This window comes from Pinus tabuliformis, chromosome J (assembly GCF_031772625.1).
Source record: "Pinus tabuliformis cultivar Carrire ecotype Pingquan chromosome J, CPIR1, whole genome shotgun sequence".
Taxonomy (NCBI): Eukaryota; Viridiplantae; Streptophyta; class Pinopsida; order Pinales; family Pinaceae; genus Pinus; species Pinus tabuliformis.
Window position 1 is genome coordinate 1,468,433,389 of NC_142295.1, and position 72,089 is coordinate 1,468,505,477.

The 72,089-nt window shown below is 37.4% G+C and overlaps 1 protein-coding gene and 1 pseudogene across 3 annotated transcripts; both read left to right on the forward strand.

Annotated features, from left to right (window-relative positions):
- The first annotated feature begins 8,025 nt into the window (after positions 1 to 8,025).
- On the forward strand, positions 8,026 to 11,854 carry LOC149232904 (cyclin-dependent kinase B1-1-like). Of its 3 annotated transcripts, none has more exons than XM_089376600.1 (8): positions 8,026 to 8,231; positions 10,455 to 10,581; positions 10,678 to 10,739; positions 10,904 to 11,015; positions 11,128 to 11,221; positions 11,352 to 11,421; positions 11,517 to 11,655; positions 11,762 to 11,854. In XM_089376600.1, the coding sequence occupies exons 1-8, from the start codon at positions 8,026 to 8,028 to the stop codon at positions 11,852 to 11,854; spliced, it is 903 nt and encodes a 300-aa protein (XP_089232726.1). The 3 variants fall into 3 exon arrangements, with proteins under 3 accessions (XP_089232726.1, XP_089232727.1, XP_089232728.1); XM_089376601.1 differs by having other exon boundaries at positions 8,035 to 8,215; positions 10,469 to 10,581; XM_089376602.1 differs by lacking the exon at positions 10,455 to 10,581 and having other exon boundaries at positions 8,035 to 8,226.
- An 18,479-nt stretch (positions 11,855 to 30,333) lies between these two features.
- Positions 30,334 to 43,761, forward strand: LOC149232905 (cyclin-dependent kinase B1-1-like; annotated as a pseudogene).
- The last annotated feature ends 28,328 nt before the right edge of the window (positions 43,762 to 72,089 follow it).

Genomic DNA, 72,089 nt, shown 5'->3' on the forward strand with positions numbered 1-72,089 from the left:
TTCCTTGATGGCTTCTCTAGCTACAATCAGGTCTTATTAGTTGTACCAAATCGGATTAAAACAATCTTCAGGATGAAGTGGGGAACATTCGCATTCCATCTCATGCCTTTCAGACTTATCAATGTTGGGGAAACATTCCAAAGAGAAATCGACATCGCTTTCAGGGGTTTAATGGGCCAAAGTGTGGTCGTTTACCTTGATGATTTCACTATCTTTTCGAAAAGAAGGTTTAGCCACCTCCACCATCTGAAGTAGATTTTCGAACGGTGCCAAAAATATCAGATTTCTCTTAACCCTAAGAAAATCATAGTCATAGTTCCCAAGGGAAATCTCATTTGGCATATCATCACCAAAGACAGAATCACTGTCAATGTTGGCCACATGAAAGATATAGCATACATTCCTCCTTCGAGCAACAAAATGGGTATGCAATCTTTCCTTGGTAAAATCAATTTCCTTCAAAAAATTATTTCATATTTTTCCCAAATTGTTAAGCCAGTGCAGAACATGATCAAGAAAGATTCAATGTTCAAATGGAACCAAGAATAAAGGGAGTCTTTTGATCACATCAATAAATCTATCGTTGAGGTCCCTTCCCTTTTCAACTAGACTTCACCAGGGCTTTCATCTTATACACTTTTGCCTTAAATTATCCTTTCGCTAGAGTCCTCACGCAAAAGGATAGCAACAATGATGAATGCGTGATATATTTCATGAGTGTGGGAATACAAGGTGCAGAATTCAATTACCCTGACATAGATAAGAAAACATATGTGGTCTACAAAGCAGTGAAATTTTTTTTACCATACATTCTCAAGAACCACATCACAGTAATGGTTTTTCACCCTGCTGTCAAGTGACTCTTCATCCAACAAGAGTTGGGTGAGACGAGAGACAACTGGATAAATTCCCTCTAGGAATATGATTCAGAGTTCAAACCCTTGCACACGGTGAAAGGGCACAGGCTATGAAAACTAACCATTGTGGTTGCAGATCAATAAGGTGAGAAGGCAGAAGGTTGAGAGCATGAGATCGAGATGTACTAGAATGAACTACTTAGGTCCCATGACCCCTCATCATGGTACATTCACCTAAAGCAATACCTAGGGCAAGGGACTATACCACCTGCTTTTTCTGTAAAGCACGAGAGAGAAATAAGGCTCAAAGTTTCTTCATATCAAATGGTTCAAGATAACCTATTTAGAAAACACCACCTTGGTGTGCTACTGCAATGCTTGGAATATGTCGAGGCCAAACATATATTTAAAGAGTTGCACGATGGACTAGTAGGGGGCAAATATGCGGGCAAAACCACCACCCAGAAGATGATGTGAGTAGGGTTCTACTAGCCCACACTCTTCAAGAACGTGCATGCTTATGCTCAGAAGTGCCCCATCTGTCAGAGGCACGCAAGAAGGAAATCTCTGTCATCTTGCCCTCTCCAACTCATAGCAGTAGAAGATCCTTTCCAACAATGGGGGTTGGATGTCATTAGAGAGATCATGCTAAACTTTTCAAAGCAGCACAAGTATATACTCACATCCACTGAATATTTCACCAGGTGCGTTGAAGAAATTCTGCTATGGAAAATAAAAAACGATGAGGTAATATCTTTCGTGAATCAATATATCATGGCCAGTTTCATTGTCCCAACCTCACTTGTGTTTTATAATGTTACATATTTTTCATATTTAATGTTGTATGATGTTTCTTTGGAGAAAAACATTGTTTTAAAAAATACATCCAACTATTACCCTCATGGGAATGGCCTATCAGAATCTACCAATAAAAAACTCATCTGCATCCACAAGAAAACCTTGTTGTCCCACTAAAGAAATTGGCACAATGCCCTCAGTAATGCTTTGTGGGCTGATCGGGTTACGTCCAAACCATCCCTCGGGACATCCCCCTACTTTCTGGTTTATGGGAAAGAAGCCATCCTGCCACCAAACCTCTACTTCTTTTCCCTCCAATTATCACAATAACCATAAGGCTCCCCTTGCCCTACCATTCAAAACTACATCAACACACTCCTTAGATTGGAAGAGGAAAGACAAAAGACCAAGGGGAAGTTTGTCATTCACCAAAACCAAATTAAGAGGTGGTTTGACAAAAAATCTGTAGGAACCCATGAATTTTATGTAGGAGACCTAATCCTTAAGTGGGATAGTGCACATGAGGACAAGGGAAAACACACCAAGTTCCAAGCCTTATGTATTGGTCCTCTCCAAGTCAAAGAGAAAATTTCCTAGCATACCTATAAGTTGCAAACTTTGGGAGAGTGGGTTGAACCCCTTCCTGTGAATGACCAAGGTCTCAAACTCTACTTCACCTAGCAGCCCTCATTGCTTCTAACATACCTTTTATTATAGTTCCCTTTTGTTATTTCTTTCCCGTTAGTTTGTCTTTTTAGTTCTTTTTGGATTTTTGTTTTTCCTTGAATAAAATTTTCAGATGTCAGGTTGAGTTTGAAGTGGCCTTACACTCTGGCTCATATTGTTTCTCTCTGGAACCTTCATTTTACCGAACCTTAAGCAGTGACCAAAATAAATTATTAAAACTTACCGTAGTGGGGAACTCGATGTCATACATGGTTCGATATCTCGGGCCGACCTATCCCAACTACTGACTCGGCCTTAATTGTGTGATGTTCTAGCTTACTCGTTGGGCCGGGAGTTGGGGGAAGATGAAGAAAACTCTTTGGGCACACACATATTTCAGGAAAACAATAAGGTGTCAGAAAAACCAGAAATAAGTCGGGATCCCTCGTTTGCCCAGGCTTACATAGGCACATGAACAAGTTCAAATAAGCATAGATAAATAAGTTCCAATGAGAACATCAATTAACTAATAAGGGCTAAATAACTAAGAAATTCTTCATGTGCAAAGAGGTGAAGCAAAGACTCCACCAAGGTACTATCCAGGCTCTCTGGAAGTGGAGCAATGTTTGTGATTTCTAGGTAGTGACTTCATTGGGGTATTGTTCAGGCTCACTGGTAGCAGAGAAACACCAGAGTACCATACCTATTATACTAAAAATCCTTAAAGCTCATATCATTACTTTAATTTCATTTCCTCCCTGAACCAGTAAGAATTGACATCATTTTGTGTGTGTTAAAAGCCTAGTTTTTAGCAATATGCGATAGCTAACCAATGTTAAGGAAATCCCCAGAATAATCAACAGGACCCGCAAATTTGTGAAACAACACTCTTTGAGATCTACCTTAAGCTATTCCATAATACGTTTCAAGATCCTAGAGTCCTCCCAGTGAATCATCAATTATTGTAGCCACTACAAGAACCCCTCCAAAATTTTGAACTATTGAAAATTTAGGAGCCCCTTAACTTTTGAATAGTTTCCTCCAATCCTTAGCATTTGTTGAGGAGCTCAGAAAACCAGAAAAGAGTTAAAAGAACCTAAGTCTCTTCCTCACTGGCCGAGCTAAGTCCTTAATTAGGTCTAAGTCATCCAGTCACAACACCATGATGAGACCTTTTCTTCTCCTGTGACTTGTGCGACCCATGTGGCCTTGCTAGCCCTTGGAGTCGCATAGGTCACATGAGTCAACCTAGCAAGATTCGCGACCATCGCAACCTATGTGACCATGAAACCAGGAACTTGGTAGGTCGGAAAGGTCACAAAGGCCTAATCACCCACCCATGAGACCTAGTGACCTTTGGGTTGCAAAGTCACATAGTTCACACACTTCCCCAACTCAGTCCTTACAACTTATGCGATCCCCGCACGAGTGAATAAATTTATATATAGTCACCTTGACCCTCTAATTTGTAACATTTCTTTGGTCGCATGAAATGCAGGGAGGTTCTGTCACTAGGCGATGTGCATGATTTCTCCTAGTAGGAAACCTTTTCCCTTCCCTAGTAATCAGTTTTTCCATTTAGGTGTCATCCTCCTTAGCCTTGACCTTGCAAATTCCAAGCCTAAGGGGTTTTATCCATAATTTAATCTTGTTTCCCCCATAATTCTTAACTGAATGCCTCTTTAGCTTTGTGATCCTCCATCACTTTTCCTCACACCTCTTTGTGTCTCTGAGCTAACCTTCTTCCCTCGGAAGCTGATCCATTTGACCCTGAGGAGTTCAAGAGACCCCTTTAATGCCACATTCATCTCCTCGACTCGCCCAAAACACAAGTCGCATGGCCTGAGGCTGTGATAGGAAAATTTATGTGACCCTTGCGACCTTAAGTCCCGTGACCCTTTCGACCTTAAGTCCCGCAACGTTGCAACCACTGTGACCTGTGACCTTTACGATTTTGTGCCCTAAGGCTTAACCTACCTAGTCGCTAAGTCGCAACCTACTCCATGGGTCCCCTATGACTTGTTAAAAAACCCTCTCCCATCCTTCTAAGCCTGCTTTTTTTCATTAGGACTCTATTTTATTCTCATGTCATCTGTCTCCTCATGGGATTGTTTACTCGATATGCCAAGTGTCATAGATCACGACTACATCTCCGTCTCCTCTTTTGAAGACAAGATGGCACTTCCTACTACAGGGTCTACCCATAAGAGATTTGGGAGCAGTTCATAAGAACTCCATCAGTACGAGGAAGCCCCTATCTACAGAGACATGACCTGAAACATTAATAAAAGCATGAGACTTTCCTGGTATGACATTTATGAGGTGTTCCCCAAGGCAAATATATGAGAGACCTAGGAGGACTTCCTTATGTACCTAAATGTCAAAAAGTCCAAGCTCTACAAGATATCATCACACCCTCTAGTTTTCTTGTGTGTTGAAACCATTTATTGGATTATTCAAAGAACACACACAGATTCATGGACAGTAAGGGACCATACTAGTGCACCCTTAACAGCCATCTCCTCTATAGACATTACTACTTACTACAAGCTCCCTCAGAAACAGGAAACATTCAACACCCGGTGGCTCTCTTGCTTCATGACTCCTACCAAAGACATCCTTAGGGAATGGTGGAAAGACCCATCCATGTTCTGAGTTAGGATAGTCCAAGTCTACCAGATAGACATGTTGAGGAAGGTTTATCAACTGATCATCGCCATGATGAACCGCTTGTATGGGAAAGAAGATTCTGATGTTTTCCATTGTACATGGGTCCCTATCATGTACGTTGTCACCACCTGAGGTACAATTTTCAACTGGGCCAACATTCTTGTGTCGGCCCTAAGGACAAACATCATCGCAGCAAAGCAACCCGAGCCAGATCAACAACCAGAATTCTATATGGCCTCATACCTTCTAGACGTAGTTTATGCAAGGTGCCAATTCGACAATTGCAACTACAATTAGGATACATCTGTAGACAGACTAGTGCACCATCATTGCAAGATTTTTTGGTATACAACCTATAAAGCTATGATTGATGTCAATTTTGAGTCTTTTATTTCCCCATTATATCATCAACTGTTCAGAGAAGAGTCACCTTGTATGTCAAAGAGGGCCATGGAAACCATTGTCAAGGTGGCACATTGGTTCCTGATCTAAGAGGGTAAATTTATTATAGTTTTCAGTTCCTATAAGGCCCTGCATTCTTTTCCCAGGTTTTCCACATATAAAATGCTCTAGCGGGAAGTGTGTTACCAGATAATGCAAGGTTTCTCGAAAGTACTATGCAAAGGGAAGAAGAAACCATGGTCAGATTTCCCTCTCGTCATCAAAGCCTATGTGGTAGAAAACTTCAAGCAAGTAGAGATAGAGGTTGAAGCTTTAAAGGGGAGTCACTTTGTAACCATGAACTATCGCACATATGACCCTGAGAATATTATAGCTACTCACTGCAAGAGAGATAATTTTAACTCATGAGATTTGCATTCCAGATAGGATCATGAAGACGGATTCAAGAACTGGTATAATTCTACTAGGCAACTTGACCCTAGTGCCAATAGTTTTCAAGATAGATCTTGATTGTACTCACTTTTCTCACACAAGTGCCTGAAACTCACTTGAGCTCCTCATGGAGCTCAATATTTTTCTTTAACACCTATCACAACTTCTTAAGTGGTCCTACGATTTTAACAATATTGTTCCATTGCACCTAACCATCTAATCAACCATTAGTCTTTAATACCATGTTAGAATTACTAAGATAAATTAACTAAGAGAAAATTTTACTAGCAATGAAAGAGAAGACATAAGCATAATGTTTATCCCCTAAAACCTAAATCCTCAAAAAAGCTAGCTAATAAAATACTCAATGTATCCCTTGGCCAAAACCAACCAAGTGAACCTACAACATTCACATCCCTACCCCGTAGAAATGAAGTCCTCCCGAGTCTTTTAAAGACTTCATTACATGCAATCCATGGGTAAGTAGAACTGCATGCCTGAAACGAACATTGTTTGAACAAGGAACTTCGACTATTTCACTAAGTTTACCTAACACATATAACCTTGTCGCAACAACTCCAATCCAAAAGGGACCTTCATCTCTTCTAGCCTCTTGAAAAGTTTGTGTGGTAATGACATTTAATTTTTTTCTAAAGTTCGTGAAATATCATAAGGGATGGGATTTATTATTGCAGTGCTCCTACTTAATGATCTAAGAATAATAAAGTGATCTATAGTTGTATGGTATCTATGAAACCCAACAAGTGTTTTAGCTCCTTTATCGTGGCTTTATATGCATAAGCTAGTTTCATTTTCCAAATTAATTCCATACAATTAGGACAAAGCAGGGCCAATCATAATGGCCTTATAATTAGAGAGAATGCTTTTATCCCCAAATTTAAGAATAGGTATATGACGTTTTATGTCTAAGGTCTAGGAAAACCTTGCTTCAATCCAAAATTTAAGAGCTCTTGTGTGTAAGGGATGCCGATAGTCCCTGTAGTTTTAAAATTTCGAGGTTCACTACAAAATTTAAGAGCTTTTGTGTATAATGGATGGTAATAGTCCCTGCAATTTTAAAATTTCGAGCTTGGTAGGCTTCATTGTCCTTCATTTTTGTAGCGATGTGCCTCTTAACCCTAAACTCTATGTGTGCTAAAACAAATATTTCACTCTTTATAAGAATTTTTGAAATGCATAGATTATATTAAGAGATTCATGGAAATTCTTAAAAAATGAATTTCACTCCTTCAAATAAATATCATTTTATTCAATTTAGCAAATTAGATTTTTCTTCCAAAATATCCAAACATCTAATATGTAAAGTTACAAAACATACTCATAAATTATTATAACACATTTTTGTTAATAAAAAGACTTTATATATAATTATTATATTTAAAAAATAACATATTGTCAATGTAATTCCATAAATACATGACGTAAAATATATAAGATTCACCATCATAGCAAGTCCTCAATAAAACTTATAATTTTGGCTTATAAGCACTAAACTTATAAAACTACCTTATAAATACAAATTAAATAATAATATAATAATATTAAATTTATTAAATTACTCTTCCTCACAAATCAACATCACAACATTAAAATAAATTAAATAATAATTATAATAATATTAAATTGATTAAATTACTCTTCCTCACAAATCAACATCACAACATTAAAATAATTGTTAGACTTTATAACCCATCATAAATATATATTTTAGATTAGTTTTAACAAAAATGATTTTTTTAAATAGGAAAAGAAAATTTTTACCACCACATTACTTCCCCCAAATAATTGTTTAGAAGCCCCTTTATGCAAATTACGTTCACCCTAATGAAGTTAGTTAAATATTAACTATAAAAGCCCATTTATTCCCCAAGTCAAAAAGGGCAAAAAGAACGTTTAGATTTAAAGCGAACCATTGTAATGTTGCCCTAAATTCGTAGAACTTGGTTACCCTTGGAGGGAGATTTCATATTTAAATAAATATGCTTAGTTGAACAAATCACAACCGTTACATGGTAACAATATAAATGAGCGTACTAGCTTCATACTTAGTTTAGTGAATCACCCGTGGATTGGAGTCGAGAGAAGTATTCTGTGATTGCGGGTGAGAAAGACTCATTGCAGAGGAGCCTCTCAAGACACCCGGAGTGTATTTCTATTTTTTTTCGGCAGTTTACTGAATATGTCCGCCATGGATAGGTTTGAGAAACTCCAGAAGATAGGAGAGGGCAGTTACGGTAAGGTGTACAAGGCAAGGGACAAGAGCAGTGGCGAGCTCGTCGCTATCAAGAAGAGTCTCATTGAGAAGCCCAATGAAGGGATTCCTTCGACGTCGCTGCGAGAAATTTCCATCCTGCGATTGCTCTCCGAGAGTATTTATGTGGTCAAGTTAGCTATTTTTCTTATCTCTGAACCAAATTTTTCAGTCTATTGCCCATATTTAGCAACTGGTGATTAAATTATTTCAATTATGTTTTGCATGGCATTTGAATCCCAGGATTCTGAAAGTACCCCATGATCTGTTGCATAATCGGAAGGCTTTACTTATGCTATAATTATTGTATCTTTTTAGCCTATGAAATGATGAAAATGAGGGTAATTTTTTTGTGGTTTCTATTCCAATGGTTGCTTTCAAATGGGTGTTTGCTTGTTCTGTCATAATCGATAGTTTATCTATTTTGAAGTTCCACGCGGTTCATGTGTGCGCCTACAACTGGTGCGACTCTTAAAGTGAAAATGTATTTTATCTTTCATGCTGTGGTGGTGCAAACATCTGGCAGAACGAGGATCTATATATCTCCGGGCTCCCAACTTTTCTCCCCTTACAATCCTCTCCACATTTTCTGGTAGGCTCTTGAATTTATTTCCACCCTCGCATTTCGAGTCTCAGTGGCTTCGGCCTTCAGAGTTTCCCACTTTCTATTTCTATTTCTGTAACCATTTCGCATTCACATACCCAACGCCTCCATCCTCGTTTCCCAAAACCCACTCTGAAATTCAAATTGATTAAGATCACCGTTATTCTCGTGCAACTACTCTGGTCGCTTCTCGCGCCTCCTCCACTACTGCTCATCCTATCAACAGTAGCAGCTACCGTTGGTCTCTACCTTCGCAAGTTATCTCTACCGTCGTCTCCAAAAGACAAAAACGTGTGGTGGAACTAATGGCCGAAAAGACACAGTCGTATGCGGCCAAGAATCCCACCGGTTTAGATGACAAAATTAAAGATTTTCAGGTTGTGGGCATAGTTGGCTATAATCCGGCTGAAATCTTGGCTCCGGGGGCCATGGTGTGTGCGGACACGATCCACCTTCTCGGGTGGACAGGTCGTCGCAAGATCTTTGGCAAGAGCCTTGGCGTTCGCCGCGCAGTCACTCATAATTTTCAGTTTGATATGCAATAGCAAACCTCGAAACCCAGACGTACGAACTGGTAATATTGAGCAATTATTCTGGAGGAGGTGGAGGTGGATATTATAATTCAAGAATGCTTTCTCCAAGCAAAACCTCCAATGTTACCTGCGTTGACCTAATAAATTGAAATAAAATACACTGGTCATCCAGTAAGAAAGATTTAATTTAACGGTGAAGTGGGGCTGGTGGGCGCCGAAATAGTTGATGGTAAAAGTGAGCTCTTTGCTCTCCAGATTCTGTGATTGACGAGTCCAAGCTTCTGCCCGTTTACGTTTACGATCTTCACCAATGGTAGTCGGAAATCCCATTTCAGTTTAAGGTGAAAATGCAAGAATCTCATTACATGCCTTGCAGGGTAAACTTCAGAAGGGTTTGTTTCATTGGCATCTGCAGATAGACGACATACATCAGGGTACAGAGATGCTTAGTCGACAGCTTCTCTCGTCTTCTAAAGCCTTGATTTTAGAAAAGTATTCGCTTTTACCAGTTAGAAAAGTATTGAATAAGGATAGCTTAATCTTAATTTCGATTACATCTTGGGATGAAGGTGCCCTATTGAGATCAGGGGTGAAAGAGTCATCCATGTGTAAGTTAACAGGCGATCCTAAGCAACATTCGAAAGAGCTCTTTTGCTTATATGCCTGATGTCTGAAAGTACCCGCATCCCCACCCCATCTCGGGATTCTGAAAGTACCCCCACCCCCGTGATCTGTTGCATGATCTGAAGGCTTTACTTGTGCTATTATTATTCCCCACCCCCATCTCGTTATTCTGAAAGTACCCCCACCCTCATGATCTGTTGAATGATCTGAAGGCTTTACTTATGTTACTATTATTGTATCATTTTAGCTTATGAAATGATGAAAATGACTGAATTTTTTTTATGTGGTTTGGATTCCTTGTTCTGTCATAACGGTTATAGTTTAATCTATATTTTAGTTGTTTTGTCTATATTTTGAAATGTGTATTTCTTTGGTTGGTTTTCATTTCTTTCTCTGATAAATTCTATGTTTAATTATTGTTTTTAAATGCTATGGATGTGCAAACTACCGTTTATCTCATGAGTAAATTTCTTCTAAATATTATTTTTCGTTTATTTTTATTTAATCATTACCTTAGTTATAATGTGATTTCAGCGTTACTCTTCAATATAATTTTAAATTATTTGTTCAATAAAGAGTTATATTGGGAATTTCAGGTTGCTTTTTGTAGACAATGTGATAAAGAATGGAAAATCATATCTTTACCTTGTTTTCGAGTACCTTGACACAGATCTCAAAAAATTATTGTGCTTTCATCATCCTTTCTCACCAAACATTATTAAGGTATTTATTTATTTGTTTTCATTGTCATTATTCCATTGCATTGACATTTTTGCAAAGAAAAGTTTCGAATTTTTGTATATGGGTGTTGGCGTACAGAGTTTCATGTATCAACTATGCAAGGGAGTAGTTTATTGTCACTCCCATGCTGTGATGCACAGGTGACAAATTATGAGTTGTGCATATTGCAATTTTATCTTTAACTTTTTTATTTATTTATATTGTGTTATGACATGACACAAATTAGGATTTTCTAAATTTAAACATTTCGGGTTCTGTGAGCTCAAATTACTTAGAAATATTGTCATGGATTGATTTTCTTCAGGGATCTAAAACCACAAAATATTTTGGTTGAAAAGAGTAAAGGCCTCCTTAAAATTGCTGATCTAGGACTTGCGAGGACATTTAGTGTGCCTGTGAAGAGTTACACCCATGAGGTTTGTCATGGAATTCTCTTTCTATAAAACGGACTTCATTTGTTTTCATCTTATTTAAGTTTTTGGTTACTAGTTAAACATTTTATATAACATCCTATCTGTATATTTGCAGATTGTCACCCTATGGTATAGGGCCCCAGAGATATTGTTGGGATCCACCCACTATTCCACTCCTGTGGATATTTGGTCTATTGGATGCATTTTCGGTGAGTGAAGAAATATTGAGAAGGGTGTTTTCTCTTTCAGTTTCATTCCTGATCTCATTGTCATAATAATTCCCAATTGTGCTTCCAAGAAATGTAATTGATATACAAATTGTTTTCTTGATATTTTTAGCTGAAATGGTGAGAGGACGACCTCTTTTCAATGGGGATTCAGAAATGGAACAACTACTTTGTATCTTCAGGTATGGTTGTGAAGTGGTTTGGATTTTTTCTTAACTCCCTTGAATCTCATTAAATCACATAGAAAACTTACTTCAATTACATTTCTGAGAGATAGGTTGTTTGGAACCCCAACTGAGCAAATGTGGCCCGGAGTTAAAAGTCTCAAGGATTGGCATGAATATCCTAACTGGAAACCTATGAGCCTCGCTTCGGAAGTTCCAAATCTATCTTGTAGTGGTCTTGATCTTCTCAGTGTATGTTCTTTGTTATCTCTCAAACCCACGATATTTGTCACATCTTTTAAAGTCTTATTGACATTGAGCATATTAATACACTAACAAATTTCGTAATGTTTTGCAGAAAATGTTGCAGTGCAATCCTGCAAATAGGATTTCAGCAAAGGAGGCCTTGAATCATCCTTATTTTGATGATTTAGACAAGACCCAATTCTGATTTTTCATATATCAATATTTATGTTTGGAAAGGAAAACAGATGTTATAGTTTCAGTTGATGGTACTCAATATTTCATTGATTTGTTCATTTATGACAGATATTTCTCACTCATCATGATAGGATTTATTTTGAATTCCATTTCCCAAATGTTATGTGATATGTTAGTACTTGTATGTCTCCATTAATTTTACATATGGGTGCTTGTAAGATACGATGTTCAAATTTGAAAGGATTCTCTTTCTAACTAGGCAATATTTGAAAGTTATATGATACATACCTAATTATTTTGATCAAGCTCTATTATTTTGGATTGACTCACTACATGTATAAAAATAAAAGTTAGTTACTTTTTTTGTTCTAGTTTATCGTGTAAAACTGTATTTACTTGGTAATGATTCATAACTATGAATATCTTTTATAATGATTCAAAAGCTAAAATTGCATTTCCTTGTAATGGTTGTAACCTATCTGTATTATTTTAATGGCTCAAAAGCTAAAATTGCATTCACTTGGTATCACTTTATGACCTATATATTTTTTTATAATGGTTCAAGGCTTATATTGCATGTAACATGGTTTTAAGTGATGAGTTGATAGTATTTGTGAAGTTAGATGTTATTCATATTATGTAACATGGTTTTAGGTGATGACTTAAATAATATTTGTAGAGTTAGATGTCCTTTATAAATAATTGAGATAAATTTGTAGATAAATTTTTTTAGGATAAGTTTTTCCATTATTGGAATAGAGTTAAATTTATTATAACTTATTTAAAAATAATAGTTATTGCATGTCAGTTTTGTCCTTATTGTATTATTAGCTCTTAATTATAAATTTCAATATAATATTGTTTTTATTTTTATTTTTATTACATTAGTTATTGATTTTTAATTAAAATAAATACCAAATCATAATGCAATGATGAAATTAATATTATTGTTAACCAATATTACAATGAAGTTTGTTTTAATAAATCACAAAAATTTGCAACTTTTGCAAAAGTACTACTATTTCCCTCTCTCTCTCGACCTCCATCTCTCTGTCTTTGTTCTTTTCTCCCTCTCTCACCCTCCAACACTATCTCTCCCACCCCCCTCTCTCTATCTACCTCTTTCCCTCTCTTTGTCTCTCTCTTTCCCTTTCTCTCCCCCTTCATTCAAACGAAAGAGAATTGTCACTTTATGTAATCAATAATATATGAAAGTTCCAATATCATAATGCTTATAATGCAAATTATAATATAATGAATATTATGGATTATTATGCGAATAATAATATATAAAAAATAACCCCATAAAGAAACAATAGTATAATGTTGACTTTATATTATAGGCAAACCAATTTATTTTGATCAAATTGGTAACTACCTGCCTTACATTTTACATTTTCTATTTTACCATTTACATTTTTCATTACATTTTACATCTTACATTTTACATTACATCACAATTTACATTTACATATGTTTTAATTTTAAATATAATTAAATTGTATGAAGCCAACACTTTTTTTTCTTTTCTATATATATGTTGCTTTACATTTAAAAAATGTTGACATACATAGATACATTATGCATACACATCTCCCCAATATTTCACTATAGAGCACTTCTCAGTGAAATTAAAATATTTCGACTAAATCAAATTGCATAAAAACAATTAAATTAAAAAATGAAAATAAAACAAAAATAATAATTATAGTTATTAATAATTAATAATTAAACCAACTTTGATCCATCTTAACTTTGGACTTATCAAGCACCAAGAGGGATCAAATCTCTCAAGGTGAAAACCTTCCCTTAAGTTTTGCACTAAAAAAAAAGTTTTCACCTTGAGTTATTTGATCCCTCTCGACGCTTGACATCTCTAAAGTTAAGATAGAGCTAGCCTCATTTATAGAAAAACTTATCAAACTACATAGGTTATGATTGAAATTCATTGTAACAAACTTTAAACAATTAAATGAAGGGAATGCACAAATGTTTTTCCTCCCCTATTGTGAATTTGTTACTTTAATCTTTCTTATTATGGTACTTTCATTTCCCAAGTGTAATATATTATATAAGCTACTTTTGAGTATAATTATTTACTAATTTGGAATTATATTTTATATTATTAATAAGCTTGGGAGTTTATAATTTGATTTCATTTTGTGAATGGGAATTTATAATATTTATAAGAAAGAATTGATATTAAAAATTTTCTTTAGTTTTTTTATTTTCCTATATCAAAAGGAAAATGCTGCCCCTCTTCCACACCTAAAGGTGAAATAAAATTAAAACAATAGAATTTCATCTTTTACATTATTCACTACATACATGTAATTTAGAGTGAACTCATATTTTTTTTTCTCAGTAAGCTTAAATCTATTAATGTAACATATGGTACAAAGAGTTCTAAGCATCAGAGTGCCACCATACAGTCAGCAAGATATCAAAAATTGAGCCGCCCTCAAGGGGAAACCGACCCGAGAAGCATTTGAGAGCTACCTCGCAAGAGGAAACCAGCCTTGACTTAACAACAATGAGCCAAAAGTCTGAGCGGCCCACTAGGGGAAATCGACTCGTACATAGATTTAGGACGAATTTAACTACAAAGATCAGTTTAGACAAGATAAGATACGTAGGCGACAAAACCAGCAAAATGCTCAAAAGACTAGACATGATGGCGAGAAAAAGGCAGTAGCGCTAGAGTCCATAGTCACCCGAGGGCGATTCCTCTTCAATTCTGCACCACCATCCTTCCTTGTCATCAGGATCTGGATCTGGAACCCTTTGAGGAGCAGCATCCACCGCTTCACGCTCGCCTACACGTGTCCTGGTGGCTTGGAGTGGGCCAAAGCTGTTTTCACCTGCCAAGCGAGAGGGAACTTTGTCTACGGGTAGAGAAATAGGCGGTACAGAAGGAGAGACCTGCGAGCTAATAGGGGGCGCAGAAGACGAGGGAGCAGGAATCACCTCGGGTATCTCTTTGAAAGAAACAGTAACCATCACAATGACCAAGGGGTAGGAGGAGTTGCAATGGTAATGGAAGACAGCAGTGGAAGGATTCCAAATAGAGGCGGCAAAAGCAAGTCGAGGCTCAAAGGAATGGTGAGAGGCAAAGGTATCATTCCATGGGGAGGGAGGAAGGCGACGAGCTTGACCACTGCCACGAAGACAACGGGGCACACTTTCACTGGGACTGCAAGAGGAGGACGAGTGAGAGGAAGGGGAAGGGGAGCGACGAAACCTGGAGCCTCCCCTGCAACATCTGAAACGATGCCTCAACCTTGGCATTGCAACACAAAACTCGTGAGAGAAGGCGGAATTGACAGAGGGTCCCAACGGAGGAAGGTGGGGGTAAAACCCAAACAGAGCAGGGAGGTACCGAGCACAGAATAGGCTATGCGAGTAATGGTAACCAAGGATAAAACTAATGCAGGAGGCCAGCGGGCAGCGCCTTCCAACAGTGGTGCGAAGGCTGTGCACTTTAGCTTCCGGCAAACAACGAGAACCTACAGGCAAGAGCTGCCTCGACATGGAGATCGTCAGAGCACCACAATTCCAAATCAAAGCATTTGAATTCTCAACTGAGGATGGGGACGAAGGGGCCGAAGCCTTCATATTGAATCTCTCGATGTCTCGGCCTCCCCACCAGCATAAATGCCGCGTAGGGTGACAACCCATCAAATTTATTGTTCCGGATGTGAGTAAATGCCTTCTGCAGGCAAACCAGTGGGCTTGCCACATACCTGCCTGCTGGATCATAACCCTCATAACATTATTTCCCACCCGCATCTGGGGAGGGTGAACTCATATTGGAGATAATATACATTTAAATATACTTCACATAGACTAGTGAGTGGATTTATGCATGGAAACTTCATTATTGTTATCATGATGGTACTCAACAACTTCATGCATAAATTACTAATCTCCACTTGTATGATACAATTAACTTATGATTGCATTATCAATTAGCTAAGACTATCTCTGATCCGGATTTAAACAGGAACACAACAAATTATAGAGATAACCATAAACACAGATATGCAGTGGAAATAATACTTCATTTCATTAATGTAAAATATTGAAATATGCTTACAAACAGTAATGGAAATAAACCAAATAGGGTGATGGTAGCTTAGCTTTGAGAAGATATGTGGATGCTACATGTGCCTGAACTGTCTTACAATGAGGCTCGAAGGCCTTGTTGAGAAACAATGGAAAACCCTAAACATCCAAAAACATAACCCTAGAAGATGAAACACCAAACTGTGGACCCCGTTTGGGTAAATTGGTACATCAACTTCTCAGGGTCGTAACTTTGGCATATGATCTCCGTTTGACATGCATAATATCTTGCTAGAAAGATCTATCTGAGAACTACAACTTCGGGAAGAGAATCATCAGTCCATGGACCCATGTTGCTCCCAGTTCACCCAAAAAACGTTGTTTAGGGCCTCAAAATGGCTTCGGAAGTTCAGGACCCAAAAAGCTGCTAAAAATAGTAAGTTGTGCTACAATTAGGGAAACTGAAAATGCTGAGAGAAACAATGGTGGGTATCCAAGTGGACTTGGCAGGTAGCCACCAATATCCACCTGGATCATTCCTCCCCCCTTAGGAAGCAATGGTCCCCATTACGTTGAGTTCCTCCATAAGACAAGGAAACTTCTGCTGAACTTGGTCCCTCGTGAGCCACTTGCCCTGGTGAAGGAGTTGGCCTGCTTTGACAACTCGATGTAGTTGGATATTTTGTTGGCGAGTGTTCTTGATCTATGTGTCCATGATCCGATCAATTGCAGCTTGCTCCATGAAATCTAGATTTAATTTTGTGGGTGTGAAATGTTCTGCAATGTTGGATGTGTCTAGTAATGGTGGAAAGTATGGCCGAAGGCAGTCCACATTGAACATTAGGTGCAAGCCAAGGAATGGGGGAATGCTAAGCTCAAATGCATTGTCTCCCACAGCCTTAGTAATGGTGTAAGGACCATATCGGAGTGGTTCCAGTTTCTGATAGGCTCCAGTAAGGAGTTCGTTTTGCAAATGCAACAAGAGTTTGTCACCCACCTGAAACTTGTGTGGCACCCGATGTTGATCATGTCGTTGCTTGTACTTGGCATTTGATTTCTCTAGAATGTCATGGACCTGTAGACGAATATGTTGGATGTGGTCAATGAAGTTGGTTTCCTTGTCCATTTTGGACTGGACATGAGCTGAATCTGTGTGAGTAGTTGCAAGTGGCATGGCCACATCAATGGGGCATAATGGCTGGAATCCCAAGCCCACCTGAAAAGGGTTGTGGCCAATCGAGTTGTGAAGAGCTTGGTTGTAGCTGTGCTGAACATAGGAGACGCTCTCATCCCATGTGCGTGGATGCTTTGAGTTGTACATGCGTAGAATGTGTACAATCATCCTGTTGACAACCTCTGTTTGGCCATCAGTTTGACGATGAAAGGCTGTGGACTTTGTGAGTTTGGTGTCCAGCATTGACCAAAGACTAGACCAAAATGTACTGAGGGACCAACTGTCTCGATCTGAGATGATAAATTGTGGCATCCCAAAGTGCACCTACACTCATTCAAAGAAGAGTTTAGCAGTGGATTCTACTGTAATATTCTTCTTGTAGGCTGCCATAATGGCCATCTTCAAGAACCTATCGAAGACCACAAAAACACAGTAATTTCCATGCTTAGTGGAAGGAAGGCCTGACATGTCATGGAGATGGATTCCCAAGGTCGACTAGGGGTAGGCAGCGAGGTATAGAGGCCTTGCTTCTTGATGGTTGGTTTGGCAATGGCGCAAGCAGTACATGATCTGATGTACTTCCCGACATGCTGTCGAAGATTTGGCCAATAGAAATACTTTTGCAGTACTGCCACCATTTTCTCGACCTCGAAATGCCCAGTAGCCTGACTGTAGTGTGCTTCCCAAGTCATCTTGGAACGCTCGCTTGAAGGAACACAAAGGTGACCCAGGTGGCATAACAGGGCATCTTGGAGGTGAAAACCTGGAACATGCCGACCCTCCAAGAGTGTCTGGTATGTGTGGCCGAACTTTGGGTCACTTTTGTAGAGAAGTGGCCAATCATAAGTCTCATGCCCACACGAGTTGAGCACAGTGGTTAACACCATGATCAATGGTTGACTAAGGAAATCTGCAACATTATTGATGTTGCCCTTCTTATACTTGATATTCAAATGGAACTATTGCAGGTATGTAGACCACTTCTAATGGTGATCATTCTGCAATTTCCCTTGGGTCTATATGAACTGCAAGGGTCTGTGGTCTATGTGGATGATTGTTTCCTTCCGCAAAATGTAATGCTTCCATTGTCGGCAGGCCTACATAATGGAATACATCTCTTTGTAATAAGTGGGATACTTCCAGACTGTGTCTGAAAGTGTCTTACTATGATATGCCACTAGATGTCCGTGTTGAGTAAGGACTGCCCCAATAGCATAGTCAGAGGCATCTGTATTGACCTTAAATGGTTGTTGCAAATCCGGTAGCGCGAGAACTAGTGTCGTGCAGAGGCGATATTTCAACTCTTTGAATGCCTTCTGTTGAGATTCAAACCAAAAGAATTTTTCTTTCACTCCTCCCTTGGTGACTTGACTCAAGGGCTAAGTGATTTGAGAAAACCCCAACACGAACCTGCGGTAGAAGTTGGCAAGACGTAGAAAGTTGTGGAGCTCTGTCAGAGTGGTTGGAGATGGCCAATCTCGAATGACCTAGATCTTGGCTGGATCCACATGCACCCCCCCTTCATCAATAATGTATCCTGGATACTGAACCTGGGTCATGCCAAAAGTGCATTTCTCCAAATTGGCGCATAGCTTGTGTTCCCAAAGTTTTTAGAGAACCTATCGGATGTGGTGGAGGTGCTCTTCCCAATTCTGGCTGAAGATCAGAATTTCATCCAAGTATACCACTACGAATGAGTTGGTGAATGGCCGCAAGATGTCATCCATTAGCCTCATGAAGGTTGCAGGAGCATTCTTCAATTCGAAAGGCATAACCAACCATTCAAAAAGGCCCTCCTTGACTTTGAAGGTAGTCATCCACACATCAGAGGGTTTCATTGGTACCTGGTGATATCCTGATTTCAGATTGATCTTGCAAAAATATTTTGCCCCCTTTAGTTGGTCCAGGAGGTCATCGATCTGCAGGATCAGGTACCTATATGGAAAATGATCTTGTTCAGTGACTTATAGTCAATACAGAGTCTCCAAGTCCCATCCTTCTTCTGTACCAACATGATCGAGCTCACACAAGGCGATGAACTCAGACGGATGTGATCTTTCTGCAATAGCCCTTGAATTTGCCTCTTAATTTCATCATTCTCCAGAACGGAGTGTCGATAGATTTGTCCATTGGGTAGTGGCACACCTGGGGTCAAATCAATGGAGTGCTTGACCTAACAGTGCAGAGGAACCCCTGCGGGGGAGGTAAAGATGTCCTCGTACTCCTCCATGACCTTGTCTATTTCGTGCAAAAGGGCCCTATCTAGAGGTCGTGGCCACTGTCTTCTTCTTTCCTTGAGGGCGTATCATCAGGAAAACAAATTTCTCGGTTTTGTCAATGAGCCTACTGCACTGTTTTGCTGTAATCAAAGATATGGCGGTAGGCGGTGCTACCTCTGTTATCCTGTACAACTTATTTCCCAATGTAACAATAACAACACAGGGCCTTGATTCATACAAAACATGTCACTTGTACAAGTATGGTTGTCCTAATAATACATCACAAACTTCAAGTGGAGCAATGTCACATAATACCTCATCCGTGAAGGGCTTGATGTTGTATGGAAGGTGACACTGCTAGCTCACGCGAAGATCTCATCCTTGGTGAAGCCACCAGATGGTGTACGGTTGTGGATTTGTTGTGGTCGGTGAGCCCAAGCGCTTCACGACCTCTACCAAAATGAGGTTCTTTTGGCTCTCGCTATTGACAATGAACTATAGCTGGGAGCCCTTTACCCACATCTGGGAGTGGAAGAGACGCTCCTCCTCCTCTGGATCTTCAGGTTCCTCCTTCTGTATCTTCATGGTGGCAACGATGGCATTGGCTCTGCATTGATAATCTACTTCCCTTTGTCATTCCCCTTGTTGGGTTCTGACTCAGAGTCAGAACATGCATCTGATTCTGAAACCTTTAGCTCAGCCACCAGTGACTGCTTGGCTAGACACTCACTTGTGTTGTGAGTGGAGCTCTTATGGAACTCACACCATGTTCCCGTGTCCTTTCTCGGCTTCACGACACTGTTCTTTGCTTGCAGCTTTGGCAGGTTGTCTTGGGTTGCGCCGCCTTAGCTTTGTCCTTTGTTATGTGGTTTAGGGGCACCTTTACCTTGCTTTGGATTCACAGATCCAAAGTCTCACTTCTTCTGTTTAAACTTCTATTCGACCTTGATGGCATATCGGTATGTTGTGGCGAGTGAGGAGATGTTCAAGAATTCTATTTCTTCCTAGATGTACTTGTGCAGACAACTGCAGTATTTGAGTATCAAATGTTGCTCTGAATCCTAAATCATGACTACATGGCTAGTTAACTAGGACTAGGTGTTAGTTTTCTTCAATGCATGCACACGTCTCTCTAGATTCTCTACTAGACTCACTATTATGTTAGTTGAAGCATGTATAATATTTTTCATTGAATTGTATTCTATTGTATCTTTTTTTTCCATCAATAGAACTTTTTAAATTTTTTTCTCTATCAATTTTCTCTCTTCCTTCCTTTGAATTTTTGTTGATTGTTTTCAAACATATCCTATATGTGTAGTTTCAACTATAATTTCACATGGTGTCAAAGCCCATGGGAGCTAGGAAGGAGTATAAACAATATATTTGTAGGTATTTAAGATTGGAGCTATTCGAAGGAATGGAGTTTCAACCTTCCACAATTCTCATCCCATATAACAATTTTGAATGGAATCCAAACATTATACAACTACGAAGTATAAGCCTGTATTGGATAGTTCACTCAAAGGGAGCATGGCAAGATTAGAATACAATATTTTTAAAGTGAAGGCAAAAAAGGGAGGAACTTAAGGAGGGGTTAAAGCATAAGAATGAAGTATATAGATGGAGACACTTTGTTTTCGGATACTTATAGGTTAGTGGGTGGGACACTATGTTCTCTTAATTCTTGTTTGATTGTGTGGAGACTCTATGAATTTGAATACCTACAAGGGTTTGCAGATGGAGGTAGTGTGAACTATAAATCCCTACATGAGTAGGGGGAGACATGGGGGATATGGTTCTCTATATAAATTAGTATGTGTAGACACTACGGGGACACTATGAACTCTACATTACTATGTGATTAGAATGATTGGCATTGGTGTGAATTCCCTTGTGAAATTTAGTCCTCAAACATTGAATCTGACTTGGGGGTGGTAAAAAACAAGCAATATTGTAGTGTACTTGGCCTATGATTGGGTGGAGAGTTGAAGCCCTCCTTAGTTTCCATTCATTCAAGCTATACACGAAAGTATATTTACTTATATTTTCATGTCGCACTGTGAATGGTGAAGGATGTTATTATGGGTTATAATAATGAATATATCATCATTGTGCATGGATAAATGTGTTATTCCTAGTCGTCTTAAGATGTGTGTGTGATTTTTTTCATGGTTTTTATGGACTTGTAGATCCCTACAGTTGTCTATATGTTCTCGAGTTATAGATATGTTAGAAAATAGTTTACTATGGAAACCTAGAACACATAAAATATTGCAGAAACACAAACATACGAAAAACATAAAACAATAGTGACATAGATATACATGGTTCACCCAATTTGGGCTACGTCCATAGAGAAACAACCAGTCCTTCCTTTATATTATCTAGCAAAATGAAGAGATACAACCTACGACAAATCCGTTGTAATTTCCTCTTTGCTATCTCATATTCTCCTCTTTCACACTTGAAATGATGATATATAACAAGTTTACATCTATTTTTAGCTTCAGGAGTACTACTCCCGAGCCTATGCATGCAACAGTGTACATCCTTCCTAGGGCATACATCCATCTGAAAAAAATACCTGTGAATCAAGAAGATAATCAGCCTCCACACCCAACAATATCTACTTACATGGTAATCTAAGAATGCTTGATGTGCACAAGTTAAGTTCTGATTATGTATGATTTACATTGTTTGGCATGATATGCTTTCCATGGGTCCTTGGCTATTTAAGGCTACTAATCATCTTTCCTAGTAAAGGAATACTAATATTTCCATGAATATCTCATAAATAGTTATGATAATATTGTGGGGGATCTATGATGTTTTTCAATATGATTTTATTGCATATGAGTTCACAAAGAGGTGTTAGCCATGGCTTGGTTTGTTTTTGTACCTATAAGTGCATATGTTGATGGAATCATATATCACATCATGGTTATGCTAATGTATAGAATGATGACTTCAGAGTGAAGGTTCCATTCCTATCATGATTAGGGTGTTGAGTATTGGTTGCTACCAAGAGAGGGTTCACAAGCCATCAAATTCCTTAAGACTTCAAATACAAGTCATCATAGGTTAAGATGCTTGCATTAACTCTAAATAAGCCTTGTTAGATTTATTAAGGAATTTGGAACTTTACAAGGGGGAGGAGAGCTTTATTAACCTATGATATTTATCACTAATCACTTGCTTAATAAACCACTTAATGGCCTTGCGGTGCTAATTATTGCCATGTGGGTCATGCCAAGTATTATGTGTTAGTTTCTTGGGGATTTACATTAACAATGGGAGGTGAAAAGTGGAACTGGAAGTATTTATTATTACCAAGTGATAACTTACATGTGAACTAAGGATTGAAGCCCTTAACGATTGGTCCATGTGGACATGTGACATGGATGATACACTGACGTTCCATTGTCATGGAAGTGAAACATGGAAACTATTATCGACATGTTCGAAGGTTGAATTAACCGAATCTACTTAGCATGTGGTAGTGGATTATCATTCCACATGGATTGGGAATTCCATGTGGGGCCAATGTGAATTCTACATGGCTATGACCATGTCACCATGGAGCTCAACTTCCAGGTGATGTTTTAAAGTGTTATTTATAAACACGACACAGTTTGATCAAAGTTTTGGTAGATGGAAGCCACGTGATGGCAACATTTCAATTACCTGATGCAAATTTTATGTTTGGGGGAAAAATAATAGAGTTTTAAATATTGGGGGAAGGACAAATGTGCATTCTATAGGATGGAGAAATTTATGTTTCGAGAAATGGAGATTCATTTGTCTTGGTTAGCAAAAATTTGTATTTTCGAGGAGATGGAAAGGTGGAGCAATATATAATATCAAAACATTGATTTGCATGAAGCCCTAGAACCCGTGCGACGCTTGAATTAGGCTGAGGTGGAAAAATCCATGTACGGGTAAATCTAGATGGACTCCATGCGGGATTCTTGGATGACTTGGCAAGGTTGACAATGTGTCATGCTAATAGTGTGTGTAGTAGGAAAAGAAACATCTCTTAGGTATCCAAAGGGAAATATTTTGGATGATAAGTTGCACCATGAGGGGATGACACATGGGAGGGTGCCTTCACCCTAATCTTAGCATGATGTCAACTAGACACAAAGGAGACATGTTACATGGAGTTGGACGACGTGATTTCTAGGTGGTGCCACGGGTCATGCCACATCTTCCTGGAATTGTTCTTATGAGAGGGATCTTAAGGATAGTCTACACATACTTCGATGGATAAACCACCCTCATTAGCTTCTAAGAAGGAAGGGGGGGATCCCTATTAATATCGGTCATTAATGTAAAGAGGTGACCACATGGTGAAGATGGGATAGGGAAAATTGCGAGGGGTTTAGACATAGAAGTGATAAATTGTAGACCCTTCCCCTTTGTTAACTATTAGAGAGGTAAGGGATCATATTCATATAGGTCATTGATCTATTTAGGTTGGTAATATGATGGATTCAAGTTGTGTAGTGTTTTACCATTGGACATGAGGGTACAACATGGAATTACCTACCTATTCATATTTTGAAGAGGCATATCTCTCAATCTAGAGGTCAAATTAAGATAACAAATATATAACTGAAAATATCTTGATGAGTTAGATGCAATTGTGTTATCCAAATTTAATTATTCTAGCTTTGAGAAAGACCAAATTTTCTAACACCATTTCCATAATGAGACCATAGATGTTGGGTTAGTTAAAATTAACATCTCCCACCACCCTAGAAAATTCCAAGGGAGTGGTAGGGAGTGTTACAAAAAATCCTTGTTACTCCAGTTGAAACAATATGGAATCAAAAAATTCATGAAAGAAAGCCAATTAATTATTTCCTTATTATCAAAATTGGGTCATCAATATGCTATATGTTTCTCCACTTTCCACATAGTCATGCTTGTAAATGGAGAAACTTAAAGGATTCACACAATTGATGCGTTTATTAAGTGTCTAATACATGAGAAAGATAAGGTAATAAATATTCACACATTAAAAAGTTCCAAATCCCATGAAATCATTGTGTATGAAAGGGATAATGTCTTCTTAAAATCTAGTGAAAAAAGATATCTAAGAAAGGGAAGCAATGTTAAACTACCAAATGTATCTCCTAGGTTGAAGGAAAAAAGGCCAAGAAGTGGAATATTAAAACTAGAATACCAGAAATATGAAACAATATGGCCTCGAACACAGAAATATCACATGAAATGCGACAAGCTACAAATTTTTTCTTTTCCTTCAAAAGGAGAATTCAATGTTCACTTGCCTCCTCGAGGGGGAAACCTCTAAGAGGAAAGTGAACATTACACGTCGATAACTCAAAATACATAATGGTCGACTACTATTATATCTATGTGCACCCCTCAGGTCGACCACTAGGCCGGGTGACCTACCCATACTCTGAGATTACATGGTCATTCCTGTGCTTGCAGGTGAACTTTGTTCAAAACTACACCCCGATCTTCTCACAGGAGGGTAACCTCGCTCTCCAACTGGGTCACGAAATCTCTCGCAGACTAGTATGTCTAATAAAGGGGTCTGCTCCATGTGGATAGATGACTCTGATAATCTAGTCCACTTTGGATCTAACCTTAATGAGACCGTGTGGTAGAACTTCAATCACTAACTAGACTCGGATGGGTTCTCAACTTGTGATCAAGTACCACAAGTTGCTTATTTCTTGAGATCATTTTTTCCTCCGGGGGAATTTGTTTGGCTAGAATATGAATTTTTAGAATTCTTTTTTGTAGTTGGAAATATTGTTTTTCATTGTGGTTGGTCTGGATCTGGGTTAAGGGCCTTATAATGTCAAGTGTCCCTTACAGAGAAACCCTTATTTATTGTTCTTAGAAATGGAGACATGCAACAACATGTTCAGAGGATAGTAGCCACACTAATTTCTGTGATCATTTGTCCATGCATATAACTTAAATATCGTCATCCTAATTTTCTATAGACACATGTCATATTCTTACATTGTCAAAGAGGTATTGTACAGAAATGATCAATTACTGTAGGCTCTATGCATCCATCCAATGGATAAATATGGAAAATCCTTTTTCATTATGGTATATTTTCATTTATGCGTTTTCAACAGTTTTCACTTATTTTACATATTAAAAGGACTTTTATTGAAGTGAGAAATTAAATTGAAACCATACTAAAAAAGCATCCACCTTTGTAGCAACTAGGGATAGTTGATCAAGGTTAAGGAGAGACCCAAAATTACTTCTCGGTGATATCATTTTTCGTGTCTTAAAAGCGTGGTTTTTAGCAACCTGGGATAGCTGACCAATGTTAAGGAGAGACCCGGAATCATTAGCAGGATGCGCAACTCTATGAAACAATTCACTTTGAGGCTTGCCTTAAATTAAGACATAAGATGTCTTGAGATCCTGGAGTCCTCCTAGTGAACACCAATTGTTGTAGTTCCTGCAACAAACCCTACAAAAATTCCAACTCTTCAAAAGTTAGGATCCGATTTACCGTTACAAGAGTTTCCTCCCATCCTTAGAGTCTGTTCAGGAGCTCAAAAAACTATAAAAGTCTCAAGAGAAGCTCAGTCTCTTCATCACCAGCCAAGCTAAGTCCTTCATCAAGGCTAAGTCATCAAGTTGCAACACCATTATGTGGCCTTTTCTTCTCCTGCAATTTGTGCAACCAATGTGGCCTTTCTAGCCCATGGAGTCGCATAGGTCACATGAGTTAACCTAGCAAGACTCACGACCGTTGCGAGCTATGTGACCACATGACCAAGAAGTTTCTAGGTCGCAGAGGTCAAAAGGGCCTAATCACCGAGTCATGCGACCTAGAAACCTTTGGTTCACAAAGTCACATAGGTCACACACATCCCAAACTCAAGCCTTGCAACCTATGTGACCCTTCCACGTGAGAATAAAGTTATATATAGCAGCCTTGACCCGTTCATTTGTAACATTTCTTTGGTCACACGAAATGCATGGAGGCTCTACGACTAGGCGACACGCATGATTTCTTCAGGTAGGCGACCTCTCTGCTTCCCCAACAATTATTTTCCCATCCACGTGTCATCCTCCTCAGCCCTGATCCTGCAAATTCCAAACATGGGAGGTGTTATTCATAATTTAATCTCATTTCCACCATAAGTTTTCACTGAATGCCTCTTTAGCTTCATGAGCCTCCATCACTTTTCCTCACACCTATTTTTTTCTCTGAGCTAACCTTATTCCCTTAGAAGCTAAGCCATTTAACCTTAAGGAGTTCCAAGGACCCCTCTAAGGCCACATTCATATCCTCAACTCACCCAAAGCACAAGTCCCAGGACCTAAGGCTGCGATAGGAAAATTTATGTGACTTATGTGACCCGCGACCCTTGTGACCTTAAGTCTCATGACCTGTGACATTTTCGATCACCACGACCTGCGACCTTTATGACTTTGCACCCTGATGCTTGACATACTGAGTTGTTAGTTCACAAACTACTCCGTGGGACCCCTGCGACTTGCCAAAAAACCCTCTACTAACAATCGAAGGCTGCTATTTGGTTTTATCACTCTCTTTTATTCTCATGTCATCTCTCTCATTGTGGGATTGTTTGCTCGATATGCTAGGTGACGTGGATATCGACTGGATCTCCATCTCCTCTTTCGAAGATGAGATGGCACCTCCTACTATGAGGTATTCCTGTAAGATATCTGGGAGCAGTTCACAGTAACTCCATAAGTATGAGGAAGCCCCTATCTATGAAGACACAGCCTCCAAAATAAATAAAAGCATCAACATTTCCTAGTATGACGTTTATGAGGCTTTTGCAAGGCGAGACATACTAGAGAGCCAGGAGGACTTCCCTGTGTAGCTAAACATCAAGAGGTCCAAGCTCCACAAGATAGCATCACACCCTCCAGTTTTCTCATGTATTAAAACAATTGACTAGATCATTCAAAGCACAAACATGGATTCATGGATAGTTAGGGACCATATTGGTGCACCCTTAGTAACAATATCCTCTACATACATTGCTACTTACTATAGGCTCCCTAAGAAACAAGAAAATTTCAACACTCGGTGGCTCTCTAGCTTCGTGACTCCTAACAAAGACATACTTAAGGAGTGCTAGCAAGATCCATCCAAGTTCTAGGTTAGGACAGTCTAGGTACAAGACAGACGGGTTGAGGAAGGTTTATCAACTGATCACCTCCATGATGAACCATTTGTATGGGAAAGCAGGATGTGATGTGTTCCATGGTACATGGGTCCCTATCATTTATGTTGTCACCACTTGTGGAACAATTTTGAACTAGGCCAACACTTTTGTGTCGACCCTAAGGATGAACATCATCACAGTAAAGCAACCCGAGCTAAATCAACCACCAGAATTCTATATGGCCTCACATCTTATAGACACAATTTATGCAAGGTTCTAGTTCGACAACTGGAGCTCCAATTGGGATATGTCTCAAGCCAGCCTAGTGCACCATCATTATAATATTTTATGGGACACCATCTATATTTTATTTCCCCATTATAGCAGTGACTGTTCAAAGAAGAGTTTCCTTCTATGTCGAAGAGGGCCATGGAAACCATTGTCAAGGTGGCACATTGGTTCCTGATCAAAGAGCGTATGGTTATTATAATTTTTGGTTCCTATAAGGACTCGCATGCTCTTCCTAGGTTCGCCATAGATAAAGTACTCTTGTGGGAAGTTTGTTACTATATGACACAAGGTTTTGTGAAAGTACTAAGTAAAGGGAAGAAGAAACCATGGTCAGCTTTCCCTCTCATCATTAGAGCCTATGTGGTAGAAAAATTCAAGAAAGTAGAGGCAAAGGCTATCTTTGTAACCCTGAACTATCGCACATATGACCCTGAGAAGATTGTAGTTACTCATTGCAAGAGAGCTAATATCAACTAGTCATATTTTCATTCGAGACAAGATCATGAAGACAGAGTCAAGAACTGGTATAATTATACCAGGGAACTCAACCCTAGTGTCAATATTTTTCACTATTGATCTTGATTGTACTAAATTTTCTCATACAAGTGCCTCAAACTCACTTGAGCTCCTTATGGAGCTCAATTTTTTTACTTTGACACATGTCACAACATCTTATGTGGTCCTACGATTTTGAAAATATTGTTCCCTTGCACCTAGCCATCTGATCAACCATTAGTATTTAATACCATGTTACAAGTACTAAGAGAAAAAATTACTACCAACAAAAGAGAAGACATAAACACAATGTTTATCCCCTAAAACCCAAATCTTTACAAAAACCAACTAATAAAATATTCGATGTATCCCTTGGCCAAAACCAACTAAGTGAGCCTACACCATTCACATCCCTACCCCCTATAAATGACGTCATCCCAAGTCTTTTAAAGACTTCATTATATGCAATCCATGGGCAAGTGGAACCGTGTGCCTGAAACCAACATTGTTTGAATGAGCAACTTTGACTCTTTGACTAAGTTTACCTAACACATACAACCTTGTCACAAAAACTACGAATCCAAAAGGGACCTGTATCTCTTCTAACCTCTTGGAAAGTTTGTGTGGTAATGACATTTATTTTTTTTCTAAAGTTCGTGAGATATCATAAGAGATGAGATTTATTATCGCAATGCTCCTACTTAATGATCCAACAATGATAAAGTGACCTATAGTTGTATGGTATTTATGAAAGCGAGCAAGGATTTTAGCTCCTTTATCATGGCTTCATATGCATAAGCTAGTTTTATTTTCCAAATTAATTCCATACAATTAGGACAAAGTGGGGCTAATCATAATGGCATTATAATTAGAGGGAGTGATTTTATCCCCACATTTAAGAATAGATATATGAGTTTTTATGTCTAAGGTCTAGGAGAACCTTGCTTCACTACAAAATTTTAGAGCTTTTGTGTGTAAGGGATGACGATAGTCCCTGCAATTTTAAAATTTTGAGGTTCACTAATAAATTTAAGAGATTTTTTGTATAAGGGATGGTGGTAGTCTATGCAATTTTAAAATTTCGAGCTTGGTAGGCTTCATTGTCCTTCATTTTCGTAGCGATATGCCACTTAACCATAAACTCTGTGTGTGCTAAAGAAAATATTTCACCCTTTATACGAATTTTGAAATACATGGATGATATTAAGAGATTCATGGAAATTCTTAAAAAATTAATTCCACGCCTTTAAATAAGTATTACTTTATTTAGTTTAGAAAATTAGAATTTTGTTCCAAAATATTCGAGGATTGAATATGTAAAGTTACAACACTTACAAAATATTATAACACCTTTTTTTTAATAAAAATACTTTATATATAATTATTATATTTAAAAAATAACACATTGTCAATGTAATTCCATGAATACAAGATGTAAAGTATATAAGGTTCACCATCATAGCAAGTCCTCAATGAAAAATTATAATATTGCCTTATAAGAACTGAACTATAAACTTGCCTTATAAATACAAATTATATAATAATTATAATTTGTAATATTAAATTTATTAAATTACTCTTCCTTAAAAATCAATATCACAACATTAAAATAAAAGTTATACTTCATAACCCATCATAAATATATATTTTAGATTGGTTTTAAAACAATTAGCTTTTTTTAAACAGAAAAAATAAGACATTACCCTTCATGCAAATTACATTAACCCTAATCAAGTTAGCTAAATATTAATTATAAAATGTCATTTATTCGCCTAGTCAAAAAGGGCAAAAATTATGTTTAGATTTATAAGGAACCATTATAATGTTTCCCTAAATTCGTAGAGATTGGTTACCCCTGGAGGGAGATTTCATATTTAAATAAATATGGTTAGTTGAACAAATCACAATGATTACATGGTAACAATATAAATGAGTTGACTAGCTTCATACTTATTTTATTGAATCACCCATGGATTGGAGTCAACAGAAGTATTCTGTGATTGCAGGTGAGAAAGTCATATTGAAGAGGGGCCTCTGAAGACGTCAAGAGTGTATCTCTGTTTCTTTTTTCGGAAATTTACTGAACATGTTCACCATGGATAGATTTGAGAAACTCGAGAAGGTGGGAGAGAGAAATTATGGGAAGGTGTACAAGGCAAGAGACAAGGGTAGTGGCTAGCATGTGGTTATCAAGGAGAGTCTCATTGAGAGGCCAAATGAAGGGATTCCTTCCACCTTGTTTCCAAAAATTTCCATCCTATGATTTCTCTCCGAGAGTATTTATGTTGTCAAGTTGACTATTTTTCTTACCTCTGAACCAGATTTTTCAGTCTATTTCCTATATTTAACAACTAGTGATTAAATTATTTCAATTATGTTTTGTATGGCATTTGAATCCTGGGATTTTGAAAGTACTCAAGGATTTGTTGCATGATCAGAAGGCTCTACATATGCTATAATTATTGTATCGTTTTAGCCTATGAAATGATGAAAAGGACAGTAAATTTTTTGTGCTTTCAATTCCAATGGTTGCTTTCAAATGGGTGTTTTGCTGTTTTGTCATAATGGCGATATTTTAATCCATATTTTATCAATTTTGAAATTCTATGCAGTTCATGTGTATGCCTACTATTGCTACGTTAATGTTAGGAAACCAGCTCACAAAAAGATACGAAAGATAGATCAACGCCTTAGAATTCAGCCTCTTTGAGATGGAAACCTCATTTACATTACACATATGAAAAATTCTTGGATGATACAAATGACTAAACCTCCCTTCTATATATAGGAGTCTAAGGGGTCATAATACAATCAAGCCAACATAACAGTAATAACATAACAGCACAATAATAACAAGGGTGGATTTCAATGGGGCACACTAATAACAATATGGGGACAATAGGGGCACAATAATAACAATAACGGATACAATCACAATAGTAATGGGGGAATCACTATTATTATAGGGACCTAAAATGCCCCTCTCCTTCCAAAAAGCATTGTCCTCAATGATTGAGTAGTTCTAGATGATTCTATATAAAATTCTCATCCTCCCATGTGGAATCTTCAGCTGATAAGTTCTTCTATTTGATGAGATACTCCAAAATTGATTGATTTCGTAGCTGTCGAGTTCTTGTTTCTGTGACTGCTTCCAGTTCCAATATGATTTTTCCTTCCTCGTCAAGTTCTGGAAATATTATTTGAACTGGGAGCTTGTCACCTATAACCTTCTTTAAGCATGAAACATGGAAAATTGGGTGAACTCGGGAAGCTGCAGCAAGCTCCAATGTGTATGCCATTGTACCAATCTTTTGCAACACCTTGTACGTACCATAATACTTTGGTGATAATTTATTATCCTTCTTAGATTGCTTGAGGAAAATTTGTTTATATAGTTGTATCCGTAGGAATAACCAGTCACGTACATCAAAACTTATTTCGTTGCGATGTTGATTTGCCTATTGTTTCATTCTATTCTGCGCCAATGTGAGGTTATCCTTTAAGAGTTGGAGAACTTGTTGTTGATGCTCGATGTAGCGTTCCACTGCTTGAACCTTAGAATTTTCTCTTAAATATGATGTGATGGATGGTGGATGATATCCATAAGGTGCCATAAATGGGGTCATTTTTGCTACAGTATGGAAGGAAGTGTTATACCACCATTCAGCCAGAGGCAACCATTTGACCCATTGTGTATGTTTATTAAATACAAAGCAACAAAGATATCCTTCCAAACATTTGTTTACTATCTAAGTTTGCCCATCAGATTGAGGATGATAAGATGAGCTATGAGCTAACTGAGTACTGAGACAACAAAATAATTATGCCCAAAAATTTCCAGTAAAAATGGTATCTCTGTCACTTACAATAATCTTTGGGTTTCCATGTAGCTTTTGAATTGTTTCCATAAATGCAGTAGAAACTGTACTAGTTTTAAATGGATGTAATAGTGCATAAAAGTGTGCATACCTGGTAAGTCTATCAACTACCACCATGATGATACTCTTTCCTTCAGACTTGGGTGAACATGTGATAAAATCCATTGAAAACTCCTCCCAATGTTGGCTTGGAATGGATAAAGGTTGTAATAGACCTGGGGTCTTAATTTTTTCAACTTTATTTTGTTGGAAAACCAAACATTCTGCCATATACTTTTGAATATTTGATTTAAGGCCATCCCAAAAAAATTCCTTCTTAACCCTATGGTAAGTTTTTTAAAATCCTGAGTGCCCTCCTAAGGGAGAACTGTGCAGTTCCATAAGAATGTTTTGTTTGAGTTGGGAATTCTTAATAGGTATAAGTGATATGTGTACCATAACGAATCATTTTTCCAGCTAAATGTATCAGATGTATTGGGATCTTGTTGTAACCTTGAATGAGTTCTTACACTTCTTCTTCATTCTTCCATTCATCCCTTGCTTCGTTTATCCAATTTGGTTGGATAATAGAAATGGTGCATATCAGTGCTTCCACATCCCTATCCTTTCTTGAGAGTGCATCTGCCACAACATTTTTCTTCCATTTTTTGTAGATGATTTCAAAGTCATAACCCAACATCTTTGTGACCCATTTTTGTTGTCCTTCAGAATATAATCTTTGTTCTAAAAACTATTTAAGACTATCATGATCCGTTTTTATATTGAAGTGTCTTTCCATTAGGTAGGGTTGCCATTTCTTAAGTGCATGCAGTATTGTCAACATTTTGTTCTCATAAATAGCTTTGTGTAAATAGTTTCCTTTGATTGGACAACTTTTGAAATCAATGGGTCTTTCATATTGCATTAAAACATCACCAATTCCATTTCCTAAAGCATCACATTCCAAAATAAAGGTTTTTTTGAAGTTCGGCATAGCTAATACTGGTGCTTGACACATTGCCACTTTAAGATGTTCAAAGGCCTTTGTTGCTTCTGGATTCCATTAAAATGAATCTTTCTTCAATAATGTTGTTAGAGGTGTTGCTATTCTCCCATAATTTTAACAAAATTGCAGTAATAACCTGTCAACCTGAGAAATCCTCGCAGATGCTTAAAAGAGGTGGGGATTTTCCATTCCTTAATGGCTTTAATTTTACTAGGGTCTACCTTAACACCTTCATGAGATACAATATGACCTAGATATTACACCTCTTGTACTCCAAAGAAACATTTGGAGATTTTTCAATATAATTGTTTCTCCTCCAATAGTTTGAGCACCTTGTCAACATGTTCAACATGATCCTTCAAAAACTTCTTGTAGATTAGTATATCATCAAAAAATAATAACACAAATTTTCTAAGGAAGGGTTTGAAAATGGAATTCATCAAACCCTAAAATGTAGAAGGTGCATTGGTAAGGCCAAAAGGCCTGACCAAAAATTCATAATGACCCTCATGAGTTCTAAATGCTTTTTTCGGAACGTCTTCAGTCTTCATTGTGATTTGATGATATCTGGAACGAATATCCAACTTGGTGAAGTAAATTGATCCATGCAATTCATCCAATAATTCATTAGTGAAAGGAATGGGAAATTTATCTTTAATAGTGAGCTTGTTAAGCTCCCTATAATCCAAACACATGCACCATGATCCATCCTTCTTGTGCACCAATACTACTGGAGCAGAGAAAGAACTTTGACTAGGTTGAATTATACCAGCCTCTAGCATTTCTGCAACCATATGTTCAATTTCACTCTTTTGGACATAGAGATATCTGTATGGCTTGATGTTTGGAGGAAAGCTTCCTGGAGTCAAATGAATAGCATGATCATGATCACGAATAGGTGGGAGGCCTTTGGGAGTCTCAAATATCTTGGAATGATTGTCCAAGACTTTTTGGGGATATGGAGAAATAGATGATTTCAGTCTGGGAACTTCTAGCAAACATAATTGTGCAATTACACCTCATTGTTCCTTCTTTAGAAGCTTTGTCATACAGTTAGAGCTGACTATCTTTCCTAGTACCATGCAATACCCCTTATTTCAACTTCCTTTCCTTCCGCACAAAATTTCATGAAAAGTTCTTGAAAATTAAAAGCTATTGTACCCAAGGATTGTAGCCATTGGACTCCTAGTACAACATCTGTAGGTTTTGACCCTGTACAAAAATTACCTGCATATGAATTTTAAAACACAGAAAATAAACAATGCGAGAGCATAACACATAAAACACATATACACAGATATTTTCCCCTGGATCCCAAAACTGGGACTACGAGCTTGATTTTTCATTATGTTCCTTTCAATGTTACAATACATATTTATACATGCCAAAGCATCCAATACCATGGACCGAAAACCGTCGCGTCCAATACCATGGATCAAAAACCATTGCGTCCAATACCATGGACCGAAATACCATTGCGTCCAAAAAACATGCGCAAAAATCATGCACAAAACCATAGGTGGGTCTGCCCAACCTAACATAGGGTCCAAAACCAAAATTTTTCAGGGCGCTGCCCCAGACCACATAAGGTGGGGTTACGGGTACACCTCAAACCCCTAGTGACCTCCCTCCCCAACACCCGGTTAACTATGTAGGCTAGTCATGGAAAGAATATAACTCATCCCAACGTTCTCCCACTTGTTGTTTTCTTTCCACAAGGGGCCACAAGCGAGCATAGTCATTTTTTAGCCCTAAAATGCCCATTGTCTCTCTACACCAAGAGAGCTTCTCAGAGCTCACAGATTTTGTTAATGCATCTACAGTATTCTTCAAAGTGTCCACCTTTACCAGCAACACCTTTTTGTCTTCTATCATATCCCTCACAAAGTGATACTGAACATCAATGTGCTTTGTCTTTGAATGATATGCGAGGTTCTTTGCAAAGAAAATTGCACTTTGGCTGTCACATTCTATCCTTATAGCTTCCTGTACTAACCCCATACTTGAACACAATCTCTACAACCAAATTGCTTCCTTGCTTGCATGAGTCGCTGCCATGTATTCTACCTCTGTAGTTGATAGTGCCACTACAGATTGTTTCTTACTCATCAAATTGACTGCACCTCCAAACAGGTTAAACACATACCCACTTGTATATCTTCTATGATCCAGATCTCCAGCCTAGTCTGCATCAAAAAAACCATGAATATCCAACACTCTGTCCAGACCTGGTCTTCCTTGGTAGCACAAACCATAATCACTAGTGCCACGCAAATACCTGAAAACCTGCTTCACTACTGTCCAATGCTCATTTCCTGGTTTTGACATAAACCTGCTCAATACTCCCACTGCATGTGCAATGTCTGGTCTAGTACAAACTATTGCATATATGAGGCTACCGATTGAACTTGTATATGGAACACAGGACATGTCCTCTTCCTTTTCTTGTGTATTGGGACACTGTTCAGTAGATAACCTCACACCTACAAGAATATGAACCTTCACCAATTTACTATCCTGCATATTAAACCTCTGCAGTATTGTCTCAACATACTTCCTCTGGTTTAACTAGATCTTCCTCTTTGTACGATCTCTTTTAATTTCTATTCCCAAAATATAGTTTGCAGCACTAAGATCTTTCATGTTGAATTTGGAGGACAATTGGGTCTTCAAATCCTGGATAATTTCTTTCTCATTTCCGACTAGCAACATATCATCCACATACAAGACCAAATAAATAACATGGTCACCAGTTAATTTAAATTATACGCAGTGATCTGCGTTGCTTCTGGTGAAGCCAAGTCCCCGTATAAATGTATCAAATTTTTTATACCACATCCTTGGTGACTATTTTAACCCATATAGATACTTCTTTAACTTGCATACCAGTTCTTTCTTGCCCTTCACCGCAAAGCCTTTAGGTTGCTTCATGTAGATTTCCTCTTCCAAATCCCCGTGAAGAAATGTTGTCTTCACATCCATCTGTTCTACGTAAAAATCAAAAAAGTAGCAGAAATAGATAAAAGTAATCTAATAGAAGTTACCTTGGCAACAAGAGAAAAAATATCACCAAAACCAATTCCCGGCACTTGGGAATAACCTTTTGCTACCAACCGAGCTTTGTATTTCTCCACTTTTCCTTCTACATTTGTCTTCTTCCTGAACACCCATTTGTTGCCAATGGGTTTCCTTCCAGCCGGTAACTCCACTAGATCCCAAGTCTCATTTTTGTGCAAAGATGCCATTTCATCAACCATGGCCTCTTTCCAAAGTTTTCCTTCCTCTCAATCTATTGCTTCCTTCACAGTTTTGGGATCATCATCAGTAACAGACAAAGCAAAATTTGAACAGAAAGTAGATGGACTATACCTTTCTGGCTGCCTTCTTTCTTGAACTGATCTTCGCACACCCAGAGTTTGTGGCTCTTCATCTTCTAATTCTTCCTCTGTTGTAGAGTCTAATTCTTCCTCCTTAAGCGCAAACTCTATCTTCTTATGTTCCTTTGGTTGAACTTCATGTTTAATAACATATTTCACCTCTCTGAACACCACATCTTGGTTGTACACAACCTTCCTTGTTACTGGATTCCAAAGCTTATAACCCTTTAAACCATCCTTATACCCAATAAAGATGCACTTTTCAGATTTACTATCCAACTTGGTTTGTTTCTCCTTTGGAACATGTACATATGCATCACATCCAAATACCCTCAGATGTGAAAGAGAGAGTTTCTTACCAGTCCATATTTCTTGTGGAGTCTTATCCTCCAACACTCATGACGGTGACCTATTGACCAGGTAACATGCAGTATCCACTATCTCTGCCCAGAATTCTTGTCCTAACTCAACACCACTGAGCATGCTTCTTGCCCTTTCCATCAGTGTCTTGTTCATTCTTTCTGCAACTCCATTTTGCTGAGGTGTATATGGAGTAGTGTTATGTCATGCTATACCACACTTCTTACAGAATTCTTCAAATTCTGTACTGCAAAACTCTCCACCATTATCTGTCCTCAGCACCTTTATCTTCTTCTCTGTCTGGTTTTCCACTAGAGCCTTAAATTCTTTAAACCTATCAAAGACTTTAAATTTCTTCTTAAGGAAATATATCCATGTATTCCTTGAGAAGTCATCTATAAATGATACATAGTACACAGACTTACCCAGTGATGGAACCTTCATAGGTCTAAACACATCACCGTGCACAAGATCTAATATCTGTTTCGCCCTCTTACCACCAAAGGGGGAACTCACCCAATTCTGCTTCCCATATACACAATTATCACAAAAATCAAAATCCAGAGAGCTATTACTCATACCTTCTACCATACCTTTACCATGACGTATTCGAAGGCCTTTCTCTCCAATATGTCCAAGCCTTTAATGCCACAACATGGTCTTCTCTCAAGAGACCACTAGATTTTTTGCTCCACTCTCAAGAACCAACAAACTGTTGCACCCATCAAGAACTGTGCTACCTTGCAGCTTTTACAGAGTTCCAATCCGAACTCCCCGCATCAATACCAGTGCTCCCCGAATCATCTTGCAGGTATCCTTCTCGAACACTGTTTTTACACCCGCATAATCCAACTTACTAACAGAAATAAGATTTCTGGCTAATGCAGGAATATGTAGAACACCCGGAAGTGTTCTAACCCTTCCACCTTGTAGCTTCAACTTTACTTTTCCACAACCAATGATTCTAGCCTTCCTATCATCCCCCAAGAAGACATCACCACCATCATATTTCTCATACTCACAGAACCACTCTCGATGGGGAGTGAAGTGAAAGGATGCACCTGAGTCAATCAACCATGCCTCATGATCTACATGTGTACATGAAGAAGCCAAGTACACATCCCCACCTTCATTTGAGGTGGTTTTCACCTCTGTAGAAGGAGCCTCATCAGATCCCTTTCCTTTGTCAGGAGCTTTAGATTTACACTCCCTTTTGAGGTGGCCTTCCTTTCCGCATTTCTAGCACACCTCCTTTAAAGGTTTTCCTGGAGATTTAGATCTCCCACTCAATGACTTATTTTTGTTTCTGTTTTGGGACCGTCCTCGTACAGACAAGGCATCATCATTCTGGCTCTCCATATTTTTCCATCTCATCTCCTCCGTCAGCAAGGCTGAGACTATTTCATCAAACTGCAAGGTAGTTGCATTGCTACCTATTGCAATAACCATACTATCCCACGAATTTGGTAGAGAACACAACAAACTGATGCACTTATATTCATCTGAAATTTTAATATCAACAGATGCTAACTAACTTACCACAATATTAAATACGTTCAGATGCTCTGTCACCGAGTCTCCATATTTCATCCTCAGGTTATACAGCTTTTTCTGCAGGAACATTTTATTCACTAGAGACTTAGATTGGTACAAAGTCCCTAACTTGTCCCACAAAGCCTTCGCCGTAGGTTCCCCTGATACATTCAGCAATACTGAATCTGAGACACACAATCATATTGTGCTCTTTGCCTTCCGATCCAACTTCTTCCATTCTTCATCAGACACTCCCGTTGATTTAGTACCCAGATCTACCACGATCCACTAATCTTTATCCATCAATAGATCCTCCATCTTGAGTTTCCACAACTCAAAACTTAGACCATTAAATTTCTCGATCTTTGTCTTTCCAATGCTTCCCATCTTCTTTCACCACTATAATCGATCTCGCAGATTTCCCACTGAACAAGGTCTACCACAAGCCCGAGCGCAACCCCTCAACGACAAAGGCATCCCCTTGAAGCCAAAATTGCTTTGATACCAAATGTAGGTTTTAACCCTGTACAAAAATTACCTGCACACAAATTCTAAAACACAGAAAATAAACAATGTGAGAGCATAACACATAAAACACATATACACAGATATTTTTCCCTGGATCCCAAAACTGAGAATACCAACTTGATTTTTCATTGTGTTCATTTCAATGTTACAATACATATTTATACATGATGAAGCATCCAATACCATGGACCGAAAACCATTGCGTCCAATACCATGGACTGAAATACCATCGCGTCCAAAAAACATGTGCGAAAATCATGCACAAAACCATAGGTGGGTCCACCCAACCTAACATAGGGTCAAAAATGGGTACACCTCAAATGCCCAGTGACCTCCCCCCAAATCCCTGGTTAACTACGTGGGCTAGTCGTGGAAAGAATATAACACATCCCAACAACATCAACACCACCCATTGGAATGGAAAGCATTGGGCTATTCAATACATATTCTCCCATGGATAGCTTGATATTATGACACTTTCTAGAGCAATTTATGGTTCCTCCACTTGCAACCATCACTTGAAAATCTAGTGCTAGATATAGGAAGCAATTCAATTCCTTGGCTATCTTATAATGAATAAAATTATTGGTACTTCCTGAATCAATCAACACTATTACCTTTTTCTTATTGATATGTCCTTCTATCTTAATAGTTTGAGGAGTGGTAATTCCAGCCAATGCATTACAAGATATGGTCAGATTCATTTCTTCTTTATCTAGTGTTTGTTCCTGGAGTATATCCTCTTCTTTTGACATTTCCTATTTTTTTTCTTCCTCCTCTTCACAATATATGTAGAATAATTTCTTCTGAGCACACTTATGACCTTTAGTGTATTTTCTATCACAACTGTAACAAAGCCATTTTTATCTTTGTTCTTCCAATTGTCGTGGTGTTAGCCTTGCAGGTTGTGGAAGGCTAGGGGCAACAACACTTCCATGTTTATAGTTGTGAGTGGTAGGCTTCCTGGTTGCCATAATTTTGCTATCCATTTTTCTTTCTAACCTGAATGCCTTCTCCAATGAATTAGGTTCCCAAAGGTGAAGCTCATGTTGGATATTATCCTTTAAAGTCCGTATGAATGCATCAGAATATCTTTTACCTTTAGGTTTAATTTTTGGAAGTCCTCAATGTGCTCCATCATTGAACCCTTTTGTTTGATATTTATCAATTGGTTGAAAAAGGTGTTGCTTTTTGTATCCTCATAATGTGCTATCATTTCTTCCATAAAAATTGCCCAAGTGATAATTTTTTTACAAGAGCAAAGCCATCGATACCATACAAACTAATTTGGTTCCAAATATAAAGTTGCAATATGTACCTTTTGTGTGTTTTGCACATTATGGAGATCAAAAAATTGCTCCATCTATAGTATCCATGTTCCAGGATCCTTGCCATCAAAATTCATCATATTTATTTTTGGAACATGGTGGGTCTTCCATCCAACATTAGAGTCTATGAAATCATGATTAACATTTCTTTTGTCCTCATCATGAGTTTCCTTTACTACTGCTTCACCATTAGTAACCATTTCTTGTAGCAACTTATTCAAATTTATCTTCAATTTTTCCATATTAGCATCCATGCCATTCATCTTGGCTTCCATGCCATCCATCTTAGCTTCAGTTAACTTTTGTGAGAGTGAAATTTGTTGTACTTGGTCTTGTAATTTTGATATATCATGTTGCATTTCTTCCTCTTCTTCACGAGTCATGCTAGAGCTTTCAGGTTTCTTACTAGGTGTTTCCATTTTCCTTTTTTCAGGCATCAATTAATGCTAATAATTCTTCATTATTCCCTTTTAATTTTTTCAAACAAATCTTATGCAAAATTAAAAAAAAAAAACTACACACCTTTTTTCATTTTGTAAGAGCTCAATATTGAATCTGTTGTATCTATGTAGCTACAGATCTTGAATATCTGAAATCACGTCCTGCATTAGCCCTTTTAGTCCTATTTATAACCTTGCCAGTCTAATCAAGATTAGATTCTCCAAGTAATAGTTATGCCAAATCTCCCATGCTAATGTCATTATAGACTAGTTTAGTAGAGCAAACTTGTGTGAAGTTCCATGTGTCAGTAGTGCAAACTTAGTACCTGAAACTAATATAAAGAAAACTATGGCTTGTATTCATTTTGAAACTTCTTACAAAATTTCAATATGATCCTTTGGACAAAAGTTATGATGATTTTCCCCAAGTCACCTTTTTGTAATGTAATTCAGGAGTCTGCAAAAATGCTAACTTCGTCAGATCATATCTCTGAAAATATAGCGACACAAGCTCAGAAACTTGGACCCGAAGTTTAGAATGATTTTAGCTCAAATGTTTTTTTTTTTTAGCTTTTGAAACGTCACAGGAAAAAAAAAAATTATAGTGAAAATTCCACGATGACCTGTTTGGACCACGAAACCCTAGAATCCAAAGCTCTGATACCAAATGTTAGGAAACCAACTCACAAAAAGATAGAAAAGATATATCAACACCTTAGAATTAAGCCTCTTCAAGGGGGAAGCCTCCTTTACATTACACGAATGAAAGTTTTTTGGATGATACAAATGACTAAACCTCCCTTCTATATATAGGAGTCTAAGGGGTCATCATATAATCAATTCGACATAATAGTAATAACATAATGACACAATAATAACAATAGTGGGTTTCTATGGGGCACACTAATATTATATGGGGACAATAGGGGCACAATAATAACAATAAGGGATACAATGAAAATAGTAATTGGGGAATCACTAGTATTATAGGGACCTAACAATTAAAGTGAAAATATTTTGTTTTTTTCCCTGTTGCATGTTGTGGTTGTGTAAGCATCTGGAAGAACAAGGATCTATATATCTCAGGGCTCACAACGTTTCTCCCTTTACAATCCCCTCCACATATTTTGGTAGGTTCTTGAATTTATTTCCACCCTCGCATTTCGAGTCTCAGTCGCTTCGGCCTTGAGAGTTTCCCACTTTCTATTTCTATTTCTGTAACGATTTTGAATTCACATAAGGAACGCCTACATCATTGTTTAGATTCCAATGGTTGCTTCTTTGCTTGTTCTGTCTCTATAACTTTCATCAGAAAGTAACCAATGTTTAATTATTATTTCAAATGTCATGGATCTGCAAACTATTGTCTTTCTTAGAAAGAAATTTCTTGTAGATATTATCTTCATTTATTTTTATTTAATCATTACCTTAGTTATAATGTGATTTCAACATTAGGCCTTAATATAATTCTAAATTACTTGTTCAACAGGGAGTTATATTGGGAATTTCGGGTTGCTTTGTGTGGACAATGTGATGAAGAATGGAAAATCATATCTTTACCTTGTCTTTGAGTACCATGACACATATCTCAAAAAATTCTTGGAATATCATCATCCTCTCCCACCAAAAATTATTAAGATCTTGTCTTTGAGGTTTCTGTGAGTTACATCATTGTTTAGATTCTCTTCTGGATCCATCGCATAAGGATTCTTTTCCATCGACGTTTCAAACCAGCAATGATGGTTCATCTTCACATCCTGAAGATGAACCATCGTTGCTAGTTCGAAACGTCGATGGAAAAGAATCTTATGCGATGGATCCGGAAGAGAATCTAAACAATTATTAAGATACTTTTTTCTATGCTTTCATTCTCATTATTCCATTGTGCTGATATTTTTGCAAAGACAGGTTTCTAATTTTTGTATATGGGTGCTGGAGTATAGAGTTTCATGTGTAAACTATGCAAGGGAGTAGTTCATTGTCACTCCCACGGTGTCATGCACAGGTGAAAAATTATGAGTTGTGCATATTAAAATACTATATTTAACTTCCACATTCATTTATATTATGTTATGAAATCACACAAATTAGGATTTTTTGAATTTAAACCTTTGGGGTTCTGTGAGCTCAAATTAGTTTGCAATATTGTCATGAATTGATTTTATTCACGGATCTAAAACTACAAAATATTTTGGTTTAAAAGAGTAAAGGCCTGCTTAAAATTGCATATTTGGGACATGCGAGATCATATAGTGTGCATGTGAAGAGTTACACCCATGAGGTTTGTCATGAAATTCTCTCCCATTCCATAAAGTGGGCATCATTTGTTTTCATGTTATTTAAGTTGTTGGTTATTAGTTAAACATTTTATATAACATCCTATCTATAAATTTGCAGATTGTCAACCTATAGTATAGGGCCCCAAAGATATTGTTGGGATCCACCCACTATTCCACTCTTGTGGATATTTGGTCTATTGGATGTATTTTCAGTGAGTGAATAAATATTGAGAAGGGTGTTTTCATTTTCATAAGTATTCCCAATTTTTCTTCTATGGAATTGATATACAACTTGTTATCTTGATATTTTTAGCTGAAATGATGAGAGGACAATCACTTTTCAGTGGGGATTCAGAAATGGAATAACCAATTTATATCTTCAGGTATGGTTGTGAAGTGGTTTGGATTTTTTTTTTTAACTCCCTTGAATCTCATTAAATCACATAAAAAACTTACTTCAATTACATTTCTGAGGTAAAGGATTTTTGGAATGCCAACTGAGAAAATGTGGCCTAGAGTTAAAAGTCTCAAGAATTGGAATGAATATCCTAAATGGAAACCTATGAGCCTCTCTTTGCAAGTTCCAAATTCATCTTGTAGTGGCCTTGATCTTCTTAGTGTATGTTCTCATTATCTCTCAAATCCACGATATTTGTCACATATTTTAAAGTCTTATTCACATTGAACATATTAAGACACTGACATTTCATAATGTTTTGCAGAAAATGTTGCAGTGCAATCCCGCAAACAAGATTTCAACAATGGCGGCCTTGAATCATCCTTATTTTGATGATCTAGACAAGACCCAATTATGAGTTTTCATATCTCAATATTTATGTTTGTTACCAAAGTCATTTTGAACAAGTATTTTCAACAATTATGTTATTTTTATCTTGACTGGATATTACATCCTCTGTTTGGAAAGGCAAATAGATGTTACAGTTGTAGTTTATGGTACTCAATATTTCATTGATGTGTTAATATATGAAAAATATTTCTCACTCATCATGATCAGATTTATTTTGAATTCCCTTTCCCAAATTTTGTGTGATATGTTAGTACTTGTATGTTTCCATAAATTTGACATATCGGTGGTTGTAGGATATGATGTTCAAATTTGAATGGATTCTCTTTCTAACGATGAAACCTTTGAAATTTATATGCGACACACATACTTATTTCCATCTGTTAGGGTCCTATAATAATAGGATTCATAATTTTGAATTGAATATGTTAAGTCTTGTAATATTGTACATAACTTTTCTTTTTTGCAAATGTTTTCCATATTAAAAAATTAAAAGATGTAAAGAGGGTATGTCCTAAAAGAAATATCAAAGGAAAAAAAGAATACAAAAATATAAAAAATAAAAAGTGAACAAATATGAACCCCAAACAAAAAACAGATCATGAAAGTGTGCAAGTCCAAGTGCCACTATTTTTTTACTTTTATGTACAAAATAATGGTTGTGTGTAGCTTGTCATAAATGCCACAATCCATGATATTCAAACTATTTAATGTTGACTACTTCATGCTTTAAATTTCATGTTTATAGATAGAGAATAAAGATATGGCCAATCTGTTTAATCTTGGCAAATCAGTGGTTAGGTAGAGAAATAAAATGTGCTCACAAGCTTAATCTGAGCCATTGGAAGATATAAGGTTAGAATTAGATAGTTTACTTTTCAAAAGAAAAAGGAAATAAAGGGTCTGCTAGGTTAAATGCACCCAACTAATTAAAGAAAAAATGTTAGGATAAGTAAGAGGGTAAGTAGAAGAAAGGTTGTATAAGTATAAAGCTAGTTGAAGCATAAGCACATTTATCATTCTTAACTATATGTTTCAGTGTGTAGGAATAGTTATGGAAGTGGAATTAGGTTTACAAGATTATTTACTTAACTTCCCCTCATTTCGTTTCACCCTGCCCTACATACTTACTAATTTCCACATTATCCCATCGTTTTTTGTTAAAATACCCCTTTTTCCTTCATTTTCACCCTTGCCCCTTGGTTTCACACATTTCTCTAGTTAATTACCCTCCAAAAGTTATTTCCCAACCCAAAACCCCTTTTCCCTAGTCTGAAACCCATTCCCCTTTGAAAAAATCATTTTCCCCTTATTAATTTCCCTAAAAACCCACAAAAACGCACAAAACCCCCCTTGTCCTAAGTTTTAATCCCCCCCCTTGCCCTCGCATTACTTTATTAACTCTGCAATTCACTTTTCTCGACATAATCCCTTTTACCCCATAAAACCCCTTTACTCTAAGTTTTCTCTCCCTCCCACTTTATTTAAGTTAATTGTGCATATTCACTTTTTACTCGATATAAACCCATTACCCTCGGTGTAGTTAACAAACCCCTCCAGACATAAACCCTGGTCCCGCTCCTTAAACCCGTTCATTATAATTTTAACTCACACTATTTATGCATTAAATAATTACATGTTAAATGTAATTATCTCCCGGGCCCCACTAAATCTCCGTTGGTCACCCTCCATGCAACTCTACCGCATGATAGTCGTTCAATCTTGCACCCCCAGATCCTACGACCCACAGCCATATCGTGTGCTCCCGATCTCTGACCTTTAAAGGCCCAAGAGCGCGGGAGATTCATGGTTTTGCTTGGGCCCCTTGTGATTACGTGGTGACTCCACATTAACTCGTGTGCTCTCCAAAAAATACCGCCCATCAGTCAAAAGAGGTGTGACGGCCCCCTAAACCACCTTCTCGCCAAAGCTGAAACCATGACTATTCATAATATGAGTTTCTGCACCAAATTCAAAAAGTTACCCATTAAAACACCAAAGACACTCATTTTCACTCCTTTTGCCCATTTACACATCAAAACCCACATAACCCTTCCAGTGTCACCCTGAACCTCTCCAACCTTATTCAACCTCCGATTACCTTCACAACACTGCTAGGATTCTATCCACAGACCTATCAGATCAAATAAAGCCATAATCACCTCCCTACCACCCTGTGTCTTATTAAATTGTTTTATTTTGCAGGTGATTATCAGAAGACTAGAAAGCTTGGATAAACAGTTTTGATACTAGTCACAAAACCTATTTACTCCAAGATTTGAAAGGAAATCTATTCAAAATCCTTTATTTAGAAGAAGAAAACAATTATCACAGAGCAGAAGAAATATTTCACACAGAGACAATAACTATTAAAACAGAGTTTAATATAGCAATAGAGCATACAGTTAGAAGAAAAACAGATCAAACATAAAAAAAGATGATCAATATCCAACAACAAGATGCTGATACATGGAAAAAACTAAAATATTTTACTGTTGAAATACATAGTAAAAATTTGAAATGTAATAGTCAAACCTTGTCCTAATATGGAAAAAGTCTGGCAAGATCTATTTATGCATCGATTTATGAAACCTCAAGCAAGCATCAAACAAAGACAATTACCCAATCCCCTCCATGGAATAGATCCTCCAAACCATCTCAGGGTCAGAATATTTTCCTTCCTTGATGGCTTCTCTGGCTATAATAAGGTCCTTGTAGGTGAACCAGATCAGATTAAAATGACCTTCAGGATGAAGTGGGGAACATTTGCATTCCATCTCTTGCCTTTTAGACTTATCAGTGTCGATGGAAAATTCTAAAGAGCAATGGACATCGCTTTCATGGGTTAAATGCGCCAAACTAGGGTGGTTTACCTTGATGATGTCACTAACTTTTCAAAAATAAGGTTTGACCACCCCCACGATTTGAAGTAGATTTTTGAACGGTTCCAGAAATATAGGATTTCTCTTAACCCTAAGAAAATCATATTTGTAGTTTCCAAGGGAATTCTCCTTTGGCATATCGTCACCAAAGATAGAATCACTGTCAATTTGGACCGCAGGAAAGCTATAGCACATATTCCTCCTCCAAGCAACAAAAGCGGTATGCAATCTTTCCTTCGTAAAACCAATTTCCTTCACAAATTTATTTCAAATTTTTCCTAATTTATTAAGCCAGTGTAGAACATGATCAAGAAAGATTCAGCGTTGAAATGGAACCAAGAAGAAAAGGAGGCTTTCAATCACATCAATATATCTATAGCTGAGGTCCCTTCCCTTTTCAGCCAAGACTTCAGCAGGGCTTTCATCTTATACAATTTTTCCTCAAATTCGCCTTTAGCTAGAGTCCTCACACAAAAGGATAGCAACAATGATGAACGTCCTATATATTTCATGAGTGTGGGACTGCAAGGTGTAGAATTCAATTACCCTCACATAGATAAGAAAATGTATCTGGTCTACAAGGAAGTGAAACATTTCACACCGTACATTCTCAAGATCCACGTCATAATAATGGTTCTACATTGAGCTGTCAGGTGACTCTTCATCCAACAAGAGCTGGTGAGAAGAGAGACAACTAGATAACTTCCCTCCAGGAATATGATTTGGAGTTCAAATCCTCGCACATGGTAAAAGGGCATGGGCTATGAAAACTAACTATTGTAGTTGTAGATCAATAAGGTGAGAAGGCAGAAGGTTGGGCGCATGAAATCAAAATGTAACAGAATGGACTACTTAGTTATCATGAACCCTCATCATGTTACTCTTACCTGAAGCAATACCTAGGGCAAGGGACCGTACCACCTACTTTGTCTGCAAAGAAGAAGAGAGAAATAAGGCTCAAAGTTTCTTCATATCAAATGGTTCAAGATAACCTATTTAGAAAACACCACCTTGGCATGCTACTAAGATGCTTGGAATATGTCGAGGCCCAACATGTATTGAAAGAGTTGCACGATGGACCAACAGGGGGCCACTATGTTGGTGACACCACCACCCAGAAGATGATGTGAGTAGGGTTCTACTAGCCCACACTCTTCAAGGACGCACATACTTATGCTCAGAAGTGCCCCATCTGTCAGAGGCACGTAGGAAGGAAATCTCGATCATATTGCCCTCCCCAACCCTTAGTGGTAGAAGAGCCTTTCCAACAATGGGGGTTGGATGTCATTAGAGAGATCATGCTAAAATTTTCAAAGCAGCACAAGTATATACTCACATCCACTGACTATTTCACCAGGTGCGTTGAACAAATTCTGCTACGGAAAATCAACAACGATGAGGTAATATCTTACGTCAATCAATATATCATGGCCAGGTTCATTGTCCCAACCTCATTTTTTCTTGACAATGCTAGATATTTTTTATATTTAAAGTTGTATTGTATTTCCTTAGAGAACAACCTTGTTTTAAAACATTCGGCCAGCTATTATCCTCATGGGAATGGCCTAGCAAAATCTGCCAATAAAAACCTCATCTTCATCCTCAAGAAAAACTTGTTGTCCCAACAAAGAAATTGGAACAATGCCCTCAGTAATTCCTTGTGGGCCGACCGTGTTACGTCCAAACCATCCTTCCGGACATCCCCCTACTTTCTAGTTTATGGGAAATAAGCCATCCTACCACCAAACCTCTAATTATTTTCCCTCTAAATCTCGTAAGAATCATAAGGCTCCCCTTGCCCTACCATTCAAAACTACATCGACCCGCTCCTTAGATTGGAAGAGGAAAGACTGAAGACCAGGGTTTGTCATTTACTAAAACCAAATTAAGAGGTGGTTTGACAACAAATCCGTAGGAACCCATGAATTCTATGTAGGAGACCTAGTTCTTAAGTGGGATATGGCCCATGAGGACAAGGGAAAACACATCAAGTTCCAACCCTTATGGATTGGTCCTTTCCAAGTCAAAGATAAAATTGAAAAACATACCTATAAGTTGAAAACTTTGGGGGGGTGGGTTGAACACCTTCCTGTGAATGACTAAGATCTCAAATTCTACTTCACCTAGCGGCTCTCGTGCCTTCTAACACACATTGTATTATAGTTCTCTGTTGTTCTTTCTTTCTTGTTAGTTCATCTTTTCAATTCTTTATGGATTTTATTTTTCTTAGAATAAAAGTTTGGGATTTCGGGTTGAGTTTGAAGTGGCCCTGTACTCTAGCTCATATGGTTTCTCTTTGGAACCTTCATTTTACCAAACCTTAACCTGTGACCAAAATAGATTATTGAAACTTACCGTAGTGGGGAACTCGTCCCCTATCTCGTGCCAACCTATCCCAACTACTGACTCAGCCTTAATTGTGCGATGTTCTAGCTCACTCGTTGGGTTGGGAGTCGGGGAAGCTAAAGAAATCTCTTTGGGAACACAAATATTTCAGGAAAACAATAAGGTGTTTAAAAAACTAGAAGCAACCTCTTTGCAAATCAAATAAGATGGGTTGCCTCATCTGCCCAGGCTTACATAGGCACATGAATAAGTTCAAATAAGCACAGATAAATAAGTGCCAATGAGCACATCAATTAACTAATAAGGGCTAAAGAACTAATAAATGCTTCATGCGCAAAGACGTGAAGCAATGACTTCACCGGGGTACTATCTAGGCTCTCTCGCAGTGGAGAAATGTTTGTGAATTCTCAGTAGTGACTTCATTGGGGTACTGTTCAGGCTCGCTGGTAGTGGAGAAACACCAAAGTACCATACCTATTATACCAAAAATCCTTAAATCTCATATCATTATTTTAACTTCCTTTCCTCCCTGAACTAGTAATAATTGATATCATTTTCTATGTGTTAAAGGCCAAGTTTTTAGCAACTTGCGATAGCTGACCAATGTTAACGAAAGCCCCGGAATAATCAATGGGACCCACAAATTTGTGAAACAACACCCTTTGAGATCTGCCTTAAGCTAGGCCATAATACATTTCAAGATCCTAGAGTTATCCCAGTGAATCGTCAATTGTTGTAACTGCTAGAAGAACCCCTCCAAAATATTGAACTCTTCAAAATTTAGGAGCCCCTTAACTTTTAGAGAGTTTCCTCTCATCCTTAGAGTCTATTGAGGAGCTCACAAAACTAGAAGAGAGTCAAAATAACCTAAGTCTCTTCTTCGCTAGCCAAGCTAATTCCTTAATCGGGTCCAAGTCATCCAGTCACAACACCATGATGAGACCTTTTCTTCTCCTATGACTTGTACGATCCATGCAGCCTTGCCAGCCTGTGGAGTCACATAGGTCACATGAGTCAGCCTAGCGAGATTTGCAACCATCGCAACATATGTGACCAGGAAACCAGGAAGTTTCTAGGTCGCAAAGGTCACAAAGGCCTAATCACCCACCCATGTGACCTAGAAACCTTTGGGTTGCAAAGTCATATAGTTCACACATCTCCCCAACTCAGTCCTTGCGACCCATGAGACCCCCACATGGGTGAAGAAAGTTATATATAGCAGCCATGACCCTCTCATTTGTAACGTTTCTTTGGTCGCATGAAAGGCAAGGAGGCTCTGTCATTAGGTGATGTGCATGATTTCTCCCAATAGGAAACCTTTTCGCTTCCCCAACAATTAGTTTTTCTATTCAGGTGTCATCCTCCTCATCCCTGACCCTGAAAATTCCAAGCCTGAGGGGTTTTATCCATAATTTAATCTCTTTTATCCCATATGTCTTGAATGAATGACTCTTTAGCTTTGTGATCCTCCATCACTTTTCCTCACACCTCTTTGTGTCTCTGAGCTAACCTTCTTCCCTTGAAAGTTGATCCATTTGACCCTGAGGAGTTCCAGAGGCCCCTTTAATGCAACATTCATCTCCTCAACTAACCCAAAACACATGTCACATGACCTAAGGCCACGATAGGAAAATTTATGTGACCCTTGTGACCCTTGTGACCCTTGCGACTTTAATTCCCGTGACCCTTTCAACCTTAAGTCCCGCAACCTTGCAACCATTGTGACTTGTGACCTTTGCGACTTTGTACCCTAAGGCTTAACCTACTTAGTCACTAGGTTGCAACCTACTCCGTGGGTCCCCTATGACTTGCCAAAAAACCCTCTCTCATCCTTCAAAAGCTACTATTTGTCTTTAGGACTCTCTTTTATTCTCATGTCATCTCTCTCCTGATGGGATTGTTTTCTCTATATGTGAGGTGTCATGGGATCTCGACTGCATCTCCATCTCCTCTTTCAAAGACAAGATGGCACTTCCTACTACAAGGTCTGCTCGTAAGAGATTTGGGAGTAGTTCATAGGAACTTCAGTAGTACGAGGAAACCCCTATCTATAGAGACACAACCTGCAACATTAATAAAAGCATAAGACTTTCCTCGTATGGCATATATGAGGCATTCTCCAAGCTAGACATACCAGAGACCTAGGAGGACTTCCTTGTGTACCTAAATGTCAAAAGGTCCAAGCTCCATAAGATATCATCACACCCTCTAGTTTTCCCGTGTGCTAAAACCATTTACTGGATCATTCAAAGAACAGACATGGATTCATGGATAGTAAGGGACCATACTGGTGTACCCTTAGCAACAATCTCCTCTATAGACATTGCTACTTACTACAAGCTCCCTGAGAAACAGGAAAATTTCAACACCTGGTGGCTCTCCTACTTCATGACTCCTACCAAAGACATCCTTAGGGAATGGTGGCAAGACCTATCCATGTTCCAGGTTAGTACAGTCAAGGTCTACAAGACAGACAAATTGAGGAAGGTTTATCAACTGATCACCGCCATGATGAACCACTTATATGGGAAAGCAGATTGTGATGTGTTCCACTGTACATGGGTCCCTATCATGTACGTTGTCGCCACCTGAGGAATAGTTTTCAACTAGGCCAACGTTCTCGTGTCAGCCCTAAGGATGAACATCATTGCTACAAAGAAGCCCGACCCAGATCAGCCACCAGAATTCTATATGGCCTCATACCTTCTAGACGTAGTTTGTGTAAGGTGTTAGTTCGACAGCTATAGCTACAATTTGGATACATTTGCAAACATCCTAGTGCACCATCATTACAAGATTTTCTGGGACACAGCCTATAATGCTATGGTTGATGTCAGTTCTGAGTCTTTTATTTCCCCATTATATCAACAACTGTTCATAGAAGAGTCACCTTGTATATCGAAGAGGGCCATGGAAACTATTGTCAAGGTTTGGTTCCCGATCCAAGAGGGTACATTTATTAGACTTTTCGATTCCTATAAGGCCCTGCATGTTGTTTTGAGGTTCACCATAGATAAAATGCTTTTGTGGGAAGTGTGTTACCAGATGCTACAAGGTTTCTCGAAAGTACTACTCAAAGGGAAGAAGAAACCGTGGCCATATTTCCCTCTTGTCATCAGAGCCTATGTGGTAGAAAACTTCAAGAAAGTAGAGACAGAGGCTGAAGATTTAAAGGGGAATCGCTTTGTAATCATGAACTATCGCACATATGACCCTAAGAATATTATAGCTACTCACTACAAGAGAGCTAATTTTAACTCATAATATTTGCATTCCAGACGGGATCATGTAGATAGATTCAAGAACTGGTATAATGCTACTAGGGAACTCAACCCTAGTGCCAATAGTTTTCAAGATTGATCTTGATTATACTCACTTTTCTCACACAAGTGCCTGAAACTCACTTGAGCTCCTGATGGAGATCAATTTTTTTCTTTAACACCTATCACAACTTCTTAAGTGGTCCTACGATTTTGACAATATTGTTCCCTTGCACCTAGCCATCTTATCAACCATTAGTCTTTAATACCATGTTAGAATTACTAAGAGAAATTAACTAAGAGAAAATTTTACTAGAAACAAAAGAGAAGACATAAAAACAATGTTTATCCCCTAAAACCCAAATCTTCAAAAAAACCAACTAATAAAATATGCAATGCATCCCTGGGCCAAATCCAACCAAGTGAGCCTACAACATTCACATCCCTACCCTATAGAAATGAAGTCCTCCAAAGTCTTTTAAAGACTTCATTACATGCAATCCATGGGTAAGTAGAACCGCGTGCTTGAAACCAACATTGTTTGAACAAGGAACTTCGACTATTTCTCTAAGTTTACCTAACACATACAACCTTGTCAAAACAACTCCCAATCCAAAAGGGACCTTCATCTCTTCTAACCACTTTAAAATTTTGTGTGGTAATGACATTTAATTTTTTTCTAAAGTTCGTGAAATATCATAAGAGATGGGATTTATTATTGCAGTACTCCTACTTAATTCTAAGAATAATAAAGTGATCTATAGCTGTATGGTATCTATGAAACCCATCAAGGGTTTTAGCTCCTTTATCATGGCTTTATATGCAAAAGCTATTCTCATTTTCCAAATTAATTCCATACAATTAGGACAAACCGGGGCCAATCATAATGGCCTTATAATTAGAAGGAATGCTTTTATCCCCAAATTTAAGAATAAGAATATGAGGCTTTATGTCTAAGGTCTAGGAAAGTCATGCTTCACTACAAAATCTAAGAGCTTCTGTGTGTAAGGGATGATGATAGTCCCTGTAGTTTTAAAATTTCGAAGTTCACTACAAAATTTAAGAGCTTTTGTGTATAAGGGACGGCAGTAGTTGCTACAACTTTAAAATTTCGAGCTTGGTAGGCTTCATTGTCCTTCATTTTCATAGCAATATGTCACTTAACCCTAAACTCCATGTGTGCTAAACAAAAACAAAAAACCTTTATAAGAATTTTTGAAATGCATGCATGATATTAAGAGATTCATGGAAATTCTTAAAAAAATGAAGTCCACTACTTTAAAGAAAGATTATTTTATTTAATTTAGAAATTTAAAATTTTCTTACAAAATATTCGAGAATCAAATATGTAAAGTTACAACACTTAAAATTATTATAACACATTTTTGTTAATAAAAAGACGTTATATATAAGTATTATATTTAAAAATAGCACATTGTAAATGTAATTCCATAAATACATGATGTAAAGTATATAAGATTCACCATCATAGCAAGTCCTCACTAAAAACTTATAAGGTTGGTTTATAAGCACTGAACTTATAATGTTGCCTCATAGATATAAATTAAATAATAATTATAATTTTTAATATTAAATTTATTAAATTACTCTTCGTGAAAAATCAACATCACAACATTAAAATAATTGTTAGAATTTATAACCCTTCATAAATATATATTTTATATATCATTTTTTAAATAGAAAAATAAAAATTTTACCATCACATTACTTCCCCAAATAATGGTTTAGCAGCCCCTTCATACAAATTACGATAACCCTAATCAAGTTAGTTCAATATTAACTATAAAAGCCCATTTATTCACCAAGTCAGAAAGGGAAAAAAAAATGTTTTGATTTATAACGAACCATTATAATGTTGCTCTAAATTCGTAGAAGTTGGTTACCGTTGAAACCAGATTTCATATTTAAATAAATATGGTTAGCTGAACAAATCACAACGGTTACATGGTAACAATATAAATGAGCTGACTAGCTTCGTACTTATTTTATTGAATCACCCGTGGATTGGAGTGAAGAGAAATATTCTGTGATTGTGGATGAGAAAGATTCATTGCAGAGGGGCCTCTCAAGACATCCGTAGTGTATTTCTATTTTTTTCAGCAATTTACTGAATATATCCGCCATGGATAGGTTTGAGAAACTCCAGAAGGTAGGAGAGGGCACTTATGGGAAGGTGTACAAGGCAAGGGACAAGAGCAGTGGCCAACTCGTCGCTATCCAGAAGAGTCTCATTGAGGAGCCGGATGAAGGGATTCCTTCCACGTCACTTCAAGAAATTTCCATCCTGAGGGTATTTATGTTCTTATCTATGAACCAGATTTTTCTGTCTATTGCCCATATTTAGCAACTGGTCATCAAATTATTTCAATTATGTTTTGCATAATCCGGAGGCTTTATTTATGCTATAATTATTGTATCTTTTTAGCCTATGAAATGATGAAAATGACAGTAAATTTTTTGTGGATTCTATTCCAATGGTTTCTTTCAAACGGGTGTTTGCTTTTTATATATTTTGAAATTCGACGCAGTTCTGTGGTGCTGCAATGATCTATATATCTCCCGGCTCCCAAATTTTTTCCCCTTACAATCCTCTCCACATTTTCTGATAGGCTCTTGAATTTATTTCCACCTTTGCATTTCGAGTCTCAGTGGCTTCAGCCTTCAGAACTTCTCACTTTCTATTTCTATTTCTGTAACAATTTCGTGGCAAGAGCCTTGGCGTTCGCGGCGCAGTCACGCATAATTTTCAGTTTGATATGCAATAGCAAACCTCGAAAACCCAGACGTCTGAACTGGTAATATTGAGCAATTATTTGGTCGGGCTCTACAGGAGTAGGAGGTGGAGATTATAATTCAAGAATGCTTTCTCCAAGCAAAACTTCCAATCTTCCCTGCATTGACCTAATAAATTGAAATGAAATACAATGGTCATCCAATGATTTTTTTATGTGGTTTCCATTCCAATGGTTGTTTCTTTGTTTGTTGTGTCATAATGGTTATAGTTTAATCTATATTTGAGTGGTTTTGTTTATATTTTGAAATGTGTATTACTTTTGTTGGTTTTTATTTTTATTTTTTGGATAAATTTTATCAGCAAGTAACCATGTTTAATTATTGTTTTTAAATGTCATGGATGTGCAAACTACCATTTATCTCACGAATAAATTTTTCCAGGATATTATTTTTATTTAATTATTATCTTATTTATAATGTGATTTCAGTGTTATGCCTTAATATAATTTTAAATTATTTGTTCAATAACGAGTTATATTGGGAATTTCAGGTTGATTGTGGACAATGTGATGAAGAATGGGAAATCATATCTTCACCTTATCTTCGAGTACCTTGTCACACATCTCAAAAAATTATTGGGCTGTCATCATCCTCTCCCACTTGTTATTACTCATATTTTCCCTTAGAAGTTATCAAAAGAAGGGACACTCAGAGGTAACCACAAACCAATCTTTTAAGTACAGAGTCTAGCCAATCTGTACTCAGAGAGGGCTCTCTCTTTGTGATTTAGCTTTGTTTTATGCGATATGAGGCTAGTTATGAAAGCTTGGGGGGTTTTGATTTTGTTTGTTGGTGGAATTCAATAGCAGATAGATAGAACGAGGTAATTCAGGCCATTGGGCTATGCAGTCAATTGAAGGATGGCTTAGCTGGATTTGTTTTAACAAAGGAGAAATTTCACAGCGAAAGATAGCCAAACAAAAGACAAATGATAGTTTCAAATGGGTGATATGTTCTTGAACAGGGAGGAAGGGCAACTAAGAATCCTTCAACACGGTCCAAAATGAGGAAAATGGATGCTCATTAACAAAGAGCAATTAAGAATTCTTTGTTAAATGGTCATAGTGATAAACTATGAAAGCAGGGAGCAATTAAGAATTCCCTACCTATAATAGTCTCGAAGAAAACATTAAGAATATGAACGATTTTAAAGACAGAATGCAGTAAAGCTTTTTCTGAAATATAACTTTTCGTTTCTCATTAAGATATGAAACACATATGAATATTTAAACCAGAAAACTATAAAAACATAGGATATAGAGTACTTATTTGTTTCTCATTTGACACATGTATCCTGTAAAAGTCCTTTGCTTTATTAATTTGCTCCAGCCATCCATACAAAAGTTGTTCAACAACACTTCAATTCCAAAAGTAAATTGTCTATAGAAATGTCTAAGAATCCACCTCTAATACTTCGAATGGAGTATTTATACAAATGTTTACATCAAAATATCTCCTAACTAAGATAGATATATTCTAGGGAAACTAAATATCTTTTACATAAATATAGAGAGAGATGGTCTCGAATGTAGAAACTGAATGCGAACTGATTGTTGCTGTCCCTATTTTTGTTGAAGGAGCTGAGGCAGGTCCTATGAATGGGCATCTTGTTGTCGTGCTAGTAACTCTGTGTTGGACATCTGATCTTATCTTTTCACTAATACTCTTTCACCTGTATCTGATACTCTTCACGTGTATCTGATACTCTTTGCCTGTTCACCTTTTCACCATTTTTACCAAAATTTACTATGGTAATTATTTCTTTTTACCTCACTTAATTCATGGTAATTTTACAGGATGTCGGTCATGCTAGACCGCCAATCATATTTTGGTATTCTTGTTCTTGTCAGCTTCCTGTAGATTTCATCTGCTTCAGTATGTTTCACAAAATTGGTTTGTACTGGGAATAGGTGTTTCACTTCATGTTCAATGTAAAAAAGGTTCTCCAACCATCATAGAGAACTTTCCTTGTGGGCAATGCCTTGACTGCAGATGAACTGGGCAATGCCTTGACTGCAAATGAACTGGCCTGACTGTCATCTTGCTGATGCAACTTGTTGATGTAGTCTATCTAAACCATTAGCTTGTCATTGATGACTAAAGGACTTCGGAGTCCTTTACTTTGTAAGATGCCAACTTTACTCATGAACTCATCTATATCTTCCTGCACACTTTGACATCTACATCCAAGCTTTACATTAGATTCTTTTTGGTACTTTCTTTATTTCGAGGATGGTAGCAATCCTATCCTCAATGTTTAATTGCTCCTGTTTTTACTGTTTAGAAAATTAATTAGCTGGACTGCCTCTCCAGGATTTTTATCCAATTCCTCTCTAGTTCTTTGAACTTCTTCAAGAGCAGGCTTAACCAAATCAATTTGCTCAAAAATAATTTGAATTGACGACCAAATATCATTGAAGGAATCAATGATATTGGTCCACAATATCCTCCTGATATTTGTCAAGCTCTTTTCAAATGTAAGGTCTTTCTCCAGTGCTCTAATCTGTTGAGTTAAGCCTTTGTTTTTCCTCATCTCTTCTGCAAAATTGATTTTTGATACACATATTTATGCTCCAATGTAGTGAATTTCTCTTTCACTTTCTGTAACTCTATGACTTGGAGCTTCATCTCCTCCATGGACTTAATCAAGTCTTCTGTACTCTGTGTTGGTGCACCTGTCTGTGATGTATTTGTTACTTCTATGGGTGCAACTGTCGCCAAAGGAATGTTTGGTGCTAAAGCTGATGCCAATGTAGAAGGAACTGCTATTGAAACTATAGGCACTACAGTCTGGGGCTGTGTGGTTGACTCACTCTGCCTTGACTCTACTTCTTTCTCTCATTCATGTTCTGTCTCTTTTAATTGCTCATTTAGCTTAAGGACCAAGTCTGTAAGCTCTTCTTCATTTTTCTTCTCAATCACTTCAGGAGTCTGAGGGTGAATGATTGGTGGCAATTTCAATTGTTTCCTAAGTGTAGCTATATCTTCATTCTTCTTTTCTATTAGGCTCTATGCTGCCTTGACATACTTTGGGTCATCACCCAAATCAATAATCAATTCCTCCAATGATTTGATTCTATTGTCTTTTGCCTGTGAGGAAGCCTTTTCAAGTTGCAATTGGGCAGTAGTGTTGCTCAGTGAATTTTGCAACCTATGTGCCATCATTGCCTTGCTAGTCAATGTAGAATAGACCATCTCGCATGTTTGTTTGTGCGGTTCTATTTGGACTATGGGGTGGATGTATTTAGCCATGACTTCAAAGTCAGTTTTGAGGTAATCTTCCATGGACTTGAGCTATAACACTGTGGGCTTTAGAAAGCTCATTTCCATTTTGCCTTCCTTGATGTCAAACAATGACATCAGTTTGGTTTGACTTGTAGGGGCCATCTTCAAGTATTGAGCATAGGCTTGGGCCTTCAGTTGCTCATTCTTGGTCTTTATCTCCTTGAACACATATATTATTAAATTTGGAATTAGACAATGGATCTAGAATTTTAAAGTACCCATAAAACTCAATTCTTTCAATCTTCTTGTAATATAATTTTTCCAATTTTAATGAAATATGTGTTCTTGAATTTTCTTTTTTTGTCTATGATCTTCTCAGACGAAGGTCTGAAAGATGAAACTTCTACACTCTGTTGTCTTTCAAGCTCTTGTCTTTGTGAGCTGGAAGGTGTCCCACCTATCAGAAATGTATGTAAACTATCTCCACCTTCTTTTCTCATGCTTTCTATGGTTTCTTCATTGTACTCTTCCTCTAAATATGGATTTAGCCTATGCCTCTTAGCACCAGGCTGGTCTAGAGGTTTCTTCATTGTATTCTTCCTCTGAATATGGATTTAGCCTATGCCTCTTAGCACCAAGCTAGTCTAGAGGACCACTGGCAAGGGTAGCCACTTCCCTGTCTCTTTTCAAGTTCTTTTCCTCATTTAGAGGAGACCGCACAACTAGGGGATTTCCCATATTAACCTGAGCTAGATGAGTTTGTGGTGGAGCTTGTTCTTCAGAGATTTCAAGTTGCTCTAATATCTCTATTTGTCCTGATGTTTGTGGTTGTCCTGATGCTAGAGTACTTGTTTCCTGAGATTGTCTTTGGGATGGCTCAACTGTGGAGAAACCAGGCTCCTGTGTTTGCTTTTGAGAAGTTTCTACTGTAGAAGTATTGGGTTTTTGTGCTGGTCTTTGGGAAGACTCTGCATGTACCTATTCAAAAGAGTCCAATTCAAGTCTCTTTTCTAAGTCTTTCATCACATTCTCTACCTCAACTTGATCACTATCCATTTCAACTAGAGTCCCTTCCCTCCATTCATCCATATCTGCATATTGTTATATCTCAGGGATTCTATGATGGATATAGGGTGACAGCTTATCTTTCATTATCCTATCACAAATGAAACCTTGTGGGTCATATCTCCAAGAAAATCTTTTCTTGAGTTTCATTGTCATTTCTATGATTTCTTCTCTCTTTTCCCTGCTTCTCTATTGTTATATAAATGGGCCTAAGTGGTCTTTGATCCTTAATTGGGCTTTCTTATTTGCCTTGGTGAAATGAATTTGGTCAGAGTTTAGTATTTTCCTATAATATTCCAGGGCAAACAATCTCATAGGGACATACTTAGGCAAAATGAAAGGAGGGAGCTCACAACCATAGATTCGAATCTCAGTGCGATTCTGGTATAAGTACCAGTCTCCTATCATGTATTTCTTTAACATTTGAAAAACTTTCTTGATCTCATCACTAATCCTAGGAGGAGGATTTCCTGTCAGCATGGTGGTCACAGGGTGGACAAACTGGTCAATGAGTTCATTGTATGAATAGGGACAACTATACGAGTAGTGAAAGTTGGAAGTCCAGAAAATGACTAATCTGGGATTACCTTTGGTATCAAGCTTATTCAGAGAGAAATGAAACTTTTCAGACTGATAGTAAAGGAAAAGGTGATATATGACTGTAGAATACTTGAATACCTTTTCATTTTCTAGTCTCATGAACTAGTCATGGATTTTCTTAGCAATGAAAGCAGCATAGTTATATTTGACTGTAGGGGGTTGACCAGGGGTAAAAATGGACATGAAAACTAGAGTCAATTCATCCACATACTCACTAGTATTGAAACCCATTACAACAGAAATCATATCAACAATGTTTCGGCCTATATCAGTGAAAAAACATGTTATATAGGGAGGAGGATCTTTGGGTATGTGATCCCTATCTATGGAAGTGTGGCAAAGGTGGTTGAGTTCAGAACTAAAAATTTTGGTGGACTTTTTAGGAAATTCCCCAAGGGAAATGGGGGTGAGGTTTTGACCGGGCCAAAATTGTAGCATTTCATTGATTGAGTCTGTAGTAATTGTGAAGAGAATAGTTTGATTGGGGGACATTATTGCTCTGAGGGTGGGATTATAATTGGCTTGACATTGATGGATAATGTCAGGGAAAATGTGCATAGAAGGGAGCATATACCATGGGAGATTTGATTCCCATAGTCCTATGGTATCAGAGCCATTCATGTAATTGTCCCGGCATTGACAAAATACTTTCAAGAAGTTTTTATCAGATTGAAGGTCTTTTATTTGAAAATCTTTATCTGCTAAGGGCAGATAATCCAAATCTCTATGAGGAGTAGTGATAGAAGGTACATTGAGGGTCGTGGGTGTTTCCATTTCCATTTCTTGTGGATTTAGAGATGAAAATGGGGTTTATTGATTGAGATAGGTGAAATAGGGTCCCTGGGAGTCTTTAATTTTAAGTTCAACAACTGAACTATACTGAATTTTTGGGGTTTTTCAACGTAATCACAGAGGAAATTAAGTATTTACAGGGTTTCTGAAAGGAAAATAGTAAATACCTATTTGTGGAGTGATTGGCAATGGAGTGCAAGTTCACTAGGTGCAAATGGTGGACTGAAGTGGCGTCAGACTGCAAATTTCAGGGAGGCTGACAGTTGGAGTACGAGTTTGTCGAATTCACGTTCTGGTTGCATGCATGAGTTTTTAGAATAAGGACGGAAAACAGTTTAACTTTGTTTTTTATGCAAAATCAAAGTTTTTGGCGGGTTTCGTGATACAAACAGGTGGTGTCAGTGGGGAAGCGACTTGATGTTTTTTCGTTAGCGAGAGGCAGTAAGCGGGTTTCATCGCATTGCTATTGGAGGGTAAGTGGTATTTGGGAGGGATCATGTGATTCCATACGCTGCTTGACACGTAGCATCGATATTATTCATGAAATCTCTCACCATCACATGCTAAAAGTCGACCACAGAGGCCAGTATGATATGTGTGATGACTATCAGATCTACGGGATCCGATCGGATGGTGGTCGAGGAGATGAAGTGATTGGCGGATACGGAGGGCGGTCCCGATCTAAATTAAAAAAAAGAAAATTAATCATATCAGGGATGATTTAATTGGTTATCGAGTTATTAATTAGTCTGAATGACGTAATTAATCCTCTTTAAATGGTGGTGGGTTCGAGTTCTTAATTAACTATATATTAATTAATTAATCCCATTTATTTATTTGTTTTATGGTTATATTTAACCAAGGGGTAGGATATATAATAATTTTAGGTTTTGTATAATAATATAATACAGGCGTGCGTAATTTTGTTTTATTCGGAAATTATATAATAAAACATTAGTGGTTAATATGAACAAATGAATGGAAAAGCGCTAAGCCCAATGTTTTCTGAAAGTATTTCATCATATAACATATTGACTTAGGCTGAAAGTGTATAAAAGGGGATTTTATGAAGATTTATTTCAATTTGCCTAAGTAAAATAGGATTTTACTTAGGAAAAGTTTTATCAAAGGAATGAATGATCTTATGGGGGCGGGGGGGGGTAATGTTGATGAAAGGGGCTTAAGTACTTTAGCCATTTCCAATTATTGGGTGGAGGGTCCATTCCCTCCAAAAGTTAGAGAAATGCTCTGAGCCCCTCTAACTCTAGCAATTACCTTTAGCACTTATGGAATTAGTGAAAATTTAGGGAAAATGAGTGGGGAAGTTAATTATTGTGACTTTGAATGTTGATGTGCCTTCAATGTGATACTTGCCTTTCCCAAGTGATGAAAGTAAAAGATTTAAACATTTAAACTTATCATTCACCACACATTTATTCTGCAACCATCATCTACTTACCTTACCTACTTTATCCTAGCATTTTCACTTCTTTATTAGGGTGCACTTAGACTGTCAAACCCTTGTCAAACTTTCTTTTCTTTTACATAGTGATGCGTATCTAAGTCTACACTTATTACATCCAAGCGCTCAGGTTAAACTGTTGAGCTCCTTTTTCACTCTACCTATCTACTTATCTACTAAGTTTACACTATTTGGTCATATTTTTATTCTCTATTTCTAAAACATGAAATTGAAAACATGAAATAACCAAGTTTAAACTGTTTGGTTACCATGGATTGTGGCATAGGTAACAAGTTGCACACAATCATTATTATACAAAGTATAATAGTGGTGGAACTTAGTCTTGCACACTTTCCTGGTCTTTTATTTTTGTTGGGGTTCATTTTCTTTCATTTTTTGACCCCTTTTTATTATTTTTACCCTTTTATTATTTTTCTAGGTTATACCCTCTTTACACTTTTTTTTTTTATTTTTAATTTTTTTATTTTTTACAAATGTAGAAAACCTTTTCAACAAGTAAATGTATGAACATATTTCAAAGCTAAACCAAGTCAATCATGATATATGACACCTATTGGTATAGGGGCATAATAGTGGCTCCACTTGGGGATGGCTTTTCCTGGTGGAAAGTCAAAAACTGTAGATCAGTGGCCTTTGAAAAACTGTGATTATGCTCTGCAAATCTCCTTTTTCCTGCTGCTTTATTTGTATGTCTGACAGTAATGCTTCTAGTTAGGGCCTTCTCTTCGAGCTTCATCTTTACAAGTTTACCATCCAATCAACACTAACATTATAAAGGATATATTATGTGTAGTTAGAAATCTAATCAGAGTTAAAAACTATGATCAAAGTAATGCTTCAACATCTAACCATTAACTAGTCCTCCTTCAAGTTGTGCACCATCTAACTCTTTAAGAAAATATGCATTGTTTCCTCTAAAAGCATATATTATATATGGCCCTTTCCACAAGAAGTCAAACTTTCCATGTTTTCATTTGTCCTCCCTTCTAGAATCCCATCTTAACATTTTATCTCCAAGGTAGAAATCTTCTGCCTTGGTCCTTCTATTAAAGATCTTCTTGAATTTTTCTTGTAGTACTTGAGATCTCTGGTACGCCTCCTCCCTGCTTTGTTGCAAATGGATGGTCTGGTTTATCCTTCTCTGTATTTCCTTTGGTTCAACTTGAGCTTCTTGCAGTAATTTCATGACAGGAACCCCTAAAGATGAGGGAGCCTCCACGCCATATACTAACTCATAAGTATTAGTTCCAATGGATTTTTTGGTTGTAAGCTTGTCTTCCCACAAAGCATTGATCAATTTTTTGTTCCAAGTTTTCTTATTTTCTTCCAATAGTTTTTTGATGATATTAATTAAACTCTTGTTGGAAGATTGTACAAGTCCATTCCCTTGACGATAGTAGGCTATGGAATGACCCGGTGTGATGTGATACTTGTTACAGAAAGCAATAATTTTCCTTACCTTGAAAGCTGCAGCATTATCAATAATGATTTTATCTGGGCAACCAAACCTGGACAGAATATTGGCCTCTAGAAATCTTATGATAACAGTGTCTGTGGCTTTTTTGGAGGGAATGGCTTCTATCCATTTTGTGAAATAGCCAGTTGCAGTGAGTATCCATTTATGTTTACCAGAAGAGGATGGATGAATTTCTCCAATGAAGTCAAGACCCCATTGTTGAAAAGGTTTCTCGATGGATATAGGTTTCAATGGTAAAGGTAAAAAATTTTATTTCCTTCAAATATTTGGAATTTGTGGCAGGAAGTTACAAATTTCTTTACATCTACAAACAAGGTTGGCCAATAAAATCTTGCTCTTAGAATTTTGTCAGCAGTTGACTTCCAATAGAGGTGTCCACCACAATCCCCTGCATGAAATTCTTGGAGAACCTTATCAGCTTCCTCTTTCAATAAACAAATTAACAAAATGCCTTCATGATCTTTCCAAAATAAAGAATTATCTAAGATCCAAAATTTTGAAGACTTCATTTTCAAAAATCTATTCTTGGTTCTAGACAACCCTAGAGGATCCTATAGGTTTTGTAACACATAAATAATATTATCATACCATGGTGAATCAGAAAAGGCCTGGATAATCTGTGGAGTCACCATCTCCTGCTCGTTATCTAGATCTGCAATGAGATTTATGTCTAGGGCTTGGAAATTAGTTTCTGCCATGAGTTTAGCCAATCCCTGACCTTTAACTAGCTTAGTGGGTTTTATCACTAAATAGTAGCTATCCATTTTCCTCTTTTTCCATCAATTCCACCCTATGTCAGGATGTCTTTGACTACTTCATTAGGAACATAAGCTATTATATGAGAATATAAAATATAGACCTTAAAATCTTTAAGATCTTTTACCAATGCAAAAGCTTGTTTCTCCATTATTTTGTATTTTAATGATGCATCTATGAGAGATTTACTAAAAAATGCTATGGGTTTTTCACATCCTTGATCATCTTTTTGTAGTAAAACTGCAGCTATGGTGTGTTCTGATGCAAAAGAAAAAATTATGAAGTCACTATCAAACTGTGGGCTTGTGAGGATTGGTGCTCTTGTTAAGGCTATTTTAATTTCTTCAAATGATTTTTTAGCCTCAATTGTCCAATTAATGGTTGAATCCTTTTTTAACATGTTATTTAATGATCTAATGAGTTCAGCTAAGTTAGAAATAAACCTCCTTAAAAAATTAATCTTTCCTAAAAATGCCTGCAACTCTTTAATGTTTATGGGATAGGGAATTTGTAAAATAGCTTTGATCCTGGAAGGGTCAATTCGAATGCCATCCTTAGAAATGATGTGACCTAACAGTTTTCCTTCCTCCAAACTAAACAAACACTTCTTTGGATTCAAAGAAATGCCATATTTTCTACACTTTAAAAATACTTTCCTGAGATGCTCCAAGTGCTGTTGATCTGATTTAGAAAAAAATAGTGAGATCATCAAGATATATAACAAGAAAATCATGAATTTATTTTGCAAAGGAAATGTCCATTACTCTCTGAAAAGTTGCTCCTGCATTTTTTAGTCCAAAGGGCATTTTAATGTACATGAAGGTACCCCATGGTGTTGTAAATGTTGTTTTCTCTTGGTCATCAAGATGAACTAAGATTTGGTTATACCCTGAAAACCCATCTAAAAGTGAGATTTTTAAAGAGCCAACTACCCTTTGCAATATATGGTCCATTTTGGGTAATGGATAGTTATATTTCAGGGAGACCTTGTTCACATTTCTTAGGTAAACACATAATCTTATTTCACCTATTTTCTTTCTAGTACATACCAGATTAGATACCCATTCTGAGAACCTAATATCCCTACTTCATACATACGTTTGATTTCTTTCTCAATTGATGGTAATAACATAGGGTTAATTCTTCTGAGCTTTTGTTTGAAGGGCTTTTGATTTTCTTTTAGCGGTATAGTGTGCTGAATAATATAGTTGTCATAGGATTTCAAATCTTCATAACTCCGGGCAAAGACATCCTGGAATTCCCTCATAAGTTCAACACACTTTAGCTTCTGATTAGGAGGTAAATATTTTGACAGTTTTATCAATCTGGGATTATCCTTTGTCCCTAAGTTATACTCTTCGATATCTGCCTTTGAAGGCTCCATTTTAGGTTTCTTTGGAATGTCATTATAGTCAAACAAATCTTCCAGACGAGTCAATCCTTTGAGTAAAAGATTGTCCTTTAGGTTGATAACCTCTATTTCTTCTTCAGTTATTTCATCTAGATCCATTTGTTTCAGGTCTTGAATTTTTATTTGTGTGAATTTGGTTGGGTGAAGCATATTTATTAGATTCTCTTCCGAAATGTTAATTTCTACCTCATTTATTTGATTAGAATTAGTAGCTGTACAAACATCTGTTTTGAGGTTAGAAAATTCCTCATCTAAAGTTAAAAAATTATTAATTTGCCTATCACTATCAAAAACCTGCCAGTTCTTAAGATTATCAGGGATGGCTGGTCTGTGCCTAATCTTAATAGTATACTAATGATTAGGTTGAAAGGGTAATTGGTAGGTGTTGGTAAACATGCCTAGACTGTGGGCTTGCATGTTATGTTTTCTGGGAATAGTTGCAAGCTGGGTTTCCAAAAAAGTGTTGAGGATTTCTGTGATTGTTCCTCTGTAATATCCTAGTCTAGCATTGCTGGTTGAATAAGTCCCTTTAATCTGTTTAACTATTAATTCTAAATCTCCCATGATGGACACCCTTATAGCTCCTAATCTTTTAACAAGTTTAAGACCTAATAAGAGAGCTTCATACTCTGCCATATTATTGGTGCATCTAAAATCTAATATGTAGGCATGGCCTTCAGCGTGATCATTTTCTAAATTGTACACCAAAACTTCTGCTCCTTCTCCTAATTTATTCACTGAGCCATCAAAATCTAAATGCCAAAGGATTTCATGTTCATAATTTGTGTTTGGGGTAATAGGAACTTGTTTAACCATGGAATTTGGGTTTTCATTGTCATTTGATTTTTCTTTGTTATTTGATATTTCCTGAATATGAACAGTTGATTTTTCTTTTTCAATTTCTTTTGGTTCTGCTGCTAAAACCTCTAAGGTATTTGAAGGATTGGTTTCTGCATTGTAAAGAATGAAAGAATCCATATCAGAGTGTACTGAGTAGATGGGGAAATTTTGGGATTTTTCCTAACTACTTACTACATATTTCATCAATGTTTCTCTGTATAGTTTCTTAGGTTGTCCAAAAACCGATATAGTGGCATATGACATATCTAGTTGAAGAGATCCCTAAAGCTTAGCACCCCAGGATCTTCACAACAACATTCCATATTTGGGTGGTATATCAGCTACCACCATGTCCATAATATTGTTTTTGTAGGATATTGAACCAATGAAACACATAAGTATTTTATCAATCCTAAACATCTCACTTGGTTAGAATCAAAAGAAAATAAATCTTTGTATCGTCTAGTAATGTCTAGGTCTAGCTTTTCCATGACAAATTTGGGCATAAGGTTGTGAGATACACCAGAATCAAACATGGCATTGTGAAGAATCTTATCATGTATGTTTAGGCTAACATAGAAGGGAGGAATTCCTCCTTCCAATGGTTTCCCATTCACTTCTGGGCCAAAGACTAACTTGGGTTGATCATTATAAAGATTAACTGAGTCTTCAGTTCCAATAATTTTCAATGATCTATTGCTTTGAGGCCGGTAAACATCATGTTTAGCCAATTCAGATAATGGAACAAAAACTTTTATCTTTCCAACTTCTGCCTCCAGATTAAAGGATTTTTCTATTTCGGCTCTTGGATTTCAAGCAGCTGTGTTTTCTATGTCTTTCTCCTTTTCAGGATTAGAGTCATGATTCATTGATTCTCCTAAATCAACCTTTGGAGGTTCTTCCACAGTTTCCTTGAAAGGAGGGGAAGTGGAAGGTTGTTTATTGTTTGGTTGATTATCAGAGACATCTTCAATTATGGGGTCAGGAGGATTAGTGTTTGATCTAGAAAGAATTTGTAATGGTATGTTTATTGTCTTACCTTTTTGGGGCTGATTTGGGAGTGTTTTCTTGTTTGTTTTAGGGGCATCAATTTTCCTACTTCTTATATTGTATTGCGTGTGCACCTCAAAGACAGCTAAGTCATATCCCTACTTAAAGTCGAAAGGTTCACCTGATTGGGTTTTAAACGGTTTAAGTATGTGAGCCTCCTGATCATCTTAAGATAAGAAAACTTCTTCTTCATCATCAAGCCCCATCACATTGATTTGAGTATCCTCTTCTGGGCCTTTAGAGTGAGAAGCTTCTGCGTAGTTTTCCTGGAAAGGGGATCTAATTTTTTGGTTAGGACCATTCTTTCCAGTGTTCTGGTTTTGATTTTTACTAAAATTAGGATTCCTCCCTGGGTTAGTTTGTTGGCTATCCCAAGGAGATTTCCTTTCAATTATCTCCACTCTATCTCCTAATCTATCCATTCCTTTAATTATGGCATCTAGTTTTTGTTCGAAGGGTGAGATTTCTTCTTTTAATGGTATCCTTCTTTCACTTCTAGCTTTGTATCTTTTGGAGAGCAGGTTGGCTTCAACACTTACTACTATGCTTTGCATATCTTCCAATGTAGGAGGGTTTCGTTCTCTCAATTGGAAGGCCATATCAGAACCAAATCCATCTGGTAATTTGACGAAGGCTAAGCCAGGGGTAGGCCTTAGGTCAAGGGGAATAGCACTATACACACTATTAAAGCTAGTGCAATAGTCCTGCATAGTTTCTTGTGGTCCTCTTTTGAGATTCTCATATTCAGATAAGATTTGAAGAGGGTCTTTTCTTTTCTCCCATCTATTCAGGAATTGTTGGTAGAGTGTTCTTATACTATCTATGATATTGGTTGTTAAGGTTCTAAACCAAGTTCTAACATCTCCTGTAAGGCTTTACACAAAAATCCTCATTTTCACATGAGCAGTGTCTATTACATACATTTTGAAGTCATCACTCATTTTCCTGGTATGTTGTTGGGCTGTATAGGTTCCAGTGCCATCATATGATGTGATATTACTTTGATAGTCTGGGGGCATGGCACCTAAATTTACTCCCGGCACAAGAGGAGTATATCTATTGGCCATTGTTGTAGGTAGCGTTGAAACAAATGCTAGAGTTGGGGTAACAATTGATGTTTGAGGTGTGGATGGAGGACTAGGGGTTGAGGTCAACTGTGGAGTGGTTTGAGGTTGAGAGATATAGGGGATAGATGAGGAGCTTGCACAATAAGAAGTGACTACAGAAAGGTTAGGAGTTCCTTCATTGGTAAGATCAGATTGAGGTGAATTCTACAAATGTTGGTCAATTAAAAAGTTATGTTGGGTCCCTATAATACTAGTGATTACCCCATTACTATTGTAGTTATACCCCTTATTTATATTTTTGTGCCCCTATTACCACCATATTGTTATTTCTGTGCCCCATAGAATCCCTCTATTGTTATTTTTGTGGCTTTATATTATTATTGTTAGGTCGGCTGAATTATATTGTGACTCCTTAGACTCCTATATATAGAAAGGAGGTTTTGTCATTTGTATCATCGAAGAATTGTTCATTTATGTAATGTAAAGGAGGTTGCCCCCTCGAAGAGGCTGAATTCTAAGGCGTGGATCTCTCTTTTCTATCTTTTTGTGAGCTGGTTTCATAACATTTGGTATCAGAGCTTTGGATTCTAGGGTTTCGCTGCTCCAAACAGGTCATAGTGGTATTTTCGCTATAACTTTTTTTCTATGATGTTTCAGAAGTCACAAAAAAACCCATTTGAGAAGAATTGGCGCTGAAACTTGGGTCCGAATTTCAGAGATTTTCGCGTGATTTTTTTGGAGATATGATCTGAGGAAGTTGGCCTTTTTGCAGACTCCTAAATTACATTCAAAACAGGTGACGTGAGGAAAATCGTCATAACTCTCTCTCTGAGGATCGGATTGAAATTTTGTAAAAAGGTACAGAAAGAGAACAGATTGTAGTTTCTTGTGTGTGTGTTTCCGATTCAAAGGTTGAAACACTGACGCATGGCACGTCGTACAAGTTCGCTCTACTGAACCAGTCTAAAAGCAAGTCACTGTGGGAGATTTCACATAACTCTTCCTTGGAGAATCCAATTTGGCTAAGACTTCTGGCATTGGAAAGAGGACGCAGAAGGCTACTACAGGTAGCAATTTCAGAACTGGATGATCGTAAATTACATAGATACATCAGATTCAATATCAGGCTTCTATAAAGTGAAAAAAGGTGTGTAGTTTTTTTTTTTAATTTTTGTGTAAGCTTGGTTTAACGGAATTCAAAGGGCGTAGTAAAGCATTATTATCGGTAACTGATGCCCCGAGGAAATAAAATGCAAACACCTAGTAAGGAACCTGAAAGCTCTAGCATGACTCATGAAGAAGAAGAAGAAATGCTACATGATATATCAAAATTACAAGAACAAGTGCAACAAATGTCACGCTCACAAAAGCTAACAGAAGCTAAGATAAGTGGCGTGGAATCTAAGATAAAGAGCATGGAAGCTAAGATGGATGATTCAAAGATAGATTTGAAGAGAGACATGGCAGATTTGAAGACATATTTGAAGACAGACATGGCAGATTTGAAGACAGATTTGACAAATTTTCTACAAGAAATACTTACTAATGGTGAAAAGGTTGTAAAGGAAACTCATGATGTGAACAAAAGTAATGTTAATCATGATTCCATAGACGCTAATGTTCGATCGAAGACCCACCATATTCCAAAAATCGATATGAGGAATTTTGATGGCAAGGATCCTGCCACATGGATATTACAGATGGAGCAGTTCTTCGATCTCAATAATGTGCAAAACACACAAAAGGTACGTATGGCAACTGTATATTTGGAACCAAATCAGTTTGTATGGTATAAATGGCTCTCCTCTCGTAAAAAATTTATCACTTGGGCAATTTTTACGGAAGAATTGATAGCACATTATGAAGATACAAGAAGCAACACTTTTTTTAGCCAATTGATAAGTCTCAAACAAAAGGGTTCAGTAATGGAGCACATTGAGGAGTTCCAAAAATTGAACATAAGGGTAAAAGATATTCCAGAGGAGCATAGGATTGATGTGTTCATAGGGTCTTTAAAGGATAATATCTAACATGATGTTCGCCTTTGGGAACCTGATTCATTAGAGAAGGCATTCAGGTTAGCAAGAAAAATGGAAAGCAAAATTATGGCAACTAGGAAGCATACCATTCACAACTATAAAGACGGAAGCGTTGTTTCCCATAGTCTTCCACAACCTACAAGGTTGACACCACAACAATTGGAAGAAAAAAGAGCAAAAGGGCTTTGTTACAATTGTGATAGAAAATACAAAAAAGGTCATAAGTGTGCTGAGAAGAAATTATTCTACATAGATTGTGAAGAGGAAGAAGAAAAGGAGCAAGAAAGATCAAAAGAAGAGGATATACTCCAGGAACAAAGGCTAGATGAAGAACAAATAAATCTAACCATATCTTGTAATGCATTGGTGGGAATTACCACTCCTCAAACCATCAAGATAGAAGGACAAATCAAGAAGAAAAAGGTAATAGTGTTGATTGATTCAGGAAGCACCCACAATTTTATTCATTGTAGGGTAGCAAAAGAATTGAATTGCTTCCTATATCCAGCACCAGAGTGTCAAGTGATGATTGCAAATGGAGGAACAATAAATTGCTCTGGAAAGTGCCATAATATCAAGCTATCCATGGGAGAATATGTATTGACTAGCCCAATGCTTTCCATTCCAATGGGAGGTGCTGATGTTGTACTAGGAGTCCAATGGCTACAATCCTTGGGTACAATAGCTTTTAATTTTCAAGAACTTTTCATGAAATTTTCTGTGGAAGGAAAGGAAGTTGAATTAAGGGGTATTGCAGGGAAACCAGGAAAGATAATCAGCTCTAATGGCATGACAAAGCTTCTAAAAAAGGAGAAAAGAGGTGTAATTTCACAATTATGTTCACTAGATGTTTCCACATTGGAATCATCTATTTCTCCAGATCTCCAAAAAGTCCTGGACAATCATTCCAAGGTATTTGAGACTCCCAAAGGTCTCCCACCTATGCGTGATCATGATCATGCTATTCATCTGATTCCAGGAAGTGTTCCTCCAAACATCAGGCCATACAGATATCCATATGTCCAAAAAAGTGAAATTGAATGTATGGTTGTAGAAATGCTAGAGGCTGGTATAATTCAACCGAGTCAAAGTTCTTTCTTAGCTCCAGTAGTATTGGTGCACAAGAAGGATGGATCATGGCGCATGTGTCCAGATTATAGGGAGCTCAACAAGCTCACTATTAAAGATAAGTTCCCCATTCCTGTCATTGATGAATTACTGGATGAATTGC

Excerpts from the sequence above, each read along its gene's own strand:
- LOC149232904 (XM_089376600.1), top strand. The coding sequence starts at position 8,026 with ATGTCCGCCATGGATAGGTTTGAGAAACTCCAGAAGATAGGAGAGGGC. Across the intron at positions 10,582-10,677 it reads TCTCACCAAACATTATTAAG|AGTTTCATGTATCAACTATG; the intron begins GTATTTATTTAT and ends GTTGGCGTACAG. Across the intron at positions 11,222-11,351 it reads GTCTATTGGATGCATTTTCG|CTGAAATGGTGAGAGGACGA; the intron begins GTGAGTGAAGAA and ends TGATATTTTTAG.